Source organism: Callospermophilus lateralis, chromosome 15, assembly GCF_048772815.1.
Source record: "Callospermophilus lateralis isolate mCalLat2 chromosome 15, mCalLat2.hap1, whole genome shotgun sequence".
Taxonomy (NCBI): domain Eukaryota; kingdom Metazoa; phylum Chordata; class Mammalia; order Rodentia; family Sciuridae; genus Callospermophilus; species Callospermophilus lateralis.
The window spans coordinates 31,481,194-31,553,282 of NC_135319.1; positions in this window are offsets into that span (position 1 = coordinate 31,481,194).

Below are 72,089 nucleotides of genomic sequence, written 5' to 3' on the forward strand. Positions count from 1 at the left end.
TAACTTATCAACCTATTGCTAAGTAAACATGAGATGTTTCTACTTTCCATTTTGTGATGAAGTAAGGAAGCAGTACTTTAAAAAAATAAAAGGAAATATGATGTGGAAATATCTTTTTAAAATCAAGTCTAGCATCTGGGCCTGCATTCTGTTACCCGGAAAGAGAACAGAGAGGAAGCAACTGAAAATACCAAAGAGGGAAAAGAGAAAACTGAAGGAGTTTCCAGGAAGGAAAAAGTAGGGCAGCCAAAAGCACAAGAAGAGATGTCAGCATTATAAGGGAAGCAGGTTGCCTTTTTATCCAAATCAGGAAGAAAGAAAGGAGGACCCGTAAAAGTGCAGGAATAATTAGAGGCAGCAGAGATGGTGTTTTGACAGATAGCAAGGGGTGGAGGAATGAAGGAGTTCTCATTTGATGACCTCAATCTGCTCAAGAAAATCAGAGACAAGGTCAAGTGCTGAGAGTAAGGAGATTTGAAGTTGATTGGAAGGGACAGGACTAGAGCAGCCACTCAGGTGATGCATTAGGGAGTGAACGTGAAATAAATAAAAGAATCACTAAGTAGTAAAAAAGAGCAGCAGTGCTATTTTGGTCCAATCCGGCAGTCTGAGGCTTGAATGGCTAGAGGAGGATTGTGGGGATCCAGAAGTACCGGAACATCAAGGTGGTCACAGGAAACAAAAAGAAAGCCTGAGATTTGAGGTTATGCAGAAAGAAGCAAACCCAGAATGCCTTGTCAGAGCACTGAGACAGGGTTGGAATAGCCGTCTAGGTGCCCCACTGTGTGTTCCCCATCACAACTTTTCTCATAAAGGATCTTTGATTATTTTTAATGTGTCCCCCCCAACTCAGCATTAGTGACAGTGAGCAGGGATTGTGATTCCCTTGTTCATCCCTCAGTGTGATGCTAACAGCACAGCACCTGCCTCTCATGTAGAAAGGGAGCAGTAAGTAGTTATGTGCTTGGGCTTCCACCAGTTACATTGTAAGTCTTGTAGCATGTATGCTGTTCTGGCTTCACATGCATGGACTTTCTTGGGTTTTCCCATGCTGGGTGCTCTGATTCTTAGGATGTGTGCATGTTCCGTCTACCTGGCTTTGTCCAGTGCACTCATGCTAACCTGAAGACTGAGTATCTGATTCTAGAACCCTTCTTCTCTCTTGTGACTATTTCCAAGTATCCTTATCCCAGTTCTTTGTTTACACTCACTGTATGTGCAGCCATTTTTATGCCCAGCATTGACTGAGGCAGTAATATCAACATGGCCTGAGAGGAAAATGTCATACTGAAACATGAACAGAAACAGAAGACAGAACTAATTAGGTCATAATTAAAACCAGGAGAGAAATGCCAGCATTTGGCATCAAAAAGACCACAAGGATGGAGGTCAGAAATATGTCAAAGGCTGAGAACCAGAACAAAGAAAAAAAAAACAGAGTTGAAGGTTTCAAAGAGGTCATAAATTACAAAAAATAAATAAATAAATACATCTTCCTCCTGGAAGATGATCCATGTAGCCAAAATAGCTCAGCTCTAGCACCCATGAATTTCTAGTGACAAAGAAACAAACCTGACACTTGAAAAGAGATTGTGTGTCTTCAATTACGTTTATGCCATATGCATAATCTATTGTAATTAATTACCAGGGACCTCTGGGTTCAGGCTGCTCTGATATTTGGGTCGGAGATATAAATCCATGCATTCAGCAGACATGTATTACACACCTACTGTGTGCAATTCAGGAATACCCAAGGCAAAGATGCAATCAGTGCCTTCAATCAGTGCCTTCAATTAAGTTTCCTTAATCTCAGGAAAAGCAGTGTGTGAATCCACCTTGGGCAGAAGTATCTTCAGAAAGCAAGGGAGAAGAAAGAGAAACTTTCCTCCTCTAGAGGCATCAAGGGGGCTTTCTAAGCAAGTGCAATGCATATGTCAAAGGCCAAGTTCAAGGAGGGAACAAAGAAAAAAATAGAGTTGAGGGTGCCAAAGAGGCAATAAATTACAAAGAATAAAGCTGTACTTGTGGGGTCAGAAGCATATAATCCATGCAACGAAAATATTTCAGCTCTATCATTCATGGCTCTAGCATATCATCTACAAAATGATAGGAAAAAGTATATGTCAGAATACACCAGTGGGAATGAGCAAGTTGCTTTTGGCAAACCATGAATAGCTTGGCCCTGTTGGTCCATTGAAGAGATATCAGAGAATAACCAGAAAAAAAGAAAGTAAACAGGAGCCAGATGATCAGAGCCCGCACTAAGAATTTTATGCTGTAATTGTGATAAGCAGGACATTGGCAGCCAGGGGAAAAGAAACTTCATAAGAAACAGGATGCTTTTTCAGATATGTGGGATAAAATGCAGAACTGCAGGCTTCTTGTGGTATTTCAAGTGGAGACAATCTGTCGAAATTAAAGAAATGTTGTACATTTTGTTTCTTGAAGTTCTCCAGCAATGAAACAGAGCATTGTGAGGTAGTTGAGTTTCTTACAAGTGGTTTAAAGCAGAGGCTGTATTTGCCTGTATAAGTCTCACTAGGAGAAAAAAAAATGCAGGAAGTAGAAAAGACAGCCAATAATACTTCCTCAAACTCAGATAAGATTTTCTATTTATTCGGTACTTCCGAATGCTGGGATATTATATGCTCCATCAATACTGAGCATTTGAATGTCTATAACAAAATCCAAAATTAACTCTGACATAATCCTTTCACGAGCAGTTTCCAGGCCTCAGTGGTTTTATAGAAACCACATTTATAAACCAAATTTCATCCTTTAAAGTACTTCTCAGACTTTAGGGGCTGAGATTTAAAGCTACAATTACAAAAAAGGGAAAATTCCTAAATTATAGATAAAAGAGTTTAGTCCTCTTTAAAATCTATTTCCTGATGGTAAGGATATTTTAGCCTTCACTCCACAAAGATGTAAAGTCAATTATATTGAAGTATTTTAAAACTGCTTTCACTTAATCTAGGTTTATAACATGGCTATGTTCTTTAACCAGAATCTTGTCACTATATTCCTCTTAGTCTAATTTATCTTTCTCAAATCATTTTCCATGGAGATTGAGGTCAGAAAGTATGTTGATCTTATCATTTTTCATCCAAATGTGACAAGTTCTCAGGTTTGCCTTTAGCTTACCAATGTTTGATAACATATAATTGTTCCTGCTAAATTTTAATTATGTACAGGTGCTCAAATAGATGAACATCTATGAAGAACACCTTTATATTTCTAATCTCATATTTTTTTGGTCAGTGAACGTGTATTTGACAAATGGGCTTTTTGTATTTTAATAAAATCAACTCATGAGAATCTGGGAATTGGTTATTTAATATCATGGACATTTCTTAAATCTACCTACTTGAGTTCCACCTGCAATCATACCACATAAAGTAAAAACTGACTTGATCAGAAGAGTGTCCCCAGATAAACTCTGCAGTTCCTAATTAAGCCAGGCAAGAACACAATACAACCACGGAGTTTTTCTTTGTAAAGTCTCCCTTATTCAAGTTTAACTAAGAAAATAGGTCAGTATCACTGATGAGCCTGAATGTTGAGGGCTATCCTTTGTTCTCTTGTCCCCTGTTGCCTGTTACAAGCGACTATTTCTTCACTTTATGAATTGTCTAAAAACTGTTCATCAAGCTTGATGGCTCATCAGAATCACCAGAAAAAAAAAAAAAAAAAAACATTTGGGGAAAAAAATAGATTTTTAGGCCTCAGCCTAGATTTAGAATCATTAGGTATTGTTTTTAAAAGTTCCCCATGGGTGCCTGACAGACCAGACCCAGGGACTGATGTTGTGCTACATTCAATCTGAATTCCTTGATAAACCAGCTCTTTTTCTGGACAACCCAGATTCTCTGCCAGTGGTGTCCTCAGTCGTTCTGGAAGTTCTGTCCAGAAAGCATCTACTGTAAAGCTGCCCCTACTTGGCCGCAGTGCTGATGTTCCCAGTGCTTTTCTACCACATTCACAGGCCAAACTTGTGGATGTTTCCTCCATTACTAGACTTCAAGCCCTAGATAAACTCCAGGGCCTTGATGTTCTCATGACATTAAAAAGATCTTGCCCTTCATGTCTCACCATCTAGAAATGACTTCATTTGCCTTCCAGCAAAATGACCACAAACTGGTGCAAAAATTCCCCTTTCTCCTCACATGGACTATTTATATAAGCTTTATGTTTTTAAAACCAACCTTGCATAGGCATGATTTATATACAATAAATGTACTCACTTCAAGTGTACGTTTTGATGACTGCTGACAATTTTTTACACCTGCGGTACCACCTCTATCAAAATATGGAACATTTCCCAAATGTTGCCCGCTGCCCCATTCCATTCAATTCTCCCCAAGCTCCAACCCCAGGATACCTTTAATTTGTTTCCTGTCACCGTAGATTAAATTTGTCTTTTCTACAGGTTCATATAAATAGAATTATACAGTATGTATGCTTTTGTGTATAGCGTCTCTTGCTCAGCATAATTCTATTAGGTTCTCCAGAGAAACAGAACCAACAGGGTGTGTATATAAAGACAGAGATTTATTGAATTGGCTCTTACAATACTAGAGGCTGAAAAATTCAAACCCTGCAGGATGGAGAAGCAAGCTAGACACCCAGGGAAGAGAGGAGTTAGAGGTCATGTCCTAAGCCCATCTGCTGGTAACTTCCTTCTTGCTTAAAAGATCAGTCTTTGTTCTGTAAAGGCCTCTGATTGGATGAGGCCCACTCACATTAGGGAGGGCAATCTGTTTTGCTCACAGTCCACAAATTTAAATGCTAATCTTATCTTTTAAAATATCCTTAGAAAAACATCCAGAATATATTTGACCAAATATCTGTGCAATATGGCGCAGCTAAGTTGATACATAAAATTAACTATCAGAGTAATACCTCAGATTCATCTACATTGTTGTGTAGACCAATAAGAGTTTTCCTTTTTAGTATTGAATAATATCCTACTTTGTGGATGTATCACAATTTATTCTCCTGATGATGGAAACCTGGACATTTTAAATCTAGGGCAATTATGATTAAAGCTGCTGTTATGGTTTGAAGATAATGTGCCCCCAAAAAAACTTCCATTAATGCAGAAATATTTAGAAGCAAAGTGATTTGATTGAGAGTTGTAACCTAATCAGTCCATCCTTGTAGGAATGGACTGACTAGGCAGTAACTGTAGTTCAGTAGGACATGGCTGAAGGGGGTGGTCCACCAGGGATGTGCCCTAAAGTATGCATCTTTCCTGTCTGTCTGGGACCCTCCCCACTCCCCTGGTTCCTGACCCTGCCATGAGCTAAGCTAATTTCCTGTGTTGGACCCTGAACCCACGGTGTGCTGCCTCATCTTGGACCCAGAGCAGTGGAGTGAACCATCTATGCACTAAGACCTCTGAAACCATGAGCCCCAAATAAACTTTTCCTCCTCTGAGTTGTTCTTGTCAGGTGTTTTGGTTACAGCAATGAAAAGCTGACTAAAACAAATGTTTTATATATGTTGGGTTTGTTTGTTTGTTTGTTTGTTTTTGTATATGTGCATGTGTGTGTGTGTGTGTGTGTGTGTGTGTGTGTACAAGTATTTGTGAGGACATTTATTTTCATTTCTCTTGGGTAAACACTTATATAGTGGAATTGGTGAGTCAAGTGCTATGTATATATTTAACATTAAAAAAAGACTATTCCAACTTTTTTAAAGGTATTTACCATTTTAAATTTCAGAAAGCAAAGTTATACTTGTTTCCACATTCCTGCAATTATTTAGTGCTTTCAGTTGTTGTAATTGCAGACATCTAGGGGCATGTACTGGTATTTCATTGTAGTTTTATTGTGTTTTCCTGATGACTAATGATGTTGAGTATTGTTTTATGTACTGACTGGACAACTGTATGTCTCTTTTTATGAACTGTCTGTTCAAATCTTCTCATCATTTTTTAATTGGGTCATTTAAGTTACTTCATATTATTGAATTTCAAGTGTCCCTTATGTATTCTGGATACAAATTCTTAGACAAGTATATGTATTGCAAAACTTTTCTCCTAGTCTGTGGATTGCAATTTTTTTTATTTTTTGATGATGTCATTAGAAGAACAGAAGGTTTTCCTATCGATGTACTACTTATCATTATTTCTTTTAGACGTAATGTTTTTGTACTCTCTAAAAACTATTTGCTTATCACAAGGTAAGAAAGATTTTCTTGTATGTTCCTTTCTAGAAGATTTTTAATTTTTACTTTTACATTTTTGTTTATCATTTATTTGGGTTTATTAATTGTGTATTATATGAGACTAACATTCATATTCATTTTTTTTCCACATGGATATCACTTTGTTTTACCACCATTTTAATGAAGCTCTCCTATCTCTATTTAATTGTCTTGTCACCTTTGATGAAAATCAATTGACAAATCCATGGCTCTCAATTCTGTTTCACAGATCTATGACTATCCACATGTCAACATATTATTTGGGTTACTGAAACTTTATAATAATCCTTGAGATGAGGTAATATTGGGCCTCCAGCTTGTTTTGCTTTCATGAAATTGTTTTTGATATAGTCTTAATTTTAACTCTAGGTGCCAATGCATTTTTATTACATTAAACTCATCTGTATCAGCTTTACTCTGATGTTTTCATAAAATCAAATCAATAAATAAGCAGATGCAGAGGCAGTGACACAGCACCCTCTTTTGGTTCTACAAAATTATCCTTTTATATTTACCTTTAAACATAACTAAGTCCTTTGGTATCTTAACTATTTGTGGTTTTTGTATTATAGTACATACCATTACCCTGCATATTAAGCTACTCTCACATAACACTTTTCTTCCTACTCATTCACTGTGAATCTGTGCATCATAATTTATTGGCTGTCCTTGTAATCTTGTCTCAAAACTCAATCTCCTGGACACTTAAACATTTGGGTTCCTTTAAAACCCAGGCTACCTGCTGTCAATACCAATTTTCTTAATCTGAAAGACAGCATCTGAGGTCTAACCTCTCCAGAGCTTAGATGCAGAATAATCACCTTTATGACATATACAAATGCCACTGCACATTTTGATGGCATTCTCACTGTGTCAGGGCAAATCTAATTTCTGGTCTACTCTCACTAGAAGTCACCTTCTGCCTTGCCAATTCATAACTTATATTTGCTATTATGAATCTTCCCTTCTTTACAGCCATTATTTGCATTTTTTAAAGCAGATCTCTTTGGGAGGTTTGCATGCATCTCCAATTATTTTTCTAATAAAGTAAAGGTCAAAAGAATGGTTGAATTTACTTGCCCTATTTTGAAGGGTACATATACCCATTTATTTCTGAGGAATGAAATCAGCCAATGGAATTACAAAATAAGAACAGAGGGAGAAAAGGAGGAGGGGGATCTTTGCTCTGGAAATAACAAGATTAAGTGATAACTGAAAGTGTAGGAATTCAGAGACACAAGAATAATCTGCCCTGCATAATTTGGTTTTCACCAGTTTCTTGCACAGCATTTTCTTAGTAGCCACAGTGCTGTTATTTGTCCATACACTCATCCCACTAAACCTAGATCTGAAAGGGTGTGACCCAAACCCAGGCACCCCCAGGTAAAACCGAACAGGTCAACACTAACTTTTCTTTCTGAAAATCTATCAGACCTTACCTTAATTACCATGAAATAATGTGGCAAATCAAAATATTAATTATCCTTAAAAATACAGGAACTAAAGGGTGAGCTCATTTTTCCTCATGGCCTGTGAATCCCATAGTGCTACAGAAAAAAATACAACACAATGACCCCACAGGTTACTAAAGTACCCCAGAGGGTTTGAAGGTAAGCAACGCCAATCATCAACTATGCAGTGAGCTTTAACCAATGCAGATTATTAATAGAACCTAATAGCAAACGACAGTAACCATGTTTGTCCTCTGTGAGCTGACAAACCAGACCGAGGTAAATCAAGCACAGTTCTATAGCCTCCACTGGTAATCAAAATGGATTTATTTCAGAATAATCTTTATTAACACAACTATCTAATTTCTTGACAACCCCTAAAATTTTAGTATCAAAAGAATCCTTGGAAATCATCTACTATATCCAAACTTTTTGCAAATGTACAAATTGAAAACAAAGGTCTTGTGAAAGAACATTCACAAACCTAATCCAAAAAGTTACCAATACTAGTTTTCTGTTACTATGTTACCATACCACTTTATACCAAGTGTTCAATACCCTCATCTTTCCCAGATCCTTTTGAAAGCATATTTTTCTCAAGCTTGGAAGAAGCATTTTTGGAGATAAAAAGTAGACTATTACTTTCCAGTTAATAAGAAGCATTAAATTGGGTGTTCTGAGAACTAATACAGAATATTGTTTTAGCAGAGTAAAGTGCAATGAATCTATGATTTTTAGATTTATATACACACTTAATTCTAACGAAAGTCAGAAACATTTCCTAGAGTGAAGAACTAAAGTAATCATCTACTGTGAAAATAACAAACCTGATTCAGTTTTCTAGATAAAATTATTTTGTTTTTAAATTTTCCCATCAATTGTTTCTCCTTTTCATTTTACTCCATAAGATTAAGAGGAGCAAACTTGTTGAAGGAACTTTACCAAAAAATGATTAATAACAATCTAAGGAGTGTTTCATTAATTATATGATATAGGAAATTCAATGCAATTTCAGATTTCATCCAGAATCTCCTTCCAGACAGGAGTATTTCTACTACAGCCTCCCACTACTGACAAAATAATACAATGTATGGGGCTTTTCAATTTGTACCAATAGATTCTCTGAAAAAGTCATTGTTGTAGTTTCAAGAATAGTCAGTAATAATGTACAGATTTCCTACCTATATCTCTACGCCTTATCCTTAGTAACAGAGAAAAATAAAGTACATACTTCCTGCATTTTTACTCTGCAGACTATCTTAGTTCATAGAAAGCTTTTTCTCCATTATCTTCACCTTAAATTGTCATACATGCTAAATAACAACTACCTATGCAAACAGCGACCATTATGAATGTATGAGGGTCTTGACAATTAAAGATATTGTGACATGACTCATTCTCGATGATAACGGCTCATGAAGTTGATGAATACATTTTCTGGCATATAAAGGACATTAAATCACATATGTATATTAGAAATTCTGCACTTAACAATGAAAGCTGGGTGATTTTTTTTCCATTAATGAAAAATGTTATAAAAAGAAAAAATATTCAGCCAACTGAGAGGCAATTTAATATGATTTCATGTAGAATTTCATTTCATAGTTTTTCTCACCTCTCCCACTCAAAATTTTTAATTTAAAAAATGACTTGCCCAATGAAAGACAAATAATGTTGAATAAATTCACCTCTCTATGGCTGGAAAATTATCAGACTAAACATAATATTTCCATCATACCATAGCAGTTCATAGGGCAGCAGATTACTGACATGTCCCAAGCTGTCAATGTGTGGGGTTCTGTTTTGAAACAGCTGTAGAGTGCTTATCTGAGTTTTAACGCTCATATGCCATCTGGTTTTATGTCTATTAGAAGCCACTGACAAAGAAGCAATCAGCATTCTTTTGATTTACTTGTATTATTACTGGCAGTCTCCTAAGATACCCAAAGAGCTAGATGAAAAATGAAGTTGCTCAGTCAATTATCAGTCAGCAGGTAATAATTTCACCTCAGTGATCTTCTATGAGCAAGACAGAATTTTATTTACAAAGTATACCATATTTTCTGCCAGCATTACTATATCAAGTCATGTGTATTCATTTTGCATGTTTGAACTAAGCTATAAACTACAGATACTAGAGACCGTCCATGCCAACAAGAAGCCACCTTATTGTAAATGAGTTTTTTAAAAGAACAATATATTCATATATCAATTTGAATATAAGACAGCACAGATTTTATGAAAAAAAGTACCAGTATTCTCCACAAATTCTATGTCAACAATTCCAAACCCTCAGAGATCAATATTTTTAGCCATTCTTGTCTTTGTGTAGTTACCTCTAAAACACTAAATAATATGCTAATTTCTCCATTCCTTTCTTTACCTACTTTCATCAAATTCTATTGCCCACTATTAATAATAATGAGAAGAATTTATTTCTTTATGATACTTTGTCCTTCCTCATTTCACTTTTTGAGAGATAAAAATGTCCAGTTCTTCTATTGGTGATCTTTATAAAATTGAGTAATATACATAACAATCTATATATGTTGATATTAACTTCAAACAGCAGCTCAGATACTTATTTTATGTAAAATGTTTATGCTCTTTTTCTTTTTTTCTTTCCACCTGTCTTTCCAATTTTTATCCCCTCTATTTCTGTTCTTCTTTCTTATTTTTATATTATTAACCTTAATAGCACATTTTGTTCATAAATAAAATTACATTATACACATTTTGACTGTGGATTGGTTGCAAAGTTGAAAAATAATAAGTAGATGTTATATTGGCATATATATAATGATTGATCCCTAAAGAAAAGTTCAGGTTGATTATTCTAGGAAGCTATTGAATTGGCTTTGTTTTCTCCCAAATGAGTGGTAAAGTTAAATTAGGCATTCACTAATGGAAGGAGTTTATAACTTCAAATGCAAAATCAGAAAGCTAGCTGATAGATGGCCCTCTACCACCCCAGTGTCAAAATGAGAAGCACTTCACCCTGCAATGCCAACATCCAGCCTAAAGATCTCCTTTATTTTCTTAGAACAGTGGTTCTCAATGTGTGGCCTCCAGACCACTAGCAGCAGCATCATATGGAACATTTTACAGTTATATTTTTTTTATAAAAATACTAAAGAAATACTAAATCAGTAACTAGAAATGAGGGCCAACAATCTATGTTTTAACAAGCCTCCATGTGATTTTGATGCAAGTTAAGGTCTGAGAACTGCTTTCAAAGAGATCCCTAGGGTCTTACATTGAGGCAAATACTAAGCCATATGAAGAAACAGGGTCAAAGGGATGAGGACTGGTTGGTAGAGCTGGTTGAGAACTTTACTTACCCTGCTCCCTTTTTGAGCCCCACCCTTCACTCTTGCATTTTGAACCACATTACCTAAAGCTTGGATTTTCTATGGGTTTCTTTACAATGATGTGCTGGCGAATGCTTAACAACCAGTAATTGGCTAAGAGGAACTCTGATGTGTACTCCCAGCATGGCCATTTTCAAGCTACCAACATGACAGCTCTGAGCTCAAACTTGGGAATAGATGAACATGACTGCCGGCCTGTGGGACTCCACACCGGAAGGTATCTAGGAAAATCACCTCTCACACAGCACCGCTGTGGATCTTTCCAGGTGTTTTATCCACAGTATGGCTTCATAAGGTTTTTGTCTTCCAGAAATTCTATTGACATCTCTTTCAACTGTTAACCCGTTAGTATTAAATGTTTTATCAGCTTTTAGCCTTCTTTACTAACATTTCACTGGGGTTGTGATTCACCTTAAAGTAGACCAAAAGAAAGGCACACGTGGCTAAAGCTCTTGACTCTTGAACCATTTCACTGGAGAAATAAGACAAAGTAGCCACTCAACAATGTTTCATTGAAGTTATAGTTTCCTTTTTTTTTTTTTTTTGGTGAGGGGCGGGGAGTATCAGGGATTGAACCCAGGGATGCTTTATCACTGAGCCATATCCCCACATCTTTTAAGAAATCATTTTTTTTTAATTTTGAAACAGGGTCTCACTAAATTGCTTAGAGAGCCTTGCTAAATTGCTGAGACTGGCCTCAAGTGTGCTATCCTCCTAGCTCAGCCTCCCTAGCCACTGGGATTACAGGTGTGTGGCTGTATTTGTAAATAGGAACTCCCACGGTAAAGGTAGGAATCTGCGTAGTCCTCTATATGTTTGTCATCCATCTATCTATTCATTCAGCAAGACTTCATGCAATCTTCCCTAATATGTCAAGAACTATTATAAGTGTTAGGGATACAAAGGTGAATAAAACAGACTAAAATTGTGGTACTGTCCCAAGATTTTTATCTTTTTTTAACATTTTCATTTTTTAGTTGTAGGTGGACACAATACCTTTATTTTTATTTAGTGTTTTTTATGTGGTGCTGAGAATTAAACCTAGTGCCTCGTGCATGATAGGCAAGCATTCTTCCTCTGAGCCACAATCCCAGCACCACAATATTTTTATCTTATAGACATTAGGATAACATAACTCTAAGGACCAGCCTGGAATGGGAAAAGTCACACACCGATAGGTAAAAGCAGTGTGGTGACCTGGAGAGAGGCTAATCCAATGTTAGTTTCCTAGTGATTAAGTGGGTTGGAGAGCAGTTTATGGGATTGCTTGCAAACAGACAAATCATGCACATTGTAAAACTAATATAGTCACCAACTTATGATGGTTTGACCTACAATGTTCTGACTTTGCAATGGTGCAAAAGCCATACATATTTATTAGAAACAACAACTTTTTAATTTAGATCTTTCTCAGCATTTGGAATATGTTGTTCTGTGCTCTCTCATGATGCTGGGCAGTGACAGTGAACCACAGCTCCCAATCAGCTTTGCAATCACAAGGGCAGACATCCAATATTCCACAGTACACTGTGCTGCAAACCTATGACATTCATTAAGTTAGGTGTACTAAATTTTGTGTCATCCTGGAAGAAAAAGAGGACAGTAAAACACCATGTCCCTGAATTATTTCTTCTTATTCCCAAGAAGTTAGCCAAGCTAAGGGAACAATGAGAACAAGTCTGGGCTGAAATGTTCAGATAAACATTATCTTGAAGGACACTGGCTTTCTTTCTCTCATGTATGGTGGGAATTTAGCTAGTGTTGTCTCTAGAGAGTGGCTTTCTTGCCTAAATAACAAGTTCCTTGGGGTGTGGTTATACAAATGGGACAAAGCAACTAGTTAATGATGTCATTGAATCTGCAGCTTAGCTTCTAAAACCATTCTCCCTACAGTGAGTAGTGTGGAATCAAAGGCACTGTGGAGGAGATAGGGGCCATTTGTTCATCCAGCCACAACTAGACAGGTGTCATGATTGGCAGAGCTGCTCTATTTCTGGAAAAGTACCATAAAGAACGGAGGTGCTGTTTATCTAGCCTATCACCACTGGAACTTTCCTGTAAGCATTTTTTAGTAAACTTTATGTCTTGCACACCATCTCTGAGTATATTCTTTGGTCTCTCAGCAACCTATCCCACTGCCCTGGCATAGCAGGACTGTGACTAATACAAATGCCTCTTTATTTTCAATTTGTGATAGGTTTATTTTACTTTATAAAAAGTATATCATGTACATATATTACATGTGACTTTTAGTAAGGTTCAGCCTCAGTCTTGGAACTAGCTTTTCCACACTACGTACAGTTACTATTCAGTTACCTAGAAGGTAGAGGAACAGAATTTTCTTAAAAAAAAAAAAAATCAAACTTAGAATAATGATACCTGTCCTTCTCACTTCTTTGCTTTGCCAGCAGTGAGCTCATCCTCAAACGAATCGAATCTACTTCTAGACAGCAGTAGGTGTCAGTCCCCAGTGAAGAGTTTGTCTAGTCAGTCTTGGTGACAGAACCTAATTCTTTCTGCCTCTCTGAGCCTCTTGAACATTCAACCTCCCTAAGACTAAGTTATTTCATCCATAAATTTTTTTTAATAGTAGAACTTCAGAAATTTGCTATAAGAGTTAAATGAAAGAAAATAAGTAAAGGTGAGATACACAGAAAAGTGTTTATTAAATACTTGCCACAGACTGTTTTTGTCATTGTATATTCTGCTGGGCAGTACCACTCCATCTTATCTTCAACCCACTCAACTTTGATATTGCTGAATTATGATAACTTTTTAAAACAATATATATTGTGTGCCAGCTCTCAAAATTATCTAAAGAGGAAAATATGTATCCAGAATGTCATTCGGCTCAACCCCTATCTGCTTAGGACAGCATTTGGTGCTATTTCCTACAATCACCCAAGATTTAGAAATTGGCTTTCCTAGTATATTTGTCTACTCCTCAGTTAGAGCAACTATTCTCCACGAGGGCAAACATTGGTCTTAGGAGTGAAAAATCCTACTCTTTTAATTATAAGGCACAGATAATGGATACGGTGTTGACTATATGATATATAAGTGTCTACAAGACAGCAAATACAAACAGATATACATTGTATCTATGGTATTAGTTTCATGGGGATGATTGGGGAAATATTCTAAAAAAGACTTGTGAAAGATGAAATAATGAAAAAAAAATTGAAAAAGAATAAGTTCAATAAAAATATTCACAGTTCCCAAATTATAAGAAGTTAAATTGATTATAACTTGGAATTTTCATGAAAAGAAATATCATTAGGTTTATAAGTACCCCCAAAATGCTTGCTTTATTCCATAGTACTTTTGAATTATTACAGTCAGCCCAGGAAAAAGCACTACCTTCATCAGTGGCTGCTGCTTCAAAAAAGAAGTCCCTGCAGAGTCAGCAGGAAAAGGGGGACGCTCACTAGTGGTAAGAGGCCCACAAGAAAATTATTTTTAATTCAGGCCTGAACTAGGATAAGATATACCAGTCAGGAAAGCCCAAGTCAGATTGTGATGAAAAATGATCCCAATATCTCAGCGGCTTACAACAACCAAGATTTATTTCTGATGCATGCAACATGTCCATGTGAATAGGCTGTGGCTCTGCCTCATGCCACCTTCACTCTGGGATCCACACTGTTAGAGCAGATTCTTTCTAGAATATTAATGGTTATAGAAGAGGAGGACAGCTTGGGGTCACATGCTGGCTCTTAAACCTATTACCCAGATGTGACACATGTCACCTCCATTCATATTTAAGCATATCGGCAAGCCTAATGCCATTTGGATGGGGAATTACAATCCTTACCCAGAAGGTGTGAATAATCACCCTGTCTAGCACACTTGGAATAATAAGAATGATAGCTTCTTGTAGGTCTCACTTCAGGGAGTACACTGTGTGTGTGTGTGTGTGTGTGTGTGTGTGTGTGTGTATACATATATCACCATATATAGATATAGATAGATAGATGTATCTCCACATTTTATCCTTACAAGAAGTTTCTGAGATAAGGAAGTCATTATATCCATTTGCATTTATACAACTGAAAAGAAAAGAACTCAATATTTAGATATATCACTATTACTTAGAGTTGTCTTAAAATAGCTTGAGTTCCCTTGGTTAATACCAAGTTCCCCATAATTAGGAAGAGTAAAACAGAAGCTGTATAACTACTTTGTGCTGATTCTGAAGAGGAAATTCTAGGCTCCTATGAGCCCCTGGCAAGATAACCTTTAAAATGTATTTCACCCCGAAGATTCTATGATCTCTGAAAATCCTCCAAGCTCACATGGCTATTAAGCAGATATCCAAGTGGCAAATGGACATTTACAGAAAGAAAGAAACAAAGCCCAATGTGATTTAATGATATAGCATTAAGGTTCCCTAGTTCTGATATATAAATGTTTAGATAAGTTCTATCACATGTTATTTCTTAATCAGTATGTACCAAATGTCTGCTATTGGTTTAGTGGCAAAAATGCCATGAATTAAACTATGCAAGTCTTCCAAATACTCTAGGTTTGCTGCACTGAAGGGATTCTGAATAAAATATAGGGATATTGGCACTAGCCTGACTATTGGTCCTCTCAACACATATTCTCTTGAATTGAATAATAAATAAACAACTGTTTCATTAGAAAGCAAAAAGTAAGTAGAATTATGTCATTACTTAAAGGACAGAGTGTTCCCGAAGAGATGAGCTGTAATTAGGTCTTCACTTTAAAGACATTTTTTAAAGTATGAAGAAACAATTCACTTACTGAGGCCTCTTCTTCCTTCCCTTATTCTTTCATGAGTGACTTTACTAGGATTGGTTCTAATGATTATGATTCAATTATGTTTATGATTCAAGTATGTTTGATTCAAATTGTTTATTTGATATAATGATCTGAAATTTTACCTGTTGTCAAATTAAATTGTAATATTGGCACCAAAGTTAAAAAAATAAACCTAATTTTAGTATTTTAAGTATTTATACTAAAAAAAAAATTCATTTTCACAATCATTCCCCACGATCAGAGCTTATTTGACATAAAAATGCAAAGAGTGATGTGTATCTGCCTATTGTAATTTTGCATTTCATGGTTGGGAAACAAATATCAGGTAATAATTTTTTAAAAAAGAATTAATACAACTTTCTCATCATTGAGGAAAAAATAAAGATTCAGCATTTCAGAAACTCAAGATCTGACATCTCATCAGGATGTTAACTCGGCCCATACAGGGACTGCTCACAACAACAACCAGTACCACACAGTGTTAGCAAATGAAATTCTTTTCAAGCTGGTCCTTAGCCAGTGACCCAGTAAATCATCTTCTTCCAACCCAATTTTAAGTTAGGCCAACCATTTAAAACCGATTTAGGTCTTAGTTCCCAAGAGGTTGAAAGTCATGAATGGTACAAAGTCAAACAGGCTGTCTGGAATGCACTGTCTCTGCCAAAATTTCCCTCAATAATACACACCAAGTTCATGACAAAAACACTGACCTTATTCAGGGCACAATTTGGATATGGTCAATACTAACACTTTCCTTGGAAATACTCAAGTTCTACTGTAAACGTATAACCAATTAGGCAGTACAAATATATATCATTCTGCTTCATTTGGTTTGCTCCTAGGAAACAGTTCTGAATCCCAGAGTGGTGCTTTTCCTAATGTAATAACTGCTGAGGTGCACTGAGCCAGGAGAGTCACCTCTGTCCTCAGACACAAAGTCTGAAAAAAATTATTCCATGTTGAAATTCTGCAGAATCCACAGGTGATTTGTCTGGTAAAGTTTAAAATTCCATGTCATTTTATTTGACACATCCAAGCCAAAATAAGGAGGACAAGGAGATTTATACTCCTTAGGGAATGTATCAGGTACTTTTAAAAGCTTAGAGACAGAGATGCTACTTTCAAAATTAGTTTTTGTTTGTTTGTTTGTTTTAGTCAAAACTATTTCTCAATATAAGAGTTAGAGGGGAAAAGCAAAGTTGATTTTACATAGGAACAATAAATCCCATATTAAATGCTTTAAAATATAATAAGCTGTTTCATCATGAAGTTTATGTTTATAGGTTTCAAACAATCTTCCAGATTGGCTATCAACACAACCAGCTCTTTTTCCTGTTTCCACAACATAATATCATGTAAATATGCCTCTCTAATTCAAGTAGACCACTTTTCATATTCTGGCATGGTAAGGAATATAAAGCAAGGCTTTTTTGTATTAATATATATGACTTGATTTAGGTGATTTTCTGGAGGTTTCTACTTCTAGAATTACATTCCTAATTTGTCTTCATCTTAAATTGCTGGTCTCCCAGCATGTCAGCATGCTGATAATTTGTTTTATATTTAGTTACATCCATCTCTGTGCTTGCTACAACCGCTCAAACAACGGAAGAAGAGCCTAGAGAAAAGCAGAGTAGCAAGAGTAAATCTCTTGCATTTAAATCCCAGGTCTGACATTTCCTTGTTGGGTGACCATAGAAACCACTTTTGAGAGTTGCTCAAATTTTTACTCTTAATATATTGACTATAATAATACATAACTTATAAGGGTGTTTGGAGGTTTAAATGGGTTAATATTTATAACATGCTTAGAGCAGAGCTTGATAGCATATCAATGTTTATTATACATTAAAAGAAACACAATAGTAAGTCATGACCAAAACACGTATAAGAGAATTATGGATGTAAGTTAGTGGTAGAGTGCTTGCCTAACACACAGGAGGCCATGGGTTCAAGTCACAGCACCACAGAATAAACAAAAACAAAACAAAACAGAACAATTGTATATATCCATTGAAATTTCATTCAAAATCCATTCAATAGGGCTGGGGATGTGGCTCAAGCGGTAACGTGCTCGCCTGGCATGCACGGGGCGCTGGGTTCGATCCTGAGCACCACATACAAATAAAAAATAAAGATGTTGTGTCCACCGAAAACTGAAAAATAAATATTAAAAATTCTCTCTCTCTCTCTCTTCTCTCTCTATATCTTTAAAAAAAATCCATTCAATAATTGCCATTTTCAATTCTTTTAAGATCTGTGAAATTTAATCCCTTCAGCTTCTAAACTATGTCACCTTAAACAGGTTTATTTAATATCTGAATATCTGTACACCTTAGTTTGTTCATTTGTAAAATAGAGGTAATAAAAGTACAAACATTGTATGAATATTATGTGCAATAAATAAAATTATAATAAAGTGCTTATGATATAATAAAATCTGAATACATGTTAAGTATTACTGATACTCTAATTCACTACCTGGATATTCAATAAATGTGGTGTTTCATATTAGTGATGAGCTAATGGATTATCTACTCAGAGGTATGAAGGTCATGACCATGTAGAAATGTAATTAAGTTAGTTTTTCTTACATTAACCAAAATAAGTGAAAATGTAAAAACAAAATCGTTAAACTACTCATTGGAAATGTAGAAAACTATTTAGATTCTTTTTTTCAACACAGCAAGACATAAATGAAATGGAAAAGACTATTTCAGGGATCAGCAAACCTGTGCATAAAGGGCTACATATTATAAATTCTGAGACCCACAGTTTATGCTGCATTTACTCAGTACTACTGTTGTAGTAGGAAAGCCACTATACGCACTGATTGGAGTGACTGTGTTCCAGTACACATTTATTTACAAAAACAAAGCTGAGAGCCAGTTTTGGCTGCACATATTTTTCCATCCACTATTTATTTTATCCCAGGGCCATAATCCAGTAAGAGTCATGATAGTTTACCAAGTTTGCTATTATCTTCAGTCTTGATGCTATAGAACATCACAAAAAAAGAAACAGATGATGTGTGTTCTCTACCTCAAGAATTTCATAATCTAATTAAGTGGGTCCAAAGTGATACATGAAAATTTATAAAGAAGTACACAGATGTACATTCTAAATTACTTATGGTTTGTTGCAAATCCAGTGATATGGAAGACAATTATATGAAATTCAATTGAAAGATGTTTTTCCATTGATAGTATTTCTTTGACTCATTTTCCATAGGTGCCAGCCAATTTTTCTTCAAAACCATGAAAGAACTTGAAGATTTAATGTTCTTTCACTAATTGAATCAATTATGCAAGTAAATTATCATATATTTTAATTCAAATACTTCTTTGCAAATTTTAAGAACTCCAAAACAAGAAAATATCCTCTCTGGATTTTCCTTGCCAAATATCTGAAAACAAGACAGCTTCTCAATCCCATTTGCTCATGTTTTTCTCATCCCATAATCAGACACTTTCATTTCCTTTGCCTTAATGATTTGAATGGTAAATTGATTTTCCAAGATGTAAGCCTGAGTTATTCTTCAATTAACTTGTTAAATTAAATATCAACTGTGCCATCAAGGAATTCTTTCCTAGTGAACAATTAAATTTTTACAAGCATTATTCAGTCTGTTCATTCTGGCATGACAAATACAACACTTCAGGCATCAAACTTCTATAAGCTCTCTATTAAATTGTCATCTAATCCAGCTTGAGAATGTAAGTTTTGTCCAATGGGAAGAAGGATTTTTCTTGATGCACATTTGAAGACTGGCAAGCCAAAGCTCATCTTTTATGCTTCAGTAGCCATCTCAAGTTCTTTATAACCATCGCATTCAACCCTGCAATAAAGGTGTGTGTTGATGCAGTCTGATTCCCACAGTAGTATCCATTTTTTTTTCCATTTCTGAAGAAAAGTAGTTGTTGAATTCTCTTCAATTGTGGTATACTATATTCTGCCACAGTGGGTTTCTTGGACCTCCAAATTCATTCCTGTATCTTTGTATTTGCTATTTACTCTGCACTGAAATTTGTACATGTGTTCTTATTAATAGTTCCTGTTAGTGAGTACTCTGTAGGTCTTAGCTTTCTTTTTAAGTGCTTCAAAGTAGCTTTTTCAGATTACTTAAAGTTGTGACACACATAGTCTCCATCATTATCAGAGCAAGTTATCCTGTGTGCTTGTGGGTATATCTGTGTGTTTTATGACTTCCTTTACCAGAAGATGCATGAGAGAAAGTATTTATGTTGTTTTGTTCTTTGTTTCATCTCTAGCTCCTAGAACAGGGACAGGCATATATAGTGGGAACTCAACAGTAGGATGACAAAAAGAAAGAAAGATGGATGGAAAGATGTAAAAAAAGAAACACAAAGGAAATTAGGAAGAAAGCCAATAGACAGATAATAGATGAGATCAGTTCAGCCTCTTCTGAAATTGCTAGAATCATGTGAACTCTCAAGGCATCTCTCTTACCCTGCCCACCTTGCAAGGTTAAAAAACCTGATTTCAGGCTTTATATGCATGGCTGTTTCTCTTAGGAAAGTCTCCTATACTGGGTAAAGGCAGGCTTAGGTTTGGGGGACTACTATTTTCATTGCTTCTGAGTTTGTTCATTCTCTCTCTCTCTCTCTCTCTCTCTCTCTCTCTCTCTCTCTCTCTCTTTCTCTGTGTGTGTGTGTGTGTGTGTGTGTGCGCGCGAGCCACGCATGCACGCGTGCATGAGTAGGTTCTATTCTATTCAACAATTCATTGACTCTTGCTGGGTTCAAGTGTTCCCTCTTATTTATTATTTTCTTTTATTTATGCCACACAACCTCTCTCAATCTGGATATTTGCATCTAAAATAAAATTATATTTAAATAATTTCTTTCCATTTTTCATTTCAAATTCTGAGGTTAAAAAAAAAATCAATTACCTAAAAGGGTTTTTCATACTTCAGTTGGCAGATCTTGTCATTATGACACCGTGGAATTTCTTCTGTTAACTGTCTTCTCTATATTTATACTAAATTAAGCAAAAGAAGTTTTTTTTCAGAAAAGACTCCCATAATTTAGTCTAGCATGACCACATTGACCCTGACTCAGTCATTCCTGTCCATGTATGTGTTATTATCACACAGATTTAACTTTTGTTTTAATTGTAGTAGGAAAAGGAGGGCACAATATGGGTATTCAGTATTAGTAGAAGACACCTCTTGAATGAAATTGCATATAGATAATAAATGTAATCCTCAGGAGAAACATAAATATGTGGAAAATATGTTCTATATCATAGATTTTAAAATTAAGATTAAATATAGATTTGCATTGTAATCAAAACTACAAAAATTAGATGTGACATGTACAAGCATGACAAGCACCATCAGAGAAAATGAAAAATTGTTTGATGAACCTGATTGATGGACTTGTTCTTTTGTTATTAACTAATGTCACCACTAATAATAGAATTCACACCTAAAAGGAAGTAAATATCCTCCTATTTTCAAATCAACATGAAAATTCTTTTTCATTCACTGCAACATCTTGCCTGCCACAGATAAAATTCACTGTAAGGTCTAAACATTTCATACATGGTAATCACTAAGTATACAATAGATGAGTTTAAAGAATTTATACAAAAATTACTACACTCCTAGGAAGAACATGTAAAAGTTTTAATGTGAACTACTGAACCAAAGTCCAGATGAATGCAGTTTTAGCCCTGATTTACACAGAAACCTATAGAACAATTAGCATAAGCAATTGGGTAGATTTAATAACTGTTCTCTGCCAGAGGATCAGCATTTCAGCCTATCTATAAAACTTCTCTCTGGCAATCATATTCATACATGCAAAATCTAGCTGCCTTAATAACTAGTGTCTGCTTTTCCTGAAATGTATTTTGCAGAATTCTGACTCCTGGACATATTCCACCAAATCCACTCATCCTCATCACAAATTAACAGTCCCAAGACTTGCATAATGAGTTAGATACCACCTAACTTTTTGTTTCTACAAAACCTTTTAGGTTAATAGGCAATATCTACTAATATCATAGTAAAACAGAATTAAGAAGCAATATAGCACAAGGGAAAGGACAAGTTGTGAAAATGAACAACCTGGGCTAAAATTCCAGCTATCTATCTGCTGGCTGTGTGACCTTGACCAAGTTTCTTAACATTTCTCTATCTTGCTTTTCTCATGTGCAATGATAATAAGAATTACCTTCTAAAATTGTTACAGAGAAAATTAAATGAGGTCCCCTATATAAATCTTTCAAAACAATATTTCATACATGGTAATCACTAGGATTATCGTTATAACAAACTTCTCTGGATTCAGAGTTACAAGCTAAAGTAAAACAGACTAATAACTGCTGATATAAATATAAGAAGTTGGCTTCACCCATGACTCTGGCACTTTGACAGATCTGCTTTTTTCTTGCAACAGAATACTTTAGGAAGGAGCATGGCATGCTCAGCTAATATGATTGGTTAAGTTTGAGAGGCCAGTAACACAGAGAATCTTATATGTCCAGTAGGCAGCAGGCTATGTGGATTTCTAATCTGTCGCTAAGGACAGGCTTTTACTTTTTATTTTAGTTTAGTTTTTGCAGTGCTGGGTATCTGGTGAGAGCCACAGCCAAGTCAGAATAAAGCATGGCATTTTTTCCAGAACGGAGTGGTTGAGAGGTGAGGCCAGCGAGCCATTGAGATGATGATGATGATGTTAAGCTGTGTATTCAATTGTATATTAGACCCCTGTGGTCTGCCTCGGCCCACTACTTTGGAGTTCTCACAAAGATTCCTGGAAGGTTTGCTGTTGGTTGGGGAAGTGCTGGAGGAGGGATTTCCGGCTGGTGGTGTTTCCTGGAAGGCCGCGTGGGTGGTGTTCGCGGGAGTTCAGGCAATAAAGGAGTTCCTGTTTTGAACCTACAAGTGCCTCATGGCGGCTCGGTTATTTTGTGCCCAGCCAGACTGCAGGAGGTATCAAACCCAGGGCCTCACCCATGCTAAGCAAGTGTCCTACGCTAAGCCATGTTGCCAGCCCTAAGGACTAACTTTTAAATGAATTTCTACTGGTCCTCTCCTTTGGTCATACTCAGTACACTGTGGCTGTAGGACTCAAACTTTGCCATCCTCTTTTCTGTACCCTTCCTAAACACTAGCTAAGATTTAATAACCTGCTCAGAGACTTCCCTAAAGCAACCCTGAATTACTCTTTTTTATGCTCTATCTACACATGAACATAACTCCATTCCATTGTGAAGTTCCATTGTAATGTTGATGGCTGTGTTGACCTTCAGAGATGTCAGATTGGCAACATCATTTCACATTAGTGGACACGTCAAAGTTCTAGGTTCTACAGCTCAGAGTATGTCCCATTCTACTGCATATATGACTGAGGATGCCCCAGAAAATACTCGTCCCGCCTCAGATGAAGTCGATGACAAGTTGGATAGAAATAGGATTTGAATCCAGAGATAGAACTATTGTAATGGCATGTGCAAGCAAAACCGACTGAAATGAAGATGAATTACAGTCAAAGTTGTCAAAGAGTACAAAGGTTCAATACTGGGAACCTGAGTTCAACTGCCAAATTCCTAGTGTCCCTGTGCCTCTTCTATTCCTTTGAACTGTTGGTCTTTCTTTGAGAAGTCCATAGGAGTCTTCCTCTTTAAAATGTAGCATAATTGAAATGTGGAATGATAACACTACCTTTGCTTCGATGTATACTGAATACCACAGGTGTATTTCAGTGACATCTAAATTTCCCTAGTTTTCAGAATTACAAGATTCTTGGAACATATCCATAATTCCAGCAACTAGGGAAACTGAGGCAGGAGAACTGTAAGTTCAAGGTCACCCTCAGCAACTTAGCAAGAATCTGTCACAAAATAAAACTAGAAAGGGTGGGAATGTAGCTCAGTTGTAAAGCACCGTAGGTTCAAACGATACCCAAAAAATAAGTAAATAAATTACCAGATTCTGCTAATTAGCCATGAGCTGCTGATGAAGCGCACTGGCTGATACATGTACCAGATTTGCAAAATTCATTTGGTTCTCAGTCACTTGCACCAAATGGCATGCTCCATCAGCAACAATGACACACTGGGTAAAACACACATCTTCCCCAAGGAGATATAGTCTTGGAGTATGAATGTATTAAAATAATACACTTAGAATCATAATGTGTCCCACACAATATCTTTGGGCAATTACTCTTATACATGAGCATGTTTCATATATGTTTATTAAATATTATTATTTAAATTGTACATAAATAATTATTATAATTTCTTTAATAGGTACTGCCTTGTTTTCTAAGTGAACTTAAAATTCTATACCAATGTTTCCTTTTTAAACAGATAAAGATATAGCCTTTGAAAATGCATGTTTAGATTATTTCTCCTTCCCATTTTTCTGTCAAGGACTTTAAAATTTGAGTAAGTCTTGCTAGATTTCAGTTTGTTCATCTATAATACAGATAAGGTTATCTTGCCCTGTCTCACAGTTATAGAGAGTCAATTGGAAGAAAATCACAAATGTACCTTCAAAAGTTCAAAATAGTCTACCTAGTTAAAATGAGATTTCCTTTAGTATAATTATTGTCATTGCTACCAAGAGAGTATGATTTAATTATTAAAGTTCATTGTCTCACTAAATCACTGTTGACACCAATCAATTTTACTAAGAGAGCCAGAGAGAACAAGAATAGCTTAACTTCCAAATCCTTCACTAGTGATTACTGAATTGATATGCAAATCCTGTATGAAATAACTTGATAAAAATGGTTTTACTAATTGCTTTCTCTTTAACCATAAAAGAACCAGTCCATCTAGTGCATTAATTTTCTATCCCTAAACACTGCAAGTGAAGCAGTTGCACAAAACAAAGCACCCATCATTAAATTAGTCACTCCTCAGACGTGGCTTTGAACTCAAAGTTGTAGGCACTGTGTTCATTTCCTAGATGACATTAATTATGTAACAGTACTTTTGCCTTCAGGCAAGTTGTTTCTATCAGAGAACAGAAGAAATTCTGTGGTTTCCTAGTTGGGTGAGTTACTATTGACAATTCTTCAGAAACATGAAAAAAGTAGACTTTTAAAGATCTGCAGTCTGATATAAGCATATCATCACCCCAAGAGATAGGAACCCCTACTCCACTGAAATGGAGTCACTGGCAATATCATACCATGCACACAGATAGATTTATGTTATTGTCATTTTATGTGGCATTCCCTAAGAACCTTCATTATGTCACATCAGGACTGCAAATAATTCTTTAACCTCTAATCGGGAAAGCAGAAAAAAACTCCCCCAATGCATTTCTCTATTTCATTAAAAAAGAGAAAGTGTGTGCTTAAAGTTTTGCTTGGTTTAGAAATCAAATTATCTGCTGTAAAATAACATTGAAATGTATAGCATGTTAAGAGTACTATCTTGGGAATTGTTTTCACCATACTCCTGAGAATACGCTATTATAGATGGCTCATGAAAATAAATTATTAACTAGCAATGTCCCCTTTTGAATTTGTCAAACTTGAGATATGATATACTGCAATAGTGAAAAAGACCTTAGGATAAGAGTTAATTTTCACAAAGGAAAAGAAATACTTTTCCTTATCAGTCATTGACAAATGTAGCTAGTAAAAGTTAATTTTATCAGTCATTGACAAATGTAGCTAGTAAAAGTTAATTTTATGCTTGTATGAAAAAGTCACTGGTCGATATTCGTGTTGTGTCACATGAGTAGCTACAGTCTATCTCTACAAAATGCAGAGTTTTCAAGGGCAAGATGGGACCTGACTGAAGCAAAAAAGGCAGTTTTAAAGTGCATTTATCTTCATGAAAATTCTTTCCTGTGGTGAATGTCATTTTTACAATGAGATTTAAAAAATAGTTTGAGCAATCTAGTACTTTTGCACATAATTTTCACCTTTTGAATAATGTGGGAAAATTTTCTAACCATATTTTAGTCAGCAAGCTTTTTTAATAGAACGTGTCACCTGAAGTGTAAAATCCAATATACAGATGCTTAACTGTAAAAAAGAGAAAAAATGGTATCTCAACTTTATGAGTTAAAAAAGTTAACCCACTTTTAACAAGTTAACTTGCATCTAATAATCATTAAATTTTAATTTAAAATTTATTGGGCAGAGTTTAATTATTAAAAATAAAATGTTTCCCAACTGATTGAAAAGGATATAGTACTGAAGCACTTACAGAATTTTTAGTTGACTGCAGTACTAGACCTTGGACTGAGCTTCCACGGTGGATTTCCAAAGCCACATCACAGGAGTGGGCCACCAAAAGAGTTGCTCTTGCAAATGTGGAAGGGCCCTCATCAAACCAAAAAACCACAAGTCTAGCTGCTTACTTTCAAACAACTGCCACTGCTTGAAAAGCTACTGACTAAATGGGGAAGTCATATTAGAGGAAGAATAAAACTGTAACTTTTCTAAAAAAAAATATCTCTGTACAACATGGCAAGATTGCATGGGAGTGCCTGATTACAGAAAAAGATGTTGACTTACCTTGAGAAACTAATTCAATACCCACTGTATTTCATAATACCCAACCCCAGTCTGTTGATGGTTCATAGCTTGCTCCCAAATGTATTTACTATGCAGACTATAAAAGCTATCAGACAATTTGTTGAGCTGACATTCCAGGAAAATTCTAGATGGTTAATAGTTGTTGATAATACTTTATCATTTAATTAAAACTCTAAGTAAAAATGGTGCCATATACAAATTTTGCTACCTGGTATCCAGAAACACATGGGGATATGTGTTTACTACATCAAACAAACAAAGAATTGAAAATTACTTTATAAATAAGTTGAATTACCCACTTTGGAAACAAACCATCTCTGAAGGGTGATTATTCAGACTGTTTGGGGGCATGTGTTTGTATGGGACACTATATTAAATGGATGAATAGAAACAATCCCTCATGCCTTCTTGATATCACCACCACTGAAGTGGAGGGTATTTATCCACAACCTCTACTCAAATATAAAAACTGAATTTCCTTATATGCATCCACAATTCATCTTTTGTTATCTACATATAGCAGACACTGCTGGTGTCATATCCAGATCCTGAGAATCTCCAGTTATTGTGCATGATGATACTAACAGTTTTCACCTGCCACCTTCTCCAAGGCTTGACCTTGGGTGATGGAAACTATCTTGCCTGGAAATCCATGGGAAGTTATGACCATGCTCCATTACATTTAATAGCCAATGAGTTGGAATAATGATTGTAGATGGAGAATACAAGAGTTAAACTCCATTTATAGCATCATTTTCATTTAAGAAGTCCCAACAGGATTAGACTAAAGCTAGATTTCATCTAAAAGACCTCCTCTTTGGTTAGTTTCTCTCCTGCTTCTGTCATTCCCTTATAAAGTTCTCTTGAAAGCATTCCTTTAAATCATTAACACATAAATCTCTGTCTTAAGCATTATTTTTAGAGGCTCATCGATTATACCATCCTTCCTCAAGTGCATCCTCTGGGATATTTCCCAAGTCTACTACGTTGCTCATTTTGTATATCTTAACACAGAGGATGACACAAGGGAGGTTATGGATAAAGGTCTCAACAGCATTGAGTATTGATAGCATTTTCACTGAAGATTAAAATTTTGTTGTGGTAGTTATGGTTGTTGCTTTAAATTTTTCTATGACTCTTAAGTTTACTTTTACTTCAGCATCTCTTACCATGGGATCACAGCAATATTCCTTTAATAAACCTGAAGTATTATATAATATAGATATTGGACACCATGGATGTATTACACTTCCTGATAAACACAAATTTTAGACCACAGAAATGTAGAACAAAGTTACATCTTCACCAGAATGTTTATAGTGGTTCTCTGCAGATATTTTGTCAAAAGATAAGAATATTAGATAAGAGACCTACAAAAAAAAGTGTTGTCTTTATTTTGTACTACAGCTTGTGTAATACAACAGGATTCAATATTTAGGCAGACAGATAAGGTAGGTAGATATTAGAGTTCTATAATCTTTTTTATTTATTTTTCAGTTTTCAGCGGACACAACATCTTTATTTTATTTTTATGTGGTGCTGAGGATCGAACTCAGCACTTTGCGCATGCCAGGCAAGCAAGTTACCACTTGAGCCACATCCCCAGCCCTGAAGAGTTCTATAATCTTGGAAGAAGAATGCCACTTCATTTCTTACAGTGCCAATGAGAGCATCACTAAAATAGTTTAAGTGTTATTTCACAACTAGGGAATATGTGAATCTTCATATACAATGTCAGGGTTTCTCTCATCTCTTGAAACAATAGTAATGACTAAAAAGTATATTGCACACAAACACATAAATGCAAGTTTTTCAGTTTATATGCAATGCCATAAGGTCCTGGATAGAAAGTTAAGATCATCTATTAAACTCTGCTCCCTATTGATCTTTCCATCAACATCTAATGTTCATCTTCTTTTCTCTCCTTATTTTCGTAGTGCTATGTCTTTATTAAAGGACTTTTGGGATTACAAATTTCTTGGTTGCTTCAAGCACTAATTATTTGTATATAGCTAAAATTCCCCCACTAAAACTGATGCAGAAATGAAATATGCTGTCCTTCCAGTCTGCTTAAGCCTCACAAGATTTTTAATATGACCTTTCTTGCTCTGTTCTCTTTGTCCTCTCCTCCAGAGATATTCTTTAACCACCTCGTTTCTCTATCTCTATTGTGGTCACTTTACATATTTAGCTTATGTTTGTAAACTCCTTTGTAACTGGAGTAAAAATCATAACAGATATTCCAAGAAGTCAGCAGCACCTGAACTATATTGATAAAATACTTTCAAGACATATTGGGGACTTGGGATAGAGGTGCATATCAGAACTTAAGGGTTCAGGCAAAATGACTCAATCACTAAAGAAGGAAGGTATAATTCAAAAGTAAAAGGGACTTTTTAAAGTATTTGTTGGCCATTTGTATTTCTTCTTTTGAGAAGTGTTCATGTAGTTCATTTGTTCATTTAAGAGATGGGTTGTTTTATTTTATTAGTGTATGATTTTTATGGTGTAAAGATTTTTACACCAAAGGAGATCTTTGTGTATTCTATAAATTATCTGTCAGAAGAGTATCTAGCAAAGATTTTCTCCCATTCTGTGGATTCTCTCTTGGCATTCCAAATTGTTTCATTTTCAGGGTAAAAAGCTTTGAAACTTGATTTCATCCCATTTATTAACTCTTAGCATTCTTTTCTGAGCTTTAGAGGTCTACTGAGAAAATCATTCCTATGCCTAAAAGCCGTAGTATTGACCTTACATTTTCTTCCAAAAGTTGCATAGTTTCTTGTCTGATTCCAAGGTCTTTTATCCATTTTGAGTTGATTTCTGGGCAGGGTGATAAATAAAGATCTAGTTTCATTCTTCTACATATGGATAGCCAGTTTTGTCAGCATATTGGTCAACTCTTGAGTCTGAACTTCCATTCAGGTCTACCCCACTTCCATTTTCTCACTGCAGATCAGGTAGTGGGATATTGAGGTCACAGGATTGTCTATGCTTGCAGTCTCCAGGCTGACTCACTGTGTAGAGTGGGGTTCTGCAGCACATCTGCTCCAGGCCCAGGCATGGCCCCTGTCAGGTGACAGGTTGTTGACCTTGACTCATATCACCTCAGGCCCACTGTGTCTTTATGCAAGGCTCTGTGCAGCCATGGCCCATGGCCACCATGCATGCTCTAACCCACCCAAGCTACCACTCTGCTGTTCCACCACTTAACTGTTGCTTCTGGGCAAGAATCAATAGGCAAACTGCATGATAGCTGGGGAGCCATATCAATACCTTGGTGTAAATACAAATGGACAACATATACATTTTTAAAAATGTTCAACATCATTAGCAACGAGGGAAATGCAAATCAAAACTATAATTAGATTTCATCTCACACCAGTCAGAATTGCAGTCATCAAGAATATAATTCATAATAATTGCTGGAGAGGATGTGGAGAAAAAGGAACACTTTTACACTGTTGGTGGGACTATAAATTAGTACAATCACTATGGAACTCAATACAGAGGCTCCTCAAAAGATTAGGCATGGAAACACCAGATGATCCAGCTATACCACTTCTCAAAACTTATCCTGAAGAATTAAAGTTCTCTTACTACAATAATATATGCATGCCCATGTTGATAGCAGCAAAATTCACAACAGCCAAACTATTGAACCAGTCTAGGTGTCCATCAACAGATGAATGCATTAAGAAAATGTGGTATGTATACATGATGAAGTTTTATTCACCCACAAAGAAAACTGAAATTATGGCATTTGCAGGAAAATGTATGGAACTAGATACCATCATGTTAAATGAAATAAACCAAACTCAGAAGGTTAAGGGTCATATGCTTTCTCTCATTTGTGGAAGCTAGAAAGGAAAATATAGGTGGGGTAGATCTCATGAAAGTCAAAGGAAGATCAGTAGAGGAGAGGGACCAAGGGGTGGGAGATGGGAAGATGTGGGGGGAGGTGCTAGGGAGTGATATTGGCCAAATTATTTTTTTATATTTTGTGCAAGTAAGAATCTGTAACAATAAGTCTCATCAATATGTAGAAAGCACCAATAAAAAATATGGAAAATTCAAAAAGTTGAGCAATCAGAAAAGTAAAAGAGAATATAAAATATAGGTATCCTCTAAGAAAGGAGAAATCAGTATGATATCAAAATCATTATTTAAGAAAAGAAGGATCAGTGACTTTTCATCTAATGTTTACAAAATATGATACTGAAAATTTATAAACAACTTTACTAGAGAGAGATAAATTTGAGAGAATATGGTTGAAAATTTAATAACATGGTAAAGTCATAGATATAATATGGTATTATCATACTTCTTTTACTGTAAGCATTAACTTTTTCAAAGAGAATTCAAAATAGACAAATTTTTATTTGTATTCAATGAATATGCATGATTTCTGAGTGATGTTATGTAGAGTTGTTAGTTGCCACTAAGGGAATAAAACAAGTCATATAAAAATAAGTTGGAAATGACAATCTAATATTAAATTTTTCCAAGTAGATTTTAGGGAATTGTTTATCTTCAAAAAGAGAATATTAAAGTAGCACAAATTGGTCTTGTTGAATCCTTTTTACAGCCTGTCTCCAGATATTTCTATCATTCCTGGAAGATGTTGTGTGTTTCTCTAAATGTGCAGTGTACTTTGAAGGCAGTATCAATGACACATTTACATGAATCAATATTAAGGGAATTTTTCTGGGATAAAGAATATACAAAATGAAAGTTTACAATAATAGGAAAAGAGACTATTAACAATCATTAAAAAATAGCATCACAGCTTAAAATGAAATGGAGTTCTATAAAATGTGATTTTGTGAAGTATTTTATTTTGAATATAGAAATATAGAATATGATATAATATTCCCTGTGGGTTTAAAATTAAACAAGAAGGGCCAGACAAAATCAGTAAGACTTGAAATCTTCTGACCACTCAAAACTAAGTTAAGTTCATGTATCTGATAAATGTTTTAAATACAAAATCAACTATCAATACCAGACCACATTCAAGGAAAGAACAAACACTGCAAGCAAACAATGTTTATCATAGCCCAGGAGACTATCCCTAGGACCAAAACTCATATTATTTGGTTTCTAGTTTCTTCTATTAACTATTCACAGAGCCTCAAAATATCACCTGAATCTCTCTCAGACTCTTTCAGCTATAAGCATCTTGACCATCTATATCATGTGGATAAAGTAAAAATAAAATGCGAAAAATGAAATGAACATGCTTTGAAGATGCCTAACCATTTGGCAATAATAAACTCATAGCAATAAATACGGCAAGACTTTCTGATCTGGTTCCTGCCTGCCCTCAAGAATCCCATCATCCACCACACAAGCCTTCAACCTCTGGGCTTCAGCTGCAAGCCATCTTCTTTCAGTTTCTCCCATGTCTTATGTCACTGTGCTGCTGGCTCTTTGCTCATAATGTTCCTTCACTGGAACTCTCTTTAAATTCTAATCTTCTAGCTACATATGATTATTTGTTTTATTTTACTTTTGCCACATATTTGAAGGAAATAGAGTGGGATGTGCCAACCATTTTATTATTTTATTTATAAAAACTGAATATACCAACTGACACCCTAAACAGCTTAGTTAACCAGGTGAAAAAATACCGATATCTACATGCGTCACTTCGTTATCACATTCAGGTATTGGCTCAAATGTCACCTTTTTATGTATGCAACTTATTTCAAGGTGTGCAGTTTATAATCTGTGTTACATGGATTTATTTATTCTAAAGTTTTCTGTGAAAGTTATTTTTTCTTATTAGCACAACCCCATGTTTCTATCCTTTGAGAAACACCACCTGTAACATTTCAATAGGCATGCATTTATTTTATACTAACTAGGTGCAAATTTTTATGCTAATTACCTTGGTTTTAAAGATGAGTAAGAATAAAATATTTAATGCAGATTCACTTATCTCAAGTAGTGTACATGAAAAGTTAAGGTATAACTCACCACATGATATATACTGAGAAATACACAAAATAATTGCTAAACAGTTCAGTGGATAGAGAGCCTGTTTTGCTGATGCAGTCAATAAGAAAGTCTCTGGTACAGGTTGAATTTGCCTGAAACAGAGCAAAAAGTTGAAAATAAACCTATAGAAAATAATCCCTACCAACTAAAAGACATTGGAATTTACCTACTGTTCCATTAAAAAAAAAAAAAGAAAAAGAAGAAGTATCTCTATAATCTTTTCAGTAGAAGCTAGACCACTGAAAGTTATAAGATTCTTCTCCTGACTGAACCCTCCTTTTGTCAACCACTGGCCCCATTCCAAATAAAATGACAGACTGAATAATTAAGAACTTTGTCTAAGGAGATAGTACTGGGGATTAAAAAAGAGAAAACTGCTATATGCAGTTATGAATATGTCAAAGTGAACCCCACTGTTATGCATAACTGTGATACATAAAAAAATAAAATAAAATAAAACAAAAAAGAAACTTGTCTGGATATACATAAGTGTTCTCCTGGAAATCAAAATTCACTACTAACAGTGATTAATTATAATTGAAGATTAATTACAATCGATTAATAAAAAAGTCATTTTCAATTAATAGAATTTATATTTTTTGAAAGGAAACTTTTTCTTGAACTTTCATGTAAGTACAAAAACTAGGAAAATGTTTCTCAAATATTAAGTAGAAAGAATTTTTCATTAGGACTTAACAATAAAATTGTTCTTGTGTGACTAAAAATTATTCTCTTCAGTAGTTTTAAATATTTCCTTTACTATCTTTATATCATTGATATTTTAGCCAATCTTTTCTCTACAAATAATATCAAAGTAAATTTCAGTGCAATTGAGGTAGCAGTTAGACATAGTAGGCAGCGGTTTAAAAAATACTAATCACAGAATAAATCAGTTAATCAATAGTCCTGCCTCAGTGAAACTGCAAGGTCTGACAAGACAACTATTTCAGGACCCTTACCAGGTCTCAGCTCTATAAACTGTTCCTCTTACAATAGGAGGAAGACAGATAAACGCAAGAGTTAAAAACTAAAGGTAAAGAAAGGTATGGTCGCTCAAAAGAGCCTAATTTCTAAAACATCTTAAGTAAGACTCTGCACAAACAATAGAGATTCCCAGACCTAGGAAAGCAGGATGATTAAAACCAGAGGAGTCACAAATCATAGATCCTGTAAAACCAGTTCCAATTAGGCCTGTATTCCAGACCAAGATGACCAAGAGCTGCCCTTAGATTGTTAGCCTTGCAGTATGTCAGTCTAGACCATAAGTGATACTTGGGCAGAACCTCCAACAATCCCTCTCCTACCTCAATAAAAGTTGGATACAAGGAAATGAGTTATCTCTATCCTGAGAGGACCCACTCTCTTCCTCCAGAGTGTCTTTTTCCCCTTACTCTTTCCTTTCTTATAAACTTTATGCTTCTTTACCACACTTTGCATCTTGCTTGAAATCCTCTCCTGTAAGAACACAATGCAAATCTCCAGTAATATCACCGCTTTTCAAATTACAAATCCTAAATTTAAGATGTAACAAGTGATACTATAGTTTGTTGCATTTCTTTCGGAGTGTCTATTTTCATATGAAAAATGAATTTCATGAAATTGTACTTTATTGGAATAAAGCCATACTGCCACCAAATTTGATCGTTTTCATCTAAACATTCCTCAGTTCACACAGAAAGATGGCATATGCACAGCCATAGCCACATAGAGTTTGATAGGTCTTTGTCAGCTGGAATGTGTCAGAAATAGAAACTCATTTTAACAGAATTAACCAGGCTAGTTTTCGGGTCAGTCAACAGGGCCAGAACCTTGTGAACTCAAGCATCCCCAAGATAACTTTGACAGTATACATCCTAAGAGGCAGCATTTATCAAATTCCCAGGAAGCTGTTATTTCATCTGATTTCATGAGCATGTCTTAATTACCATCCTGATGTGTTCAGGCAGCTGTGACCCCAGGCTATAGCTCCCTAAGGATTCATACCAAGTTCCTAAATGACCCCTCATTAGCCAGTAAGTGATAGCTCTCCACGGATGAAGTTAGTTTTAGTTAGAATTAAGGCTTTATTATTTCTTTTTCTCAGGTATAAGTGATAGCACATTTATTCTCAACTTTGCTGGTTTGTCAGACAAAAAGTTTGCAGATTTATTGTTCAATCCTTGTGCTTTGGTTTTATTGTTATTATACAATTTATTCTGTTTAAATGAATGGAAAAATTATTTCCTTTGCTGAGGAGCTAGGGAATTAAAGTATTAATGCTCTAAGAAAAATACTTTAATTTCTGACTGATATTTATAAGACTAATAAATCTTTTCACCAGAATGCATTGCCGGTAGAAATATAAATTGTTATAGCCTTTTTGAAATGCAGTTAAGAATGAATCAATTAAAATTTCTGTGATGTTATATTATTGCTGAATCATTATCCCAGAGATAAAGGCACAAAGATACATGTAGAAGGAAGTTTACAGTGCAAAAACAAAAGCCCAAACACAAAACAGCTAATATTCATCACAAAGTGAAGAGTTTGAATAAATGTGCATCCATTTCACACTAATTTATGTGGTTAATCAAAAAGGAAAGCTGACTTTCAATTCCAGCTAAATAATGACCTGGATCAGCAAAAAGAAGAAGCAGCAACAGAAGCAGCAGAAGAAGACAAAGAAAAGAAAATAAGAAATCTCCAGGTGCAATAAGATAAAGCTGAAAGAAGAATTATGGTTATATTTTATGTTCCATAAGCAATGGCTAAAGGATTCAGCACTCCCACAAAACAGAAGAGCAAGCCTCAGGCCTATACTAGATAAGAAATTGGAACTCAGCACTGGAGGACACTAGAAGGCTACAGGCAAAGTGCAAAAAACATTAAATCACTCAATCCACTGACCAGAGGCAATGACAAGAAAGAAACGGTAGATGCACTCAAGGCCCTGTCCATATCCCTAGGATGCTGACAGCATGTACCTGAGACTCTGATGAAGTATCATGTCCTGGGGGTTTGGTATAGATTTTTGGCTTGGTGGGTTAATAGGGCAAGTTTAAAGGATTAAGAGGAAATGCCCTTTGGAAATGCCCAAACCAGTGATGGACAGAGGGTCGGTATCTAAACATCTCATCATTTGTCTTTTCACCTGAAATAACTCTGGGGTATATTTTACATTATATCCAGCAGGACTGTGTGCCTCTTGCCTATGATAATTACCTAATTACCTATCAGGCTTGGTTGCTTTTCCCCACTTTTTATCTCACTTTTCCATTCCCTTGAGGTGTTACTTGTGATAATACTCCAAATAAACAACTAGCATTTTAATCCTTAACTTGAGATCTGGAGGAACTCAAATTTTAAGACAGGTTAGAGGGGCTAGCATTATGGCTCAGTGGTAGAGCACTTACCTGGCATATGTGAGGCCCTGGGTTTGATCCTCAGCACCGCATATAAATAAATGAAATAAAAGATCCATTTACAAATAAAAATATTAATAAAAAAAGACAGGTTAGATCCTAGCTAGAGGAGTAGGAAACAATTCTCCTATAGAAACTTATAGGGACAATACCCACTGGCTTACAGTCCAAATCTATGCACAGGTGGTACAGAGAAATAGCAAACATAAGTTCTGTTGGATATTGGGTAAAAGCAAATTAAGAAATGAAGTTCTCAGGTATACTTCAAAAGCAAACTAAAACCATTGCACAATATTTTCAAAAACTTGTATATTTACCTTCTTTTAGAAAGGACTTTTGGAGACTGGGGTTGTAGCTCAGTGGTGGAACACTTGCCTAGCATGTGTGAGGCTCTGGATTCAATCCTCAGCACCACATAAAAATAGATAAATAAAACAAAGGCATTGTGTCCATCCATAAAAAATATTTTTTTAAAAAAAAAAAGAAAGGACTTTTGATGCTTAAAGTGAATTCATAATACAAAAATGATTAAAATACACAAACAATCCATCATGAATTGAAGTCAGTAGACAAAATAAGCATGGATTAGTACTCCTAAAATCTGAAATAACAAACTAGAAATTTGAGTAATCCCATAAAAAGTAAATATATTTAAAATTATTAGATTTTTTAAATTATTTTGGAATGAGGGAAATATGTAATATCATGATAAAGACAGCTAACTTTTTCTCAATGTTTATGATGAGCTAGGTCATTAAGGGCCAACAAAATATGCAATTCTATGTAAGAAAATAATTTGGTTATATATACTATTAATTTTTTATGCCAACACAGAACAACTGGTTTTCTCACTATAATAAATATCTATTTCACCACTCCTTTCAACACCAAACTGGAATTCTAGCCCTTACAATTCAGTAATAAAAGAAATAAAAGCAATATATATGGAGAGAAAGAAAGAAAACAGTCCTTATTTGTAGAAAACATAATTGTCCACATAGAAAAATCATGAGGACTCTACAAGTAAACCTCTTGAACTAATAAATGACTTCAGCATTTTTGCAGGCTACTGGATACAAACACACACACCCACATACACACACACACAAATCTATTGCTTTTCAATATAGTAACAATGAATACATGAAAGTAAATAAGAACAATATCATTTACAATCGATCAAACTAATAGCAAATGCTTATGTATAAACTTAATAAAATATCTATAAGAATGTGCACTGAAAATTACAAAGGGTGGAAAAAAATCAACATAGACATAAATAAATGGAAATACATACTGTGTCCAAGGTTGGAGACACAATCCAATAAAGATGACAATCTCCTCCCAACTAGTCAGAAGGTCTAATCCAATTCCATCAAAATGCAAACAAGATTATTTATAGACAAGAAGAATTTATTATAAAATTTATATGGAAAGGAACAGTCTCCACAATAGCTAAAACAATATTGGGAGAGTAGGGAGAAGACAGGGGAGGAATCACTAAGCAATGCCACGGCTTGCTGTGTAACTACAGTAATCAAGACTATATGACACTGGCTAAAGGCCAGACACAGGTCAACAGGACAGAACAGAGAGCCCATAACTAGACCCACAGAAACTTGATCCACCGATTTTTTGACAAAGGAACGAAAGTAATGCAATGGAGAAAGGATATCCTTTTCAAAAACTGGTGCACGAGAAAGCAGACACCCGAAGGCAAAAATAAAGCCTCATCCTGAATCTTATAGGTAAATCAACACAAACCATGAACTCATGTGTAAAACAGAAAACTCAGACTTTTAGGGGGAAAAAAAACTGTAGTGAAAAGCTTGGAAATCTACAGCTAAGGGAAAGGGCTCAACTTGATCCCAAAAACATAATCCACGAAAGAAAACTTAATAAATTTCACCTCCTTAAAACTTCACAGATTTTAGGGTCTGAAGACCCTATGAAGAGAATGACAGGCAAGCCACCGACTGGGAAGAAACATTTTAAAACCACATAATCAACAAAAAACAACTACCTGTAGTATATTAAGAACTTTCAAAACTCATAGTTTAAAAAAAAATTCCAATGAATAAATTGGCAAAAGATTCAAGCAAGCGTCCCAGACAAGGAGATATACAGATAACAATAAGGACATGCAAAGATATTGCACATCTTTTGTCAGTAAAGGAAAGCAAATTACAACCTCAATTAGTGATTACTACATGCAAATAATAACATCAACTATCAGTGAGAACATGAAGAAATTCATCACTCATACATTACTGGAAGAAATATAAAGTGCACAGTCACTCTGAAAAACAACTTGGAAGTTTTTAATAAAATTATATATGTAATTATCGTGCAAATCAGCAATTGTACTCTTGGGCATATATTCCAAATAATAAATCTTATATTCATACAAAAAGCTGTACATAATTTTTCATATCAGCTTTATTCACAACAGTCAAAAACTGACAACTACCCAAATATCCTTCAATGGTTGAGTACTGAACCAAAAAGACATACCCAACCGCCAAAGAGAATTGTCCTATTTATCACATAGCTTGGTGTGTCTTTCTGTAATGAAAATTTTACTTGTTTTGTAAACATAAATTATTAAGGGTTTCACTCAATTGCTGAGGCTGGTCTCAAGAACTGGTAATGTTCCTACCTCAATCCCTTGAGTCATTGGGGTCACAGGTATGCACCACCTCACAGCTTGTTCTGCATAATCTTACCACATATTCAAGGAGCTGTGTGAGGTTCATGTATTCATCACCACAGCTACATAGACTGGTCCTGACACTGCTTGATCTAAGGCCTCAAATTCTAATGGAAAATAGAGTGATATCCTCAAAAGTCCACAATTTTGATTACTAACTTCATCATTTTAGTGATAACCTTTCTGTGCTACACATATTATATAGTCTGGATCTGAAATGTCTCCCAAAGGCCAATGTGTTAAAGCCCATATTTGGAGGTGGTGGTACTTTTAAGGTCTAGTGGGAGGTCTTCAGGTCACTGGGGTATGTCCTTAAAGGGATATTGGAACCGCAGTCTCTTTCTTTTCCTTTTCTTTTATGTCCCAGTCATGAGTTGACTGGGTTTGCTCTGCCACCGTCCCACCATGATTTGCAGGCCCAAAGCAACCAGGCCAATGAATCATGGACTAGAACTTCCAAAGCTGTAAGTCAAAGTAAGCCTTCTCTCTAAAGTTGATTATCTCAAGTATTTGTTATAGTAGTGGAAGACTGACTAAATATCTATATGCACATCATATATATGTTATCCTATTTTGCCTTGACCACAATTATTTAAGGAAAGACTCTTAGTAATTGCATTCCATAGGTAAAGAAATTTACATTTCGAGAAGGCATGATTCTTGCCCAAGTTCACAAGAGTTCAGTGTTCAGATTCCAGTGTCAAGGCGAGTAGTATCACTCCACAGCAATGTTTGGAGGCACTAATAATTTGTCACCTCTTCTGCCTTCTCCTGACCTTAACAATTTATGTCACCTCTCCAGGCTTCTGTTTACTCATTTATTAAACTTTTAAAAAAGCATCTTCCCTAAAAGATGTTTCTGAGAACTAAAGGAGATAATGCATGTAAATCATCTTACAAAGAAACAGAACCTTCCCACCTCCCATCCCTGCCGCCTAATTGCCAAAAGTGTGTCCACCAATAGGGAAATATGAACTGAGGAATTGATTCTAATTATACAAAAATAGAAGAATAAATAATATGTATCCCCACTGAGGCTATTAGACTGGAAAGCCAGAGTGTTCTCCTTGGCTTGCACAATACGAGCTGTTTCTTTCTTGGCCTATTTCTACTCCCAGAGCCAGAACTTATGCCAGATAGCTTTGAATTTGAGCATCTGCTTACTCCTCCATCAGTCCCCAAAAAGCAGCATATGAGCTTCATGTTGTCTTAGTTAATCCTCTGAACATTAAGAAAATTCCAAGGCGAGTTTGTTGCAGCTCCTTTTTTATGCATGGAAACACTCACCCTTCTGTCACAACTTTACCATCTGGTAATAAATGCTCTCATGAATCTGTGCACATTGTTCTAACAAATATGCCCCATCTCTGCACACAAGGAATAATATGGCATTCCTGGTCCCAAATAGGAGGTCTAATGAAAAGAGGGGGATACGCAAGTTTCCAATGACCCACCAAGGAAGACGGAAAGCCATGACTCTGCAGTGATCCCTCAGAACACTGATTAACACAGAGACATGTAAATTGTCACCTGTGTGCAGTAAATGCTAAGGGTGACAGTGAACAGATGTCTCCTTATTTTTTGAGAAGTGGTCATCTGGCTTTTCATCACTTCTTGGTCAGCCAAAGTCCGAGGTCCCCAGGTCTTTCTCTTCCATTTATCTTAAAAGTCTCTATAAATTGCCAATCCTTTTTATGTGACAACTCAGGTTATAACCTAGGAGAACTGTGTCCAGGTTGTCACCAGAACTTTTTACCATGATTCTTGGCCAATATAAATCACATCTTGAATTATAAAGACAGAGCCAACTTAAAAGTTTATAATCAATTTAAATTTAAAACCCAGCACCACCACCCACAATTGACTGATTTCATTTTATATGCATTTACACATCTTCATTCAGATGTGGCATAGAATAATATTGAGAAACTTTGAAGTAATGAATGAAAATGTCAGAACTAAGTCCATTCACCATCTACTGACCACTGAAAGTAAACGTTAATATGTTCTGATATTTTAGTTAAAAGTCTGATAGAGTATTATTTCTGGATTTATTAAGACTTAATTGAAATCTTGATTAAGATTAATTGAGTTGTGCTAGTCTTGGCAGTTTAGAGACTAAAAAAGGTTAGAGTATGCCAATTTGCTGATGATTAATTCACATTGAATATAAGATGTTCATTAAATTACTTTGGACATATTATTTTTAACTTCAAAATAAAAATAACTATCTAAGATTTATCAATTTTACTATTTGTAAGGTCCAAATTTTAATTCCTTCTCTCTCTTTTTCTCTCTCTCCTTCCCTCCCTCCATTCCTTTTCTCCCTCCTCCTCTTCCTCCTCCTCCTCCTCCTCCTCCTCCTCCTCCTCCTCCTCCTCCTCCTCCTCCTCCTTCTTCTTCTTCTTCTTCTTCTTCTCTCTCTCTCTCTCTCTCTCTCTCTCTCTCTCTCTCTCTCTCTCTCTTTTTTGAGACAAGGTTTCACTATGTTGCCCAGACTGGACTCAAACTCATGATCCTCCTGCTTCAGTAGACCAAGTGGCTGGGATTATTGGCATAAACCACTCGATCTGGCTTAAATTTTAATTTTCTGGATAAATCAAGATTTAGAAGACAAATCACATTCTAGTCAATTTCAACTATTAAAGAGTTTTGATGTTTTTTAAGGATTCTTAATTTGTATAAAATATACAAATCTAGATTTAAAGTATATTGGTAGTAACAATTATTCAGTAAATAAATATAAAGACTATTTTAATACTTTTGGAAAGTGGAGAATGTTTTCTGAACAGACTTTCATTTACCTAATCTTTCCTGATTATCTACATGCCATGTAATGTTCTGCGTTGTATGGATTTTGTTTTGACCATGAAAAACATTTATGTCTTCAAGGAGCTTATGTTCTATTCAAAAAGGACAAAGAAAGGTAGCTATTACAAAAAAAATCTACCTAGGTTTTTTACTTATGATAGGTATTTTTTCCTCTTATATTGCTTATATTATTTGTCCATGTTTTGCAAATTGAAGTTGCATTACAAATCAATAGCTATGACAACATCTCAATGATTAGAAACAGATATTTAGTAGATTTGATTAGAACTGGTATCTAGTTTAAAAGGATATTGTGTTTCATTTTCCTAGATATGGCGACTTGTACTGTTTCTAACCTTAATGTTAATAACAATTGCCAAACTTGATTGATGTCTAATTCAGCAGTGTCACATTAACAGCATTAGTTCTGAGAGTACAGCATTTAATCACCTGCAATCATTTTCAATAGATATGTTTTGAATGAAAAAAAAAATATCACTTCACTATAAACATATTCACGTGAAGATTAATAGCATATTTTGTAAGAGTTCATTGCAATTTGACATTTGTTCTGATTGAACAGTCGAGAGCAATTTGTTCCTTGAATAGCTTGGCTTATCTTAGCAGTCTTATTTTGAAAATATCACCATTCAGTTCAATATTTATTTTTGTTCAGTCATATAAATAGAGATAATATTATAAACTTCATATCCTAATCCCTGAAATCATTATCTTTTCAACATTTCCCTAATGACTTAATGAGAAAGACTAGTTAAAATGACTAAACATCCTCACACAAAAGGCAAATTGGGAATATATTATAGGAGTCCTGAAATATTCATAGATAATTTACCAGTCCTCTCTTTTACAGTACAGTATATTATGGACAGTGTGTCCTACTGACTCAGAATCTCATGTATTTTTATGGTATCAGGTCTATAAACTATAGTTTATAGTTTAAAAATCAAGATGGCAGTGCTCAATTCTAATGTCTCTCCAACCACATGTTTTAGACAGCAACTGGGAGCACCATCGTAAAATTGCACTATTTAACCCAGAGATGATTTTAAATTGTTATACTCTTAGCTTTTTGCTGTTGCTTTCGGCTGAACTCAACAAATTAAGACCATTGACAGTAGCAAAGGGAAGACATAAACATCTAGTCTAAAGGGAGCAACACTGAAGGAAAAGGTACTGGGTACTGTTACCCACAACATTTATCATCATTTGATGCAGTAAACATTCGTGTCTAAAACTGTCAGCAATTTTTCACAAGAAGCAACAGCTGGAAAATGCCTAAATACATTTGATTTGAACCTGTAAGTCTCATCCCAAGATCAGCTTTGTAGTGCTGTCAGGATCATTTCTTAAAAACAAGCTGAGTTTAATTCAGTTTAGCTTCATAATGTAAATATTTTATGAGATTTTAGAATTGCAGTTTTTCATAAGATCTATAATTATAGGCAAGAGGAATTCAATCACTAAAATAAGTTAATAGTAGAAAGATATTAAAGTATCTGAGACATGAAAGACATTTTTATATCCTCTCTTTTAATACTGAAATATGAAATTCAGAATCTTAAGGGGAAAAACAACTATAGGTATGCTGGGAAAATATGAGTGAGAAGGAAGAAAAACATGGCCTTCCTGCTTTGATGAAATTTACAAACAACTTTGGATTATGAGTGTAGGTCTCACTAGAAACAGCCAGAAAAGAAGTTCACTAGTTTACTTTACTCAGAAAACTTTTTAAAAATAAAGAATTTACCTGTCTCCCCATTTCATAAAGGGGAGATTATAATTGTGTTTTAAGTGGAAAGCAGCCACCTGGACAAATTGCATCTTTTATAACATTGTGAATTCTAATCTCAGTCTGATGCCACAAAAATTTTATTTCCTGCTAGCGATGTTCTTGGGGCCACAGTTTATCCTATAAAGAAAACAGAATTTTCTGCACTTTAAAAGCGGCAAAGCTTAAGAAAAAATTATTTCATGTAGCTTTAAGAGACCAGATTCCTCTTGATATATAACTAAAATAGACACAGAGCAGTATATTATAAAAGATACTGGCTTCCAAATATACTTAGAACATATTCTTTATGGCCAAGTATATTTCTTTCAATTGTGCTCAGCAAAATATGACATACATGTTAACTGGATGAGGAAGGAGCCATAACAAAGATAAATGGGTAAAGCAGAACTCTCAGATCTTCCTGCAGAAGCAAATCCTTTAGATGTACCTGGATTTAAGGTTTTTTTCTGAACTTAATGAGGATAGAGAAAATGACCTAGTGAGAGTTCTGGTAGATTCCAAGACTTTATGGAAATACATAATATTGGATGTTGTCATCAAGCAGATCCTCTCCCAATAAGTCACATTATTGATTTTTGAAAGCAAGAGAGATGCCAGATTATTTAGACTTTTTATTGCAAGTAACCATCACTCATCTCTATTAAACATAAGGGTGTTGATTGCCTCAGAAAACCCACACTGATGATTGGTCATGTGACTCAGAGGTACGGACTTGCCTAGCCCTGGGTTCAATTCCCAGCACCTAAAAAAAAACAAAACAAAAAAAAAACATGTTGAGACATGGGACAAGACCTCCAAACAAACTAAAGCCAGGACTCAGAATGACATATTGTGGCTATCCCTGTTCTTCTATGTACTCATTTCTACAAATCTCCTCTGGGCCTCTCCATTTCCCTCCCTCCAAAGTCATTTACTCCTCTGGCATCCAGTCTTGTCTGTGAATGTAATGGGCCCAATCATTCCCTCGTGCAGAATTTAGGAGCTGGGATTGAATCTATAAGATATAAATTGTGGGAGACTTTAACTAATAATTCTATTTTTATCTGTAAGTCACTGTGGTCTACATTTTACATGATCCCTCTGCAACATATGAAATGGCCGAATAATACCTCTTTCAAGGACCTCTCCACACCTATTTACAAATTCAATTTAACATAAATAAGGATTTGTACCAAGCATTGAAGGACTCAAAGATCTAGACTATAAAAAGACCAGAGGAATTAGGATGTTTCTGTAGTGCCTGATTGTTATAGGGCTTTCATCTTCCAAGCCCAACAGGGAAACACAAAATCACTAAAATCACACAGCAAAATGATCCTCAAAGAAACTTCAAGGGATATATTTGCAAAATGCATCACCAAACTGTGGGTAATAGACTCAGAAAAATAATATGCACAGAAAGATTTAGGTTATTATATAAATAAACAAAAATATTGCTATGAAATAAAAATTTGTGGTAAGATTCCAATATGAAATTTTAATTAGTTTTAGAAATGACTGTTATTTATAATCTGTAAATATGCACATACTGATATAAAAATGTACTTAAAATTTTAATTAGGAGTCAACTTTGTTTCAATTCAATCTAGATTGTTAATATTCCTGTATTTATAAAAGCTAAAAAATAAATACATGATTAAATTAAATTCTTGAAATAATAAAAATAAAGTTTAAATTTACTTTTACAGGTTTCTTCCCAGAAGTTTCCATGTTTATTGATTTTTTAAAAATCACTGAGATATTCATATATTCATTACTGCAATCTAGGAATTCATGTTTATGGGTGTTGGATCTGTATGCAATTTGTAGTTCAATTTTTACTTAATAAAAAACTAAATAAAAAATAAAAAACTTAAAAAATAATGCAATAAATTTCCCTAAAATCCATCAAATAGAAAAATTGAAGCTCAGTATTGCCATTTTCAGAAGGGTCCATCAGAAAGATATTGAAGATTAATTAATGAGGGATAAAAGTTTTAAAGCATTAAACCATCTTAAGCATTCACTTAGCTAATAAAATTGAGACAAATATGGCATTATGCCAACCAAAGTGAAATTTTATTCAGGAAGCAAATATCTTCAAAGGCAGTTAGGAACATTTTGCAAAACACTGGATTCATGAAATCTCTTATGAGCCTCTTTAAAGCATGATGGTCTACATTTTACATGATCCCTCTGAGTTTAAAATTTTAATTATGCAAATATGAAAAACACAAGGATAGTTCTTCATGTGTTAGCTCATTATTTAAAGCAAGTGAAATAAATCACATCATCTAAACAAAATCTCACACACACACACACACACACACACACACACACACACACACCTGTTTCTTCATTTAATGGCATGTACCAATGTCACTGTGATGTTGTGAGGATCAAATGGTATAAAGCTTTGGAAAGCACAGGATGATTTTCTCCTATATGAGTCAATGTATTGCCCTATACGTGTTTCAGGGTCAATGCCGTGTACTCACCATACCCCATTTCAAACTACAACTACATTCCCTACTTTTGGTCCAAAATGGTAGTTCTATGCTTGAACTTTGCTAATTGATAGATTTTAGAAAAATGCATGGATTCTTTAATTTTCCAACTTTTTAGTAAAATAAAAATTTGACTATGAATAGCATGGAAATATGGGACTCATGAGCATGTATTTCTTAAAGGCAATAATGAATATGCTTATATGGATTATTCAGTGATGGGTTTAATTAATGAAATTGGAAATTTCTGAGTTATCACCTGCAGAAGTAAATTTGATCATTAATTTGTGTCTCCAATGGAAAGAGTACATAAGAGATATATGCCTCTAAAGACATCCTGCATGGTCTCCATGGTTAGTCAGCCATAGGCAGAGGACCCAAGGCCCTGAAGGTTGGTGGAGTCACCAGAGCAAAGGGTCCCAATCCATATATAACTTTACTGAGGAAAACATTGCAGCCCTACACCAGACTATCCAATGTGAGGAACAAAATCATTTTTGTTGAAGTTTGGAAGTTTTTCGGAATATCAATTAATCTGTATACTTAAAAGCCTGGCCCTAAGAAACAATTAGCTGGAGATTTTAAGAACTTATGCCCAAACCTATTATCATTAATGGAAAATAAGTATGTATAGGCTCAATAGTATCACTGTATATCTAAAAAATTTTTAATAATCTGACTTAATGAGCTTTAATGAGTTAATTATGATATTTATTGTCCATATCACATATGTTAGCATCCACATATCAGAAAGCACATTTGGCCTTTGGTTTTTGGGGACTGGATTATTTCACTTAGCATGTTAGTCTCCAGCTCTATCCATTTACCAACAAATGCCATAATTTCATTCTTCTTTATAGCTAAGTAATATTCCATTCTGCATATGTACCACATTTTCTTTATCCATTCATCTGTTGAAGGATATCTAGTTTGGTTTCGTAGCTTAGCTATTGTGTTGTGAGCTGCTATAAACATTGATGTGGCTGCATCACTGTAATATTTTAAGTCCTTTGAGTATAAATGGAGGAGTGGGATAACTGGGTCAATGGTGGTTCCATTTCAAGTTTTCTGAGGAATCTCCATCCTTCTTACCACATTGATCACACCAATTTACTGTCCCACCAGCAATGTATGGATGAAAATTTTCGCCACATTCTCACCAACATTTGTTACTTGTATTCTTGATAATTGCCTTTCTGACTGGAGTGAGATGGAATCTCAGCATAGCTTTAATTTGCATTTTTCTAATTGTTAGAGATATAGAACATTTTCTATATATTTGTTGACAGATCATATTTTTTTTCTTCTGTGAAGTGACTGTTCAATTTCTTTTCCCATTTATTGATTGAGTTATTTGTGGTTTTGGTGTTAAGTTTTTTTAATTTTTTATATATCCTGGACATTCATACTCTGAGGTACAGGGGGAAAAGATTTTCTCCCATTCTATAGGCTCTCTCTTCATGTTTCTGTTTCCTTTGCTGTGAAAGAAGCTTTTCGGTTTGATACTATCCCATTTATTGATTCTTGATTTTACTTCTTGTGCTCTAGGAGTCTTGTTGAGGAAGTTGGTTCCTAAGCCGACATGATGGAGAGTTGGGCCTACATTTCCTTCTAGTAGGCTCAGGGTCTCTGGTCTAACGCCTAGATCCTTGATCCGCTTTGAGTTGTATTTTATGCAGAGTGAGACATAGGGGTTAAATTTCATTTTGCTACATATGGATTTCCAGTTTTCCCAGCACCAATTGTTGAAGAGGCCATCTTTTCTCCAAGGGATGTTTATGGTGCCTTTGTCTAGTTTGAGATTCTTAAACTCCAACCTTCAACTTGGTGAGCAACATAATAAATAGGAAGGCCTTCACAACCCACGGCCCGTAAGAGTTTGGGTGCTTTCAAATTATGGATTAACCAAATTTATTTTTAAGTCATGTTTTCCTATTCTTAACTGGCATTTATAAAATATAAAAACTGCTCTTTCATATGTCACTTGGCACTAACTCTTCCTCCAGACAGGAAGAAAAAAAATAAAGATAAAAGGAGAAATGTCAATCTACCCAGAAACTAACTTCTGTGGGTAAGTACAAAATGTATGAAAAGATTCTCAAAGGAGACCATTGCTTAATCATTCTATGAAAACATTTCAGATATCACCAATGGTAGAACCTCATTTCAGCTACAGCTGTCCCCCATCCCACTTGCCATACAGTTGAGGTCTCCTGCAGGAATGTTATCACCAAGATGAGATAAGGAGCCCAGCCAAATCTCCCTTGGATCATGGTGAATGTCAGTAACTCCTTATGATATGGAAAAGATGGGAAGAAGGTTTGACTTTCTTAACTGGATGAAACCCACAGGGGAAACGATACTGATCTTGTCTACTTGGCCCATCTCTGCTCTGGAGCTATCGCTGTCATCAACACTCAAGCTCTTCCCGCCGGCCTCATGCAGTCAGGTGGGCACGGCTCCTACTTTCCCATGCCCCCTTCCTCCTCGGGAGTATTTTCAGACAAGACTTAACTGTGCTAGCCCACTGTCACAGGCCTACTGTCCAGTTTTTTATGACCCTAAGCTCCAAAGCACTTGGGGTGAGAAATTGCTCATTCCCTATCATAATTGTTTGTCCAGACCTAATTTTTGCATTTCTATCACAAACTTCTTTACTGTGAATATAAATTCTTCAGATCTTCAGCCTTACACGTAAATATTCATATCGGTTTCATACCTGGAAAATTATACGTTTACTGAGAATCTTCCCTCATTATTTACCCTTCAAAATGTAAAATCAAGTACTAAAATAGATTTTTTAAAATTTATAAATATGATTTAAATTTTTTTCCAAATGAAAATTTCAATGTTAACTAAAATGTTGAGAATTTTGAGATATATCCTAAAGCTTACTTTTAGGAGAATACAGTGGTTAAATATTGTACATTTCCTATATGACTTAAGTCCCTAACAGAAATTATTACTTACTATAAAGAAAGAAGAATATTAACAAGGTTAATATATCATTATAATAACATTGATTTAAAAAGATAGATTTATAAAAATAAAAAGGCTCTTAAACTAGTAATTCTGTAGTTTTAAATAAAGATTGTATGCAACTTCACCCAATAATTCTCAATTACATTACTCACTGGGGAATAGGAACTGCTATTTTTTTATATCAAAATATAGTTGACTCTAAAAACCCAACACTATGCTAAAAATAGTGTATTGGTAAGAACAAAATTTCTATAAGACTTTATTGTCAAAACTCAATCTTTACATTTTGTATATGTATATGTGTGAATTATTTTGGAGTGTTTCTGCAACAAAGGAGAAATTTTAACCCCAAATAAATTATGATTGGAAGAATAACAGCCCATGTTTGCATACTCCATATGATCCAGTTGTCCCTCAGTACCCATGCAGGATTGGTTTCAGAAACCCCTATGGATGCCAAAATCATAGATGCTCAATCCCTTACAGAAAATGGCATAATATTTGCAATATAACCTATGCACATCCTCTTATATACTTTAAATAATCTCAGATTACTTATAATACCTAATAAAATATAATATCATAAATAATTATTATAATGCATTATTTAGGGAATAATGACAAGAAAAGGAATTTTTCCCATTTTCAATACAAAGTTGATTGAATTCAGAACTCATGAATGTGCAGGGCCAACAAATTAGATGAAGTCAACAAAACTCTGTGATTAAAAAAAAAAAACTAAGCAGTTTCTTCATTTTTTGAACAGTAAAACCGAACCTTACAGATTCAAGAGAATTTTCTCTTCTGATCCAGAAAATCACATATAATTCAGTTTTTTCAGTTTGGTTAGATTCTGGCCTCTGTGTGTGTGTGTATGTGTCTGTGTGTGTGTGTCTGTGTGTGTGTTATAGTATCACCCAAAAGACCATCAATTCTAAAATGATAACATCTGAAACTGTTGAAAACTCTTTTAAATGAACTGTAACAGCAGTAATTGTGTTTCTCTGGGTCAACTGCATGGCAAATGGTGCATGAATCAATACATGATGAGATGTACACAATTTATCTTTGTGTGATCCACAAGAAATTCAAGTGTATAATTAGATTATCCATGGCCTGTCACAAGAACAAAATTAATAGAGCCTGCTACCTGGGAGAGAAAGAAATGGAATATATATGGGCCAAGGTGGCTGGCAAGATGCTGGAATGGTTGAGGAGAAAAACTTTGCTTTAGAAAGGACTGGGAACAATGACACAAAAACGGTGATCAGGTTCTAAACGCTAGAGTCAAGATGTATAGCTCTTGCATATAGTGTGATTATGATATATATAACTTTTACATATTTTATTACATACTGGATGTCAACTACACAGACATAATATTTAAAAGTGCAAATAAAATTTAACTGAGGAGAGAAATTTAGAAAACTAAGGGATCTTTAATTCTTTATCAAATAAATGTCTGATTTATTGTAATAAAAATATATTACTTTTATGAAAAGGTCTTTTTAAACCTATACATATTTAAAAGAACAGAGGAAAGGTCCTATGATTTGGACAGAGGTTTTCCCCAAATTTCCATGTGCTGGAAACATGGAACATCCCAATATAATGGTATGGAAAGGTTGCAGGACCTTTAGAAAGTAAGCCGGGCTGCAATGACTGGATATGAACATCCTCAGAAAGGATTGCTGCTAGTCTCCCAAAGTGGGTTGGGTCTTACAGGAGTAGATTAGTTCCTTAAGGCTAGCCCCTTTCATGATCATTGTTCCTCTTTTGCTATTTATCTTTTCAGAAGTCAATCTTGTCACTGTGATGCCATCTCCCATGTGACATAGCCAAAAGGTCCTCACCAGAAGCCAAACCGATGGAACCACCCAATCTTGGACTTTCAGCCCCCAAAACTAAGAAAAATAAAACTTTTTTCTTTATAAAGTACCATGCCTCCTATGATTTTGTTATAGCCATATAAAACAGTTAAAGACAAAATATATATACTTCAAAATGAAATATTTGGGGGTGTTAGAATTATACGGAATTCCTAAAATCTTCCATCTATTAATCAATTATGTTTTAAATATGCAATCTGATGCTGTGCCTTGGTAGTCATACAATATTTGCTCATTCTTCCTTCTCTGTCTGACCTTTTCCTAAGCATCAGAAGATGCCCCTGGTAATTATGTTTAAGTGACCCATTCATCTTCCTATTCCTCTCAGAGTGGATCTTAATTCTTGACTCTGGCCTGACTGAAGACACACCTCATCCAATCCTTTGTGCAATAACAGGCTCTACTGCTTACTGATTCTATTTCTTTGAATATATCTCTTCAAATTTTGCCTATAAAACAAAATATTTAAAAGAGTAAAGCAAAAAATCTTCGCATCCTTGTTCCGATAATCTTTTTGTTTGTTTGCACAGTATTCCCAGAGTGGAAGAAACTGTCACTCAGCAGTAAATGTATCCTGCTGTCATAAGCACTCAGGTTTCACATCTTATTGTTTATAAAACAGAAGGAGTTTATTGCCTTACACATCATCTCCAGTCGTGGGATTATCACATACAGTGTTGACCTGTTTGGAAATGAGAATGAGTCTTCAGAATCACAGGTAGTGATATTTGTCTCAACAAGGAAAGATTTATAAAATAGAGAGAGGATAAATGCCATATGCTGAGACATTAACTCAGTTTTATTACTAGGCTCAGAGAAAACATTTCTTACTAAAATACTAAATATGAGACATGGTAAGAAAAGATATTAAGACATATGAGTGTAAGTTTTCAAATATTTCCAAAGAACATATATGAAAAATCCATGTTTCTTTAAAACGTTTTCAATGTAGATCTAAAGAAGTATTTTCCTTTTTTATGCTAGTATCTTTGTGTCATCCCTAGATCTCAAAGCATAAAGGAGAGACTTTTTAATCAATATGACTTTACAAGGAATAAAATAGCTACTGTGGCTACTTGCACTGAATTAGTTTGACTTTGAAAGTTTGTACTGATATGACAAAGGGTTACTTTGACTTATGGGATTTAAAATCAGGTATTTGAGAGAGATCTAATGTATGCTTCTGAGAAAATTGTCCCCCACTGCTACAGAGTATGCCCATTCCCTCCCCAAATTCATATATTGAAATTCCTAACTTCTAATATGATAGTATTAGGAGGTGGGTCCTTGGGGGTAATTTAGTCATGAGATCGAGTAGAGCTCTCATGAAAGGGACTGCCATGTGAGAAGATGGCCCCTATCAAGCAGGAGCAGAGCCTGCACCAAGGGCTAACCATGCTGGCACAGATCTCAGACTTCCAACTTCCAGAACCACGAGAAATAAGTGTTTGTTACCTCAGCCACCTAGAGGGTGTTTCATTACAGCAGTCCAAACTAAGACACCCACTTAATGTATTTTCCCTAACCTGTTATAGATGTGCCTAGTGGTAAAAGAAAAAAAAATTCTGTTTTTGGTAAAATACTAAATTTCTTCCCCCAAGTAACATTATTGAGAAATTTGCAAAGCAACATAGGCCTGTCAAGAAAGAAAGCCATATAGAAGAAAAAGATAATGTTTGGTATTCAAGTTATGCTGTTAGTGGGAGTTTATCTTTATGGATGGCAACGTGGAATGCCTGTTAAACCTTTAAAATAAATAGTTTTAGTTATTTCTGACTCACCATTTTCATTTCTAGAAAAGTCATGCTAAGGAAATCATTTAAAGTATTGCACCAAAATTAGTTGGTACAAAGTCCAATAAAAATGCAACATGATTTTGGATTTTGGACAAAAACTGAATTAACTATAATAAATTTATGCAACAACATATCATACCATCAGTCCAAACAAAGGAAATAAACATGCAATGACAGTGAAAAGCAGTCCTGAAATATTACCTGAAAATAGTCAATTGTAAACCAAGACCCTAGACCTAGAAAATATTCCACCAATAACTTCAGAATACACATTCTCAACTGTACATGGGTCATTCTCCAGAATAGAGCATGTTAGTCCACAAAACAAGTCTAACAAATATAAGATTAAAATCTTATGAAGTATCTTTTTCTGGTCAGAATGGTATAAAATTCAAAATCAGTAATAGGAGGATATTTCAAAAATTCACATGAAAATTTTAAAATATGTTCCTGAACAACCAATACAGAAATTAAAAGGGAAATGTCTTGACACAAAAAAAAGAATGCACAACATATGAAAACCTGTAAAATACAGCAAAAGCAGTTCTAAGAAGTTTTAGCTATAAACGTCTATAGCAAAAAAGAAAATCTCAAGTGACCTAATGTTGAACTTCAAAAAACTAGGAAAGCAAGAAGAAACTAAGCCCATAATTATTATAAAGAAGGAAATAATAATATCAAAGAAGATATCAAAACAAAGAATTGGCTTTTTGATATGATTTTTTAAAACTGACAAATCTTAAGCTACACTAAGAGAAAAAGAAAAAAGACTAAAATTTTAAAAATCAGAAGATAAAAAAGGAGACATGTTACAACAGCCACAACAGAAATATAAAAAATTAGAAGAAACTATTATGAATAATTATAATACCTAATAATTGGATAACCTAGAAGAAATGGATAAATTCCTTGACACAACTCACTAAGATTAAATTGAAAAACAAATAGTAAAACTTAATAGACCAATACCGAGTAAGCTGCTGAATTCTATCAAACAGAAAAGAACTCTAGACATTCCCAGACTCACAATGTTTTGATATAGAATTTTTTAACTTTACAATGGTACAATGCAACACACATTTGGGAAAATATACTTCAAATTCTGAATTATTTCTCTTCAGTTTAGCATGTACAGTTAAGATACCCTCTCATAACCCTGAACAGCAGTAGAGAGACACAGTTCCAAGTCAGTCACACCATTGTGGGGTTAACCAGAACACTCTTAACAGTGTACTGTGTTATAAAGTCCCTATGTTTGATAAATTTAAAGGCAGTTTCAGATTTTTAATTTTTTAAAATCAGAATGGTTTTAATGCCTTCCTATGTTTGAAAGCATCTGTAATATCAACTATGCTTTTTCCCCTTTTTTATTGGTTCTTTTTAGTTATACATACATGATAGTAGAATTTATTTTTATATAATTATACAAGAATGGACTATATCTTATTCTAGTTAGGATCCCATTCTTGTGGATATATACAATGTTGAGATTCAGTCAGTTCCTGAGCTGTTATGTTGGAGTGTTGGGCCCACGTTTTCTTCTAGTATGTGCAGGGCTTCTGGTCTAATTTCTAGGTTTTTTATCCAATTTGAGTTGATTTTTGTGCAGGGTGAGAAACAGGGGTTCAATTTCATTCAACTACATACGAATTTCCAGTTTTCCCAGCACCATTTAGTGAAAAAGCTATCTTTTCTCCAGTGTATGTTTTTGTCACCTTTGTCTAATACGAATATTACATATTATATATTGGTCTATTAAGATTTGCTATTTGTTTCTCAATTTAATCTTATTATATATTGTACATTTGTGAGTTTGTCTCTGTTTATTCTGTTCTATTCCACTGGTTTTCTTGCCTGTTTTGATGTCAATATCGTGCTCTTTTTGTTACTGTAGCCCTGCAGTATAGATTAAGGCCTGATATTGTAATGCCTCCTGATTCATTTTCTGGCTGAGGATTGCTTTGACTATTGTGGGCCTCTTATTTTTTCAGATGAATTTTATGACTGCTTTTTCAATTTCTGTGAAGAACATCATGGGAATTTTGATGGGAATTGCATTGAATCTGTATAGTGCTTTTAGTATTATGACCATTTTGACAATATTAATTTTGCCTATCCAAGAACATGGGAGGTTTTTCCATCATCTAAGATTATCTTCAATTTCTTTCTTTAGTGTTCTGTAGTTTTCATTGTAAAGATGCTTCACCTCTTTTCTCATATTGATTGCCAAGTATTTTATTTTTTGAGGTTATTTTGAGTGGGACAGTTTTCCTAATTTCTCTTTCATATGATTCGTCATGGATATACAGGAATGCAATAAATTTGTGGTTGCTAATTTTATATCCTACTACTTTGTGGAATTTGTTTATGAGTTCTAAAAGTTTTCTGATGAAATTTTTGGGGTCTTATAAATATAAAATTGTGTTATCAGCATATTATTTCAAGATTATATGCTTTGTCTTCATTGCCTGAAACTATCTTCCAGGTGGTCTAGTCTATTGGTGATGCTTTTCCTTGAATTTTTAATTTGGTTTATTGATTACTTCATTTCAAGGATTTCCAATAGATTATTCTTCAGGTCCTCTCTCTCCTTATTGAAGTGATCTTTCACTTCTTGTATTTTCTCTCCAATTTCACTCCTTACATCATCTTTTACCTCATAGATCAGTTTCAGTGTGAACTTTCTAAATTCCTTCTCTGACATTTTCTCCACTGTGTTGTCCATAGAGTCTTTTGCTGAGGAATTCTGAGTTGTTTGGGGTGACTTGTTCCCTTGCTTTTACATAGTGTTTGTGTGTCTATGCATCTATCTGAATGGATCTGAAGCAGCAGAGTTTCTACCCTCTATTAGTCAGGGTTCTCTATAGGAATGGAACCAACAGAAGACATATATATATATATAGAGAGAGAGAGAGAGAGATAGATAGATATAGATAGATATAAATAGATATATATCTATATATATAGAGAGAGATAGATAGATAGATATAGATATAGATAGATAGATAGATATAGATAGATAGATAGATAGATAGATATAGATATATAGATATAGATATAAAGTATACTTATTAGATTGGTTCACATAACCAGAAGCTAGACAATCCCACATGTCTGTCTGCAGGCTGGAGACTGGTTCACATAACCAGAAGCTAGACAATCCCACATGGCTGTTTGCAGGGTGGAGAGCTGGAGGAAGCAGTAGCTACACAATCCAAGAGGCTGAAGCCTCAAAACAAGAGGGATAAATGATGCTACCCCAGACTAGGACCAAAGGTTTCTGGGAACTTCCTGGAGAATCACTGGCAGAATCCATTTTGGAAGGGCGAAGGAGCCAGAGTCTGATATCCTCAGGCAATCACAGCAGCAATTAAGAACCTGTTCAAAAAGAATCAAACTTGTACCTGCTGCTGCATTCTTGTTCTTCCAACTTTTATTCCATCCAAGCATCCAACCTATTGGATGGTGCTGCCCATAGTTAGGGAGAGTCTCCACTGAAGTATGCTAACCCACGTGCCAAACATTCCTAGACACACCCTCACTGACACACCCAGAAGCCTCTTAATCTTAGGTATATCTTCATCCAATCAAGTTGACAATTCAAATTAACCATTACACACCCTATGAACTTATAGTGTCTCTTTTGGTTTCCAGTACCTCACAGATTAGGGGGAGCCAAATAATACCAACAACCTATGTAAACAATATATAGAGAACTAATAAACATCAGTTTTTTCTCTTAAATTTTTTCAAAATATTTTATAAATTTGTAAAATCTATGAGACAATCATAGGCCCAAAAAATTAAACCAAAGAAAATATTAAGCAATTATTATTAAGCTTAACTATAGAACACTGCATTTTTGTAAGTCAAAAATCAATATTGGTTAAAAAATATATTTGTATTGGCATCTTTTCAGCCTAATAACACCCCACTGTGTGGGTGGAAGGAAAGGAAAACAGACATATCTAAAATTAATAAATCAAAGGGAAAGAATATATAAAACACTTTAGAACTACAATTAAATACAAAAGGAAATAGCTTAAGGAGTAAAAACTGGTTGTCATGGAGAGGCAGGACTAGGGAGGGCAAGATAAGAGGGCCAAATATATTTTCAGACATTTTGAACTAAACTATATGCATTATTTTGATAAAAAATATTTATTTTCCAAATAAAATACTGTTTAGAGTTTATATTTAATACTTACTTTTTATTAATACAAAAGCCACATGAAAGTATTTTCTTCCCTATCAAGTTCCTGATATTGAGCTGAAGTATGCAGGCTACTAATACAATATGTTGAATCAGAATTTCCCCAAGAACTCACATTTTCAACTGGAACTTTAAAGCTATTTAAAAGTAAACAATGTTAAGTAACACATATTCTAAAGAAATGAGTCAGATCATTTGGGAGAACTTAATAAGAGATGATGTAAAAACTTTCATTAAATCACACACACAAAAAAAATCTAGAGACAACTGATAAAATACTATCACAGTTTAAATGTCTCAATACTATCAAAATATAAACTCCTTAAAGGCAAGCATCAACATGTTTTCCACTAAAATTATATCTTTAAGAACATTACATGGGAAATCATTTTAAAGAGTAATATTAGAAGACTAGTTTTTAGAACCTGCCATATCATTTTGATACATAATACAAAAAAAAAAACTGCCTGCAAAATAATTTCTACTGGAGCTCCATTTTAATTAGTGCCAGCCCAGAAGTCAAATGATTCCTTATAAAACTATCAAGAAGTAAATTACATTATTGTGAATCACACAACTAGTGTACCAGCAAGGTGCTAATGTTCTATATTTGAGAAATGACAGCCCATTTTCCATATACTGTTATGAAAAAGTATGGGTGGTAGAAAGTTATTGCATATTCTGAGTTAATGCCACATTCTAAAGCCAACATGTCTCCTACTTTGTCAATTTTTCCCAAATAAAACAAATAAGGTTGCCACTGGCTCATGTAGATAGCAGCTTTCATGTCTACCTTCTATCATTGATGTATTACGCAGTTCACCTATACCACCCCTCTGCCAAAGTGGATTTTGACTGTCATTACTTAGTCGGTTTCCCTCAACTGTTTTCCACAGGAATTATCTGTGCTATCAGGGAATGACTTTACATAGCTGTATCTCAATGACTGCTGTTCTAAAATAATAGTCTTTGTGTATAATAAAAATAATAGGACCTACCTTATAAATTGAGAGTTTTTTTGTGAGGTAATGCAAAACATAGCACAGCATCTAGTACATAGATCTCAATGAATACTGCAAATTATTTTAATACTTATATTAGAGAATAAAATGAAAAATCAAGACCCAAGAAAAGGTAAGCAAAGCAAAGAGGAATAACTCAAAGTGGTAGGGCTTATTCTGTTGCTAGGTTTATGCCTCTAGGCATTTAATCTAGTAAAATGAATAGAGGTATTGTAGAATCAGAGAAAAAAAAAAACATCACTTAAAACACCTTTTACAGAGCTCGAGATCCAAAACCACAAGATACCATTGTAAAGGTAACATATGGGAAATTTGATATAAGGGCTAAACTGGGATTTTCACCTGTGCATTCAAGATTTGCAAGAAAAGTTTATAGGTGATCATTTGAGAGGGTCCCTCCATAATTCCACAAAATACCACATACATAAACATCATTCATTTCAGCTAATCACTCTCAAATTGCAGGTAGCAACCAGTTGGTGAAACTAATTATCAGGTCTTTTCCTGTCTCAGTGGAACTAGAGTACTTAAAAAAAAAATACAGGAGTCTTAATTTCTTCTTTCCAAAGGTCAAATGGATAAGTGTTACTCAAAGTACTCAGTATAAGAACTGAGTACGGAAATGAAAAGAGAATTTGATTTTTTTTTTTTGAAGGATGCTTTTGCATTCACTAAACAAGTATTGTTTCGTCTCCTCTGTAGGCAAGTCTCTATTAGTAGATAAGGGCTTAAGGACCACATTATAGGATTCAGCAGTTTTCTCTTTGATGGAATTCCTGCCACTAGATTCAGCCTACCAATTGTATGCAGAGCATGATGAGGGCCACCAGTCAAGAGTCCCAAGTGGGATTCCAGCAAGCATAGCCAGAGAAGATGACCCAGCACATATAAATATTTCTGCTTTTCTAACTCATCACTATGCCTTGATTTTTGCATCTACACTGGGAGCATTGTTGCCCCTGCCCCAACCTAATAATTTGTTAAGGTATGTGAACCAGATAAATCAAAATAACATTCTGTCATATGAAAATGTTTTCATAGCAATGAAAATCCATATTCCAGGGATTCATTCAACATCTAGTTCATCAAAGTCTCTGGGGCTGAAGGTCTAGGAAGTGACTTATTAGTTTAATAGTGTGCTTCTAAAGTTTACAGTGTTTTGTGAACTACTTAACTAAATTAAAGTTTTTTTGAAAGAGAAAAAAAAAGAATTATTTTAGGAACAAATGGAAGCTATCCATAATATTGGGGAGTAAATGTACAATAAATTCCTGAAATGTTTACATTCACTAAAGGTATTTGATTTGCAACATACAAAGTATCAGAGTCCATGATGAAAGTAATATGAGAAGTCATTGTGAGGTCATGTTCCAACTAAGTTTGATTTCTTTCTATCAGGTGTCAAAGAATGTAGTGGAGTTCAACAAAAATAAAGAAAGGAAACAAAAGAAACACAGAAGAGAAAAAAAAACATAGGCATACTGCAGTATCTACTAGTTTTAAATTTTTTCAATTCCAATTAACAGAAAAGGAATGATAGTCCATAAGTAATTATTCTTGGCAGCTACCTGAAAGTTTTGAATGATAGAATAAAGAGAAAATAAGGACTTTTAATTTAATACTAAGATCCTTGAAATAATATATGCAATGGTAAAGATAAGGTGAAGAATACAGAAGGAAAGCAAATGTGCCACATGTAGAATCAAAAATGAAGGAATACTAAGACAAGGACAGAGAATTTTTCTATAGTAACTTCAATTGAAGGTTTTCACAGCATTATGCAGTTAAGAAAGAACTGAACTTCATGTTGTGGTTATATGCATGCCTCTATTAAAATGAATACATTCAGTAAGCTATGCACAGTTCCTGTAGAATTTCTGATTAATAAGTCACAATGAATCCTTTTTTCTCTCTGATATATTAAAGTCACAAGTTAAAGAATATCCTCATGCATTATTAAAAATCAGATGTCCAGATGAAATTAAGTGGACTGTTCTTCCAGTAGTAGTTGTGGGGGTCTAACCTTCCCACAGATAACAACTATAAATTCTAGAATAATTTTTTAATTATATAAGTTTATTTGAGAGCAAAGAATAGCAGATATATTCTTCCCAGGAGTTGCCATTTAAAAGCAGGGACTGAAGGATATGAAATAACCACCCCCAGGGAGAAAGAAGGCAAACAATGGGCTCTGAGCTCTGGACTTTCATCTTTTCCCAGTAAAAATGAGTCCTGGGTGGAGAAGACAAATGATGGGCTCTGGAGTCTGGACTTTCATCCCAGTAACAATGGCTTTTGAACTTTTACAACTGTTTTCCAGATTTAGGCTTTGAACCTGCACAACTAGTTTCCTGATTGCCCAAGTTTCTAATGATTCACACTAAACATTCTGCTATGATTAACTCTCATTAAAATCTATAAAAAACAGACCCCTCTTGTAACCTTTGCCATTTTCTCCCTGAAAATGTGCCATTCCACCACTGCTTAATAAAGATAGCTTGCTGACCCACTGAGGTTTGCTCCCATTTCAGTTATTGTTGCTTACAGGGACTAGCACTGGGTGAATCCCTTGCTCTCAAACAGCTTTTAGCTTGCCAGTGCCATACTTGGTGGCTAAAATCCAAATAGAAAACCTATATCTTTTTCATTTAAAGATCCAGAGGGCAGAACTTCAAAGAACCATGCGAAGTAAGAAGGAAAAACTGAAAGAAAGAAAGCCAAAGGAACCCAAAATTCTTTTGAATACATTTTACCCAAATCTCTGTTGAACCCCTGAAGAATGAATGCACAGGAATATTTCAAGCAACATAACTAAAGTTAAAGAAACTGAACTAATAACGGAGCTACTACCCAAAAGTTAATTTCGGTTTAGCCAAGGAGATAAAGACCACTGGCTGAATCAGATTAAAGAGAATTTATATAAATGGAGAGACGAACCACGATTATCAATCAAAAATTCACTGTTATTTAGATGTCAAGTCTCCCCAAACTAATTTATAAATTCTACACAATCTCTTTCATAAATCTAGCAATCTTTTACATTGAAATTGATAAGTATATTTTATAATTTATGTACAGTGGCAAAGAACCTAATAAATCCAAAAGAGTTTTACAAAATAATGATCATGAAGGACTTAGGCTAACTAACTTCAAGAATTACTGTAAAGCTGCAGTATTCAGATGGTATGGTGCCAGCATAAAGACTGACAAATTTATCAATGAGAAGAATAAAGAGGCCACAAATAGACTGACATTCACACTGAAATTCAATATTTAAAAACAAATTTTAAAAATAAATTGAAAACACATCAAAGCAATCCAGAAGTATTTTTTTCTCAACAGTAGCCTAGAGCAATTTGATATCCATATGGAAAAATAAAATAAATAAAATATCCGCAAGCCCTACCTCATACTATCCACAAAAGTTATTCCAAAGTAGACTGTCACCTTAAAACTAAAAGTTTAATATATTAAGCCTTTGTGGGGGGGAATATCTTTGCATCATCCTCTTATAAAAACTGGCAAGCTTGATTAAAACATTTCACTTTTCCAAAGTTATCAATTAGAATTTAAAATGGCAGGGCTCAATCTTAAAGGCTATGTGGGTGGAGAGACTAAAGCTCCCCTAAGCTCTCAGTAAAACTTGTCCTGACAAGGGCAGAAGGTGAGCCCTGGCAAGGAAAACGACACCAGAGGCCAGGTGCCAGCCAGGGTAAATTCAGATGGTTTCGTGGCAGGCCACATCAAAAGTTCATCTGTGTCCCCCAAGCACACCTCAGTTGTGGGTGGGGCAGGCCCAGAGAATTTTGTGCCCATTCTGGGATTAAATCTTTGATACACAGAAATTCAAAACTGAATAATCAGGAGAAGATTAGAAATAAAATTAAATTCTCTTCAAACTTTTTAAAGAGAATCAAGATTGATGAGATATAGACTGAAAGAAAATACCTATAAAACATGTATCTGACCAACAATGAATACGCAAGAAATATAAAGAACTCCTATAACTTAAAAATTAAGATACAAAAAAAAATCATTTTTGAGCAAAATATTGAAGCCTATTCTTCTCAAGAGGAGGTATATATAAAGCCAATAAAAATATAAAGAAACGTGTAGCAGCATTAATGTCCAGGTAAACACACACCATGAGATACCTGCATACACTCATCAGGAGGTTGGAATCAAAGACTGGCAACACTAAATGTTGGGTAGAGTATGGTAAAAACAAAATGTTCATACTTTGACAATGAAATTGCAGTATGATTGGAAACCTTTTTTTAAAGTCCTGGCAATTTCACACAAAAAAATAAAAATAAAAATAAATGTGATGGTAACTCTTGTCAATTGAACTGGAAAGAGAGACACCTAGAAAATTAGTAAGGCAGACTTCTGGACTTGCCTGTGAGGGTATTTCCAGGATTGGCATGTGGGCATGTAAACTGAGAAGGGAAGACCCACCCTGAACGTGAGCAGCACTATCCAATAGGCTAGGGGCCTAAATGGAAACAAAAGTGGAAGAGGGGCAAAGCTTGAGCCTGTGTACTCTTGACTCTTGTGTAGGAATAATTTTTGCTGTTGCAAAATGGAAATCCAAGAAATATGTCCACCATTGGTGAACTTCAGACTCCAGATTCTTCAGCCTTTGAACATGGACTTTAGACTAGGGCTGCATGATTGGTCCCCCTTATTCAGAGGCTTTCATTTCTAGTACTCTCCAACTGGCAAATAGTCATTGTAGGAATATCCACTTTCTGATAGTGTAAGCCAACCTAATAAATCCCCTCTTATAATTAAATATTTTTACTTTCCTATTAGTTCTGTTCCTCTGGAGAACCCTGACAAATGCAATACCCCTACCTTATGACCCAACAAATTCAGTCATATACATTTTATTAAAAGACATGAAAATATACCCACAAACAGAATTGGACAAGAATATTATTAGCAGTTTTGTTCATAAGATCCAAAAACTATAAAGGATCCAGGAGTGTGTTAATAAGAAAATATGATATGTAGTAATAAAAGCACACAAACAGAATAGGTAAATCTAAAAAAAAATGCTGAAACTCAAATCAAAGAGTACACACTGCATCATCCCATTTACATAATACTCTCAAGCAGAGAACACTAATTTTTTATGGAAAAAGAAATAAGTTGAATGATTGACTTGGAGGAGAAAGTGGAATGGAATGGGCATTTAGTAAGGAGGAGCAACTTCTCATAGAAGTTAAGTAGAATAAAACAGTGGTTACCAGATACTAGCAAGAGAAGTGGGAAGGGAGAAGCAGAGAGGTTAAAGGGATGGCTGTGCTTTATATATTGAGAGGACTTTAATGAAAATAAAATTTCTCATTGAATAGTATATTCATGCCTTTGCACTATCCAGAGGAAGGAAAAGACTATTTATAAACATAGAAATCTAATTTATGACAAGCCTGCTAAGGTTATTAGATGGATATTGATTTCTGGAACTCATTAAGATAAATGAAAATAGAAAGGTGAACTGATGGAGGGATGAATAGGTGGAAGACATGACAAGTATGAAAAGTGTTAATGATAGAACCTAGTGGGTGCACAAATGTTTCTTATATATTAAATTATTTCAACTTTTCTGTATGTTTGAATTTTTTTCCACAATAAATTTAGCAGAAGAAAACCAGATTAACCCAATGGCTCTCATTATCAAGATCTTTACTCCCACGTGGACATATCTAAAAATCACCACATCTTACCTACTGTCCTTGAATAAAGACTACTGAAGTTTATGTATTTATAAACTCACATAGCTTAAGTTATAAAAATGATCATTTCATAAAATTAGGGGGTATAAATAACTCATACAAAAGTAGTCAAAATTAGGTTCTGATACGAAAAGTAATTCTTAAAATGTATATGGGGGGTGATTATTACAAGGGTCATTAACACTGTCAAAAATATTCCAGATCTCTTTGGGGAAATACCATGGTATTACAATCTCCTTCCCTGTTTAAAATAAAACAGCCAAATAACTTGATTTGCCCAATGAAATGTGGGCAGAAGTGATATTTGTCACTTCAAGAAGAAGTTTTTTAAAAAATCTCACTTGGATGTGGAATATAAAACAGTTGAACTCATAGAAGTTACGTAGAACAGTGGTTACAAGGCACTAGCAAGAAAAGTTGGGGGGAGAGAGAAGCTAAGCTGTAGGAACAATGTGACCGTTGGATGGGAAGAATAGTCTCTGGTGTTCTATTACACAGTAAAGTGACTAAGTTAACAATAGTGCTTTTTATATCTTAAAATAGCTGGAAAATATGGTTTTTGATGTGCTCACATAAAGAAATGATGAAAGTTTAAGGTAACAAAAATGCTATTTGCCCTGATTTGGTCATTACACAATGCATACATAAATTGAAATATCACATTTTACCCCATAAGTATGTACAATTACTGTGTAAACTGAAAATCAATTTTAATTTTATGTTTTATATAATTTTTAAAAATTTTTGGAAGCTTAATTTAGAACATTTTTATTTTAATGTTAAAAATAACTTTTAAAATGACAGTCACATTCCTTTTTTATCCTCTATGACAACTCAAAGTTAAAAATGGTGGCAGCTACAACAATCTGGGTCTTGAAATGTCAGTGACTAAGCGGAGCTCCCTCAGATACATAATAAACATCCAGCATAAATAAAAAATAAACCTTGTTGTTTTAAGCCATTAAAGTTTAGGGATCTTACTGCAGCATAAACTGATGAATCTTTTCACGATCATAGAGTAAATCTCTCATATCGATTCTTTAAAATACACATGAACACAAAAGTAGTCCTTTAAAATATAATTTTTAGTTAAAAATCATGTTATAAAAATATATTAAAGTTCCTCATTTTATAAACAGTCCACAAAGAAAATTCAAATTTCTCTACATGCATAATCCTCTAATAACCAAGAAGGACAGGCTGGGGAGTTTCATGATACAACATCTTGGAGAAAAATTCACTGATCAGAGTTGTATATCACTGGGAGTCATATAGAAGGAACAGAGTGGAATTTAGTCTCGTTAACAGCAGAAAGCAAAGGTTGCAAGAACTTAGAAGAGAAGGGGTGAGCATTTCAGGCTACAATCGATATCTAGTAGCAGCAAAAGAATCTTTGATTTGAATGTGGTTCAAAAGATGAAATGCTCTTTTATTGACAGCAGTTCTCTGCCGTCATCAGTCTAAAAAATCAAAAGGAAGAAATAGGATTGCAAAACTTTTAGGGAATGCACATTCATCTCAGAGGATACATTTGCAAAGATCTTTGTAAATAAAGTGATGTTAAAACATTTAAAAATCACAGGCTCCAGTCTCAACATGTTAGTTAATTCCAAAACTATAAATCCATTTATAATGCTGGTCTGGAAGGGTCAGAGCAGCAGTGACTCTCATTTTTCCTCCCCAAGGATTCTTTTGACATTTGATTAAATTTCACAGAAACTTCCTCAGCTTTTTTAAACTTAACTTTATCAACCTTTTTTAAACTTAACTTTATCAGTACCTGCTCTGTAGGTACTGAAAGATTGAGGTTGCATGATGGCTAAAATAATTTAGATTACTGGGCTTATTTTTCTAAAACTCCAATTAAGTGGTTAGAAAAGGCTGTTTGGCACAGTGTCTGGTACATGAGCGACTTCTCTCTCCCTTGTCCTACAACACAAAAATGCACTCATCGTAAGTCATAATTTCACATTTCGGACTTTTGTCCAATAATAATTAACCATTTGCATAATAAGAAATGTTTCACAAACAGGGCAACCTCCAAAATCATCTTTTCAGGTGTCAGGACACATTTCTCACAGACATAAGAGAAATGAGACAGTAGTTTCCTAGCATCATGTTTGTCTTAACCCATTCTCCCGTTTTATTCTCAATGTTGTATTAGACCAAATGTGTCTTCTTCCAAGGCTTATTTGTTTGAGACCAAAACCTCTTGGTGTTTTGTTCATTAAAAACAAATAATGCTGTCAATCACACTCTGCTGCTATGCCACATTACTTGGTCTGAAAAATTTCCTATAAAATATGTGACAGTTACCCACAGAATATACACTTGTCTTGATTGCATTTTACAATCCCCGTGTTTTCAGTCTACAAAAACTTTCTACAACAATGATTTTGCTTTCCATAGTGACAGATATCAAGACAAATTTTTAAGTAAAAATAAAACAGGTAACCAGTTCCAGAATTCAGTCCTGCAAGCTTGTATTTCACCCCACAGATGACAGATTCTTTGTTGACATTTTTCACCAATGAGTTTTGAATCAGCAATATTTTTTTCAAAGAAAAGGAAACTGAACAAGACTGCCATCTACTATAATATATATATTCTTTACTTAATTCATCAAATATGTATTGCATGTAGAATACATGTCCTACTGGAGAAAGAACAGACTTCCAATTAAGAAGTACACTAGATTCAAATCCTGAATGTACCACTACTGGTTGTGTGGCCTACAGACAAACACCAAGCATATTTAGTCCTTAGTTTCCTTCTTTTAAAAGTAAAATCACTAATTAATATCCCAAAGAACACTTGTAAGAAATGACAGAAATAATATATGTAAAATTCTTATCAAAGGGTTTGACATATAGTAATAGACCTTCAATAAACATTAATCTCCATGGTAATTATCTCCCAAATTTCTTCTCCTTCAAAGAATGCAAAAGGTATGCTACCTACCACTTTTCTTCAGTTAGTCAGTATCACGTAACTGCCTGATCAATAGTCCATGAGCAACAGTGTTGGCTAAAACACAGCAGAGTAGGCGTATGAGCTCAACTAAGTCTCTTCTGTCAATTCAATCTATGAAGCCTTGGGTTCCACCAAGTAGAGCAACAAGATGGAAAAGTCTGTATCACTCTGGATCCCTAAGTGACCATGTCTAGCAGATTCACTTTCCATCAAACCCAAGATAGATGTGTAGGCATGAGAGGGCAATGTGCTTTTACTATTGTGATAATATACTTATGTCTGGAAGCTGTTAATAACATCATAACCCATCCTGAAACAAAAATTGGCCAGAAGTAGGAAAACTATTATTTTTTTTAAAAATATATGCCCTTATATTATCAGAAAAACTCACACCCACCAAGAATAACTAGCTAGAAAGGGTAGATAAAATTTAAAAAGCAAAAGACACTAAAATACTGATAAGGTCACCAAGATGAGAAAATCAGAGACAGAAGGGTGATGCATTTCGTTGAAACCAGCATTCTGGATTACATTTCCCATAGGGTCTTTGTAAGCAGGACCGGCCAAGAGGCCGACAGCTGCTGGAGCAGGTGCAGAAGGTTGAATATTAACAGGCAGAAGGGTCAATGCTTTATATCTTCATTGTGGTGCTAATTACACAATTGGATACATTTATCAAAATTCACCACCCTGCAAATTTTACTATATGTGATTATAGCTCATATATCTATGCCTTTTTGCGTTTGATTATTTCAGTATTTATTAAAAAATGAAAATGAAACAAGATTTTTTTCACCAACAGATTGGCAAGGATTGGGAATTTTAGTTACTTTTAAGAAATTTGTTTTTCATAACTGTAAGGTTGTAAGAAGAGATATAAACTTTCATAGACATTGTGGCTATCAATCCCAAAAAAACTGAAAGCAATTTGGCAATTTTCATCAGAATTTTAAAAGAACATTTAAATCAGGATCTTCATTTTGAAAGAAAAACTGAATACATGTTATTCTGCTTAGGTGGCATTGTATCTGTACCAAAGCTGCTGAAACAAGTTACACTGGTTAAAGTTATTTTTTAAATTTAGATATTGTCTATGAATTCATGCTTCACAGCGGGGCTTACAGTAGTAACTAGGACTCATGGTGCAGTGCTGTTTTGCTTGCAATTGAGTAAGGTCCTAACCCCTATACTTTCCCAGACAGAAGGTATAGCACTTATATTTTTAATGAAATTGACATCTAGCCAAAGCTCAATGAAGGGAGATTTCTATCACGAGTAATACTAAAGCATGGACATTTGAATACGAAATTATATATTACCTCTAATACATGTTGGTGACTGAGTTTTAGGCAGATGAAATCATTTGTTTTGGTCAGCCAACAAACACTGACATTTAATCTCCAGATTTCAATCATTTGTAACTACAGTTAAGAAAATAAAATAAACTATTCCTAGCAGATATAATTATCATGAAGTTTTTAAGAGAAAGATATCAAATAGAAAAAAAAATCTCATAGGTCACAGATGATTTTCCCCAAATTTTATAGAGGAATCTTTGTTTAGAAGTCATGTTCCATATGTCCTCATTACTCTGACAAAAATTAAGATTAAATGTATTGCTCTTCAATCAAAACCAAATTTGCTTAGACTTCAACATGAACTAATATTGTTTTCCTGTATTGGTTTTTCCTGCTTTATCTAGACTTTAAGTCAATCCTATTAGTGTTTTAAAGATGTATTGAATGTTGTGCATTTACAATGTTATCATAATAAAACTACAGTAGAGAAAGATTCAGAGATAAACAAGAGGATTACAAGGGACTGCCACCCTTATAGGTTATACTTTAGAATAAGGATACGATTCTATAGGTAATAAGAGAACAGAACAACAGAGGTAAGCAGAGAAGTTAGAGTTATAGTTCCACCTTTGAAGAAATCAAATTTCTGCTGGTGTGAAGCATGGATTTGAGGAGTTACATCAAAGCCATGAAGACAAGTCAGAGTTCTTTAGGAAAGGGTCCATAAGAAGCCATGAAAAAGACCAGGCCAGCAGAGTCACTGAGAAAGTTAAGAAGATTGAAGAAAGAAGAAGACAAGCCAAGCGAATGGAAGGAGCCACGGCACTATTATGGAGCCCCACATCTGGGAGCTGTGACGCCACCCAGCCTTAGTTGAGATCTGGGGAAAAAAGTGAATCTCATGTCTTTTCTGCTCAGCCCTAGTGGGAGACGGAAGTTCCTGTACATGCTCTGGAAAATAAATATCCAGTACAAAAGAGCTCACTATACTTAATTACAATGTGTGTGATAAAAAGTCACGCTTTACCAGGCAAGAACGGCTATGATTTGAATTTTCTAATTTCAGAAATTCTGTGCAAATAAATGATAAGTAATAGCTCTACTAAAGCCTAAATTGCCTTCTCAATGGTCCTCATTAGGCAATATAACAATAGGCACAGTAGCATAGGCCTATAATCCCAGCAACTTCAGAAGCTGAGGCAGCATGATCACAAGTTTGAAACTAGCCTCAGCAACTTAGCAAGAACTTAACCTTGACATAGTTAATTAAAAGGAGAGTAGGGCTGGGGATGTGGCTCAGTGTTAGCAGGTCCTGGATCCAATCCCCAGTACAACATAAAAAAAAGTCCAAAGAAACAAATTTACTCCCAGGTTTCACATGACCTATTGCAAAACTTACCTGAAATAACAACTTGTTGTATCTAGATAACAGATTTACAATAACCTCAATGCCTACCATGCAGTTTACTTTAAGGAGAGTATAAAATGAAATTAAAGTGAAGGAAAGTTGAATTTTGGGAGCAGTTCTGGAATTTCTAGCCTACCTATTCATATGACTTCTCTCCTTTTGGACTGGTAGTGACATGATGCTAACTGTCATGGAAGAGAAGGAAGTAGTGAATTGAAGTAGGACATACAGCAGCAGTGAAGAGCAAAAGCAAGCTCATCTGGCCAATAATTGTGGCCAGCTGGCCAGGCTGGCAAAATGAGCTGGGTTCAAAGGAGCTGACTGTATCAATAACTGAGAAAATGGCAAAGAAACCACACAGCTCACAAACATGAGTTTCTAACATCAATGGTGGGACTGTTTGGTGACCCCAAGGGTTGGCTCCATGCTGGGCAGCACTGGAAAGAGAGCGTGCACCTGGATTCTTTTTATTTTATAGGGGAGACACACACAAGGGAGGTAGGATGGAATATTCTTCACCAAATAAGGCAGTGAATAGGGTTTCGAAGATAGAGTCTTGCTTTGTGATGTCTTGTAGTCAGCAGATTGATTGACATCTTGGCAAGTCACACCCATCTCAGGTGCTGTGTGGAATCACAGGCAGAGGGAGAGGAAAGGCACATTTGCGTCGCACAGCCCAATCATCATGCAACACCAGACCAGTCCTATTAGAAGCTCAAATGCACGTAGCTCACAGACACAGTCCATGGAGATGACTTGTGACAAATAATGAACTATTTCAATAAGAACCACAGTCAGCACCTGCTCAGGTTCCTAAATGCTTTAATATTTTTAAATTTTCTGGTATATCTGGTACCACATTTTTTGAATTTCACTTAGTCAAACACCTGCCTTTTCTCAACACATTCTCAGATCTAATCACAGTTACTTTAGCTTGAGTACCCAGATTGGTCATAATACTGATACAGCTTTTTCCATACACAGTATATACCTCCACAAATACTGAATGGGAAAGGTTCATCTTAATTTCTATATTAGATAGTATATTACCTTACTATTCAACAGACACAGCAAGCATGCTAAATAGCTACTTCAGTTTAATCCTCTGTACCTTCAGCTTATCTATAAATTGTACAAACTGGTCCCTGGACTTCTTGCTCCACATCTAATCTTTGATCAAACACTTCAACTCAACAGAAATATAATGAGAGATACCACACCTTAACATCCACACATCCATCAGTTCATTTGTGACTCCACAACCTCCAACAGTTCATTCATCTGCTATCTCACAGTGTGCTGCCCATGACTAGTATTAACATTCAGTATTTTTCAAAAGGGCCTTGAAGATCCAGTGAAATCAAAATTGAATCTCCATAAAAATAAGACTTCTTCAAAATCACATTTCTTTGGACTTAAAAACAGAAGTTGTTCTTTGTTAAAAGTTAGGTCTTAAATACAAATGAGACTGTTTCCATAGCAGCCAGTCTCCTAATTGTTGAATAGGTGAAATCCCAGAGCTGACCTTTTGCCTACATTTCAGCTAATAGAACCACAGGAGATGAACAGGTCACGCAGAAACAGCTCACACTCTTCATGTCAACAAGCTCTGGAGTATCTGTCGCCTCCAGAAACATGCCTTTATTCATCCACACCATCCCATTAGGCACCAACTCTGCAATTTCTCCTAAAGAGAGAGATTGCTATTAAGCCTAATAAGGCATGTACTTTCAAATTTGTATTTTCTTCAAATAAACTCCTTGCAGTTATATCATGGGTGATAACCCCCAATGTTGAATTTAAAAATCTTCTAGACCAAATGGTTTGTTATGTAGAAAGAGGCTTTTCAGCACCTCATGGATCTGTTTTGCACGAGAGTCGTGGGAATATGAGAAAAGACTGAGTTATTAGTCCCCTGAAAGTCCAGGACGAAGTGACATTAAAGAGAACTTGAGATTCACAAGAGAAATGCAAAGCAGCTACAATTTTAGGTCAGAGAAATTAAGAATAATATAACTCGAAGGCATCTAAAAAATTTTTTTTATATCCCAAAACCTTTCCACTGGAGAAATGCAGCAGGTAAAAAGGTTGCACTGGACACATCTAGCTAAAGGCCCATTCTATTCTCAGGGGTATTCATAACTTTTATCAGAATCTAGACCTTTAGATCTTGTGCTCCCCAAGCTCAAAGATCAGAGGCCCATTCACAAAACACCAACTATCTGAACCCCTGGGAAGTATCAGTTTGAACCATCCAGCTTTAACTCTTTGTGAACTGTGCAAAATGCCAAGGTATTTTTTGAAGAAATAATACTCAATATCTTCTCTAGAACAACACCCAAAGTTCAAGAATATATTTGTCTTAAGATTCATTTATTTTTTACCATTGTATTGAATATTACAAATTTGAAGCTATATCAAGAAGGTACTCACAAATCTTTCTGCTCAAAGTCAGTCCACAGAGCTCATACTTCCTCAGCACATTCTTGTGTGCAGCTGTAATTCATCCTATAGGAAGTCATCCGCTGGAAGACATGGCAGCCACCTCCCTGACCTCCCTGAACGTGTCCCTGAGTCCACTTAACTCTGTCAATATGCAATGCTTGCCCCTTCCTCATGCTTTTCCAGTCATGTCTCTACCAAATGTTTACAGAAGGAAAAAGCAGAATGGTGACTTTTTATTTTTAAAGTTTCAGTGAAACAATGCATCCATGAAGAAAGGGAAGAAGTAAGTTAACTATTGCACCTGCTTTCAACTGTATCTGGCCAACAGTCTGTGGAACTCTATGCCTTTTCTTTGTCTTCCTCAAAAATGCTTTCCTGCTATGAAATTTCCATCTAAAGTCTAAATGTGGAGAAGGATGGTTCTCAGTAGAACTGGGTTGAAGAAAGAGCTGGAATGTATCCAGAGGCAAGAGGCAAAGAGAACTCTCACGCACTGCAATGCTTGCCTTTGGAAATTAAAAAATAGAAAAGATTAATGCAGGTAGCTCAGGTGAATGTCAGAACTTTGACCTGAGGCTTTGTACTTTGTTAAGTAAGAAGAAATAAGGTAAATTCCAGGTACTTAATCAGCTGTGGCTTGAAGGTGTCCTCTCCAAAATTTATGTTGCAACATAATCCCCAATACAATCGTATTCAGAAGGACCATTTGGGCAATGATTAAGTCATAAGGGATTCAACCTAATGAA